The sequence below is a fragment of the Heptranchias perlo genome, chromosome 10, assembly GCF_035084215.1.
Source record: "Heptranchias perlo isolate sHepPer1 chromosome 10, sHepPer1.hap1, whole genome shotgun sequence".
In the NCBI taxonomy this organism is placed as follows: domain Eukaryota; kingdom Metazoa; phylum Chordata; class Chondrichthyes; order Hexanchiformes; family Hexanchidae; genus Heptranchias; species Heptranchias perlo.
In genome coordinates, this window is record NC_090334.1 from 44,622,605 (window position 1) to 44,694,693 (window position 72,089).

The 72,089-nt window shown below is 42.5% G+C and overlaps 1 protein-coding gene across 1 annotated transcript; it reads left to right on the plus strand.

The window, feature by feature from the left end:
* The first annotated feature begins 2,485 nt into the window (after positions 1 to 2,485).
* gch1 (GTP cyclohydrolase 1) lies at positions 2,486 to 51,839 on the plus strand. Its single transcript, XM_067991586.1, has 6 exons — positions 2,486 to 2,946; positions 35,982 to 36,091; positions 40,539 to 40,594; positions 42,732 to 42,763; positions 48,512 to 48,596; positions 51,466 to 51,839. The coding sequence occupies exons 1-6, from the start codon at positions 2,592 to 2,594 to the stop codon at positions 51,590 to 51,592; spliced, it is 765 nt and encodes a 254-aa protein (XP_067847687.1). The 5' UTR covers positions 2,486 to 2,591; the 3' UTR covers positions 51,593 to 51,839.
* The last annotated feature ends 20,250 nt before the right edge of the window (positions 51,840 to 72,089 follow it).

The window sequence follows — 72,089 nt, forward strand, 5'->3', positions numbered from 1 at the left end:
CAGAGTATAATTACTGCTGTTATGTTTTTTTATCAAAATACATCACCTCACACAAACTGACATTCAATTTCATCTGCAATTTTTAGCCCATTCCCCCATGTTATCAATATCCCTTTGCAGCTGCCTTTAGTCTTCTAAAGATTAACTACACCTCTTATTTTGGTATCATCTGCAGATTTCGATAGCACTCACTCTAGGCCAAATCCAAATCATTGATAGACACAATGAACAAAAGTGGCTGCAGAACTAAACACTGAGGGACACCACTACCCACTTCCAACCCCTCTGAAAAAGTGCCCCTAAATCCTATTTTCTTTTTCTCCCTTCCAACCAATTTTTAATCCAGTTTGCTATCCTCCCTCTAGTTCCATATACCTTAATTGTCTGTAGTAATTTCTCATGTGGTGCCTTGTCAGAGGCTTTCCTAAAGTTCACGTATACTGCATTCACTGAATTATTCCTATCTACCTGATAGAATTCTATGAGGTTTGTCAAGCACGAATGTCCCTTTTGAAATCTAGCAGACTACTTCTAACTATTTTCTCTTTATCCAGATACTTGATAATTTCATCCTTAATCAAAGACTCTAAAATTTTCCCTACCACAGATGTTAAGATAACTGGCCTGAAATTACCTGGATTAGCTCTGTAACCTTTTTAAAAATGGGCCACACTCCGGTCCTTTGGAACATATCCATAATCTAGAGTTCTGAAATATAATATCTATGTGGGAGTGGTGGAGAGTTGCTCCAGTGAAAGAAGTTCGAAACAAGAGTCAAGGATTTCTGCCTTGAGACAGTTCCTAGAAAATAAATAATTGGTGATTCCTTTACCCACTACAGCTCTATAAACACATCTACATAAACAACAACTGTTTTTGAATTCTCAGTATAAAAATAAAGCACAGTTGCTCTAATCACCATCATCTCTCACAGCAGCCTCTTTTTGAAGTTAGAAAAAGCACTTCAAATTAGTTACTTCAAAAAAGGTCCAGGTTGTTTTGAAATCATTTGAAAAAACAAATGTATAAATATTATCGTAGCTGAGAAAAGACCGGGTTATAGTTGCACAGAAAATGTATTAATACATGCTGGGAGATTCTCCACACTGCTTGTCACAAACTATTGCATCCTGAGAATTGTAGGCAGAGGTGTAGTTGGTAACACACACTGGCAGGCAAGTGTAATTGCAGCATAACACATTATAAGTGTGGATATAAGATTTTATAATAGGAAAAGTTCACAAGCAACGCAGGCAGGTGTAAGATTTTAATATATAAATGTATAGATTATGAAATATGTAATTTATGTTTTAATTGTGGTAAAAACTTAATTTTGAGCCATGGTTATTTGACTTTGAGGACAAAAGATTCTGGGGAAAATCAAGTCATTTGAGTAAAAACATAAAATACTGGAAACACTCAGGAGGTCAGGCAGCATCTGTGGGGAGAGGAAGATGGGGTTAACGTTTCAGGTAGATGTCATTTCGACATAACCCATTTGAGTAGTTGGGTGTCTGCTTTTATTTACCTTGGGTTAAGATAGAGCTCTGATTTGCTGTGTTATGAATATGATTTTTTTGAGTCAATCAGGCAAAAGCGTGACAAGAAATTTTAATATCGAGGGGTGTGAAGGACATAATAGATTATGAAATATGTAATTTATGTTTTAATTGTGCCACTGACAAAATCTGTGCCAAACCTGCCCTTTAAGTTAGATTAAAATAGACAGGTGCAGTGATATGAATTTAACTTGACACAAAAAGGTCTTGGGTTGGGGGCAGTTGGCGCTGTTGGTTTCTAGGTATTACTGTGGCCAATCTGTCTGCTCTATTTGTTTCTTGTTTAGGTGCCTTTGGGGGGGGGTTTAAGCACAAACGTGTCCATCCACCGTTGACACTGGGTCACCCTACAAAATCCTGACTAATCAATCACCACACCCAATTAGATAAAAATTTTATTATCCTTGTTGATGATGCACTCGAGTCCCTGCGGTGCCCACCGGTCGGGGAAAGCCTCAAGCGTTTTGGCAGACACCACGTGCTCCTCCTTCAGAGCCACCTGGGCACGGAGAATCCGTGGAAGAGAGGCAAACAGACAGAGCGAACCTCCCCGCCACGGGCCATGTCTGGCCTGGACCTGTGGATTGCCACCTTGGTCAGGCCCAGGAGCAGACCCAGGAGGAGATCCTGTGACTTGCGCATCCCCCCCCCCCCCCCCCACAAACAAAGATCAGGAGCGTGTGACTGAAGTGCAACCAAAACTTGAGGAGCAGCCCCCTTAAAAATTGAAATAGCGCTGCAACCTCTCACATTCTTCGTAAACATGGAGAAGGGACTCATCTGACTGCTCTGTTTTGGGGGCTGAGTCTGATCTCAGATAAGTCTTCAATGAAATGCAAGTGACGCAGGCCAGCGAGTGAAGATCGCCGCAGCCAATAGCAGGTTTCCAGTCCAAGAACTATTTATACTAAAGGAGCCGGAAACATTATTGTGTGTTTGAACGAGCGGCAGCAGCAACTTGTCCCAATCCGCAGATCCCTCCTCCCTGGGCAAGGCGCAGCCGAGTGGTTCGAGTTCCTGCTCCCCACATTAATGGATTGCGAGAAGCAGCGAGCGAAAGGGGGCCACGCCGAGGGGCTGAGCGGCGGCGGGGGTTCGGGCAAGCTGCCCCGGTCCGTGCCCGCTGCCGGTGGTGCCAGTGGCTGGGTGGGTGGGCACTCTGAGCCGCCCGAGCGGCAGGCACAGAGAGCGGCGGACCAGTGGAAGGAGGAGCGGACCCGCAGCGCCGAGGACAACCAGTTGAATTTGCCGAGTCTGGAAACCGCCTACTCGGTTATCCTGAAGGGGCTCGGGGAGGATCCCGGGCGGCAGGGGCTCCTCAGGACACCGTGGAGAGCCGCCACAGCCATGCAGTTCTTCACCAAGGGTTACCAGGAGAAGGTTTCAGGTAGAGTCAACGCGAGGAGGGAGTGGGGAGCTCACCTCCCTTTTACTGCCTAAAAAAAAAACTCTCCCTTTCCCCTCTCTCTCTGCATCGACTGTGATTAAATAACTTAAAATGTTTTAATGATTTCCTGATCGTCGTACCTTTTAATATAAAGATTTTATACATTTTGTGTAAAGGTGGGCAGTGGATCTCGTTTTGAGAGCCTGTGGTTGCTTGGAGGTGCTATCACTGCTTTTGAAGTATGGTACACTTGTCACGCTGTAAACCGTACAGGAAACCCCGTTTCATTTGGTCTCTTTCGCTCTCCCATTCACTAAAGTTTGATGCTTTTCCACAGTTTCTGAATATACTGCAGTCAGCGGCGCCCTAACAAGGTGGTTCACGTCTGACGGTCATATGAAAGGAGTTTGCGTTCTTTCTCCCCTCCCCTACTTGTACCATCCCCATGCCCAAAAGGGCAGGGAACCTGCTCGGCCATTTGGACTTTAACCAAACGGTAGATGTCCCAACGTGACTTTTAAGTGTATATAAGTTCGGTGGGGGAGTGCTTTGTTACAAGTCCCTGTATCCCTAACAGCTTAATTGAAATTACCAGCATACTGTTTGTGGCGAATTCTACCATTCTCTGCGTACCACCCTGATATTGAAAATCTACAAAGCTGAACTACCAATAGTTTATACAGGACTTTAAAAACTGTTTATGAATATACCAGTAATTCAGTATTCCTAATAGCACACCTATTGTATTGCCAAGCTTTTTGAAGTCAATGTTATTAAAGGTATCAATACTAACTCCATCCTCTGCTCAGTTTTGTCTAAACATTTGTAAACAATTTTACAACACCAAGTTATAGTCCAGCAATTTTATTTTAAATTCACAAGCTTTCGGAGATTTTCTCCTTCCTCAGGCAAATGTTTCAAGATCTCCTTGAAGCCTACGCATTTATACATATTGAACAATAATACATGGTGTTTACAGACTGCCCCTGCAACTGCCCGTTGCCAAGGCAATCACCGTGTTCAGACAGAGAGGTGTTACCTGCAGAACCTCCGAATACACATTCAACAAAAAAACAAACAGGGAAAAAAAACAGAGAAAAAAAAACACAGAGAGAGGCAGAAACATCCGGAAGGCAGAGAGAGCCAGCAAATGACCCATTATATTAAAAACAGATAACATTTGTTCGCTGGTGGGGTAACGTGTAGCGTGACATGAACCCAAGATCCCGGTTGAGGCCGTCCTCATGGGTGCGGAACTTGGCTATCAATTTCTGCTCGACGAACATGTTTGAGAACCTGATTTTTATTTAGCAAACTATATGAATTTCAAATAATTACATAACAACAAATCTGATCATTTTAAATTGGTCTGCAAATCCCTCTCTATTACAGGGGAGGAAAGTAATTGGGCTATGTGGAAAATGAGACCATGTTCAGTATATGCTTTTGTGATGTTTTTAGATGTATATGTAAGCAGCTCAGTGTTTCACTGGTGAGGTGCACTTATTTACAGTGATGGCCATACTTGTTTATTTAAAACAGTCTGCCCCTTCAGGAATATTTGATATAGTTTTGAGATAAAATGCAATCTAATTTATAATTCAATTGGTTGTACGTGCTGTGGCCCCATGTAAGAAAGCCTCACTTTACATGGGTTAACATGTGATGAAGGGTGATTTCTAATTGCAAGTAAACCCTTCATTTTTCCTCAATCAGATCTCCTTTCTGAACTACCCAGTGTGATTGTGCTTTTATGCCCAGGATGCCTGCATCAAAACTAACCTTTTATGTTGGGACAAGTTGATCGCACCTGCAACTTGAAAACCCCATTGATTACTTTTGTTTGCAATTTTTTTCCAGGAATAAATTATTGCAGTAATAATAATAGAATAGTACTGCTTCAAAAGGTGGAGTGGGGTTGATTTCAGTAATTATACTGGCTTCGTGATCTAGTTCTAGGATCCACCTCTCAGAATTTTATCAACATCTAAACAAGCCAACCTTGATGTGATATTTTAATCAGAGCTGGTTACAAGTTTTATATTTTCTCATTGTAATTTGAGGACCATATTGAGAGCAAATAGTTCACTGTAAAGATTTTTTTAACTTTGTACTTCTAATCTTCAGATGAGTTAATAATCAGGTGGGCTTTGTTAATTTTCCTTTTTTTTGTTTGAGGTGTACATGATGTGTCAAGTAGAAATTTGGACTTGTAGTTTTAAGCCATCCATCCACTATATTGTACCCTAGGACAGAACATAACTCAAGTCTCACACATAAAATTCTTGAGCCACTTATTAGGAAAGAATAGCTGAGGTGGTTTCCTGTTGCCTTCCTCTCGGTTTTTATCTTCGAAGTACCTTCTCCTAGGTGGGCTGCAACCATGGCCAAAGAGCCCCACCTACCCTTTACGATCGGGGAGAGGGGTCACCTGCACCCATTGTACTCAAGTGCCCCTGCTTGACGTCACCCAGTATACAGAACCGGTAGTCTGGTTTCCACTCGCCAGCGCTGTCTGGAATGGGGCCCGAACCGAACCCTTTTGACTCAGACAGGAATACTACCACTGAGCCAGTGGTCACTCTAATTTTGGGTACCTGATTATACATTGTGACTTTTAAACATCAGAGGCAAATTTTAATGCAACTTATGGTAGAAAATATCAGTAAGGACACTAGAGCTTAATGAAATCCTGACAGTATTTTAGTAGTCTGGTCATCTCCTGCAGCTCCTTAGTACACAGAGCTGTTAAGACAACCCTTCGCCTGCTAGAATAAAGAAGTCTATGTTTTTTACAAATGTGGTGAATTTTAATGCTTTGCAATTATGCCAAAGGTATATGTGTCCATTTTTTTTTGGTTAGATAATTATGCCTTTGTCAGAACAAACTACATACACTCCTGGATGATGAGACAGAGAGGGACTGGGTGACCTCTACACAGACAAGGACGACCAGGCAGGTAGTGCAGGAGTCCCCTGAGTGCATCACGCTTTCTAACCAGTGAATACTGGTGAGGGAGAGGTTTCCTCTGTGGAGTGCAGCCAGACCTAAGTCCACAGCACCATGGATAGCTCAGCTGTACGGTGGGGGAGGAGAAAGGTCAGGAGAGCAATAGTGATAGGGGACTCTATAGTTAGGGGAGCAGACAGGCGTTTCTGTGGCTGCAGACTTGATTCCAAGATGGTATGTTGTCTCCCTGGTGCCAGGGTCAAGGATGTCACTGAGCAGCTGCAGAACATTCTGGGGGGGGGGGAGGGTGAACAGCCAGAGGTCATGGTCCGTATTGGTAGCAACGACATAGGGAGAAAGAGGGATGAGGTCTTGCAGGCAGATTTTAAGGAGTTAGAAAAGAGGTTAAGAAGCAGGACCTCAAAGGTAGTAATCTCCGGATTATTCGCGGTGCCCCGCGCTTCTGAGTATAGAAATAGAAGGATAGAGCAGATGAATGCGTGGCTGGAGAGATGGTTGCAGGAGGGAGGGCTTTAGATTCATGGAGCACTGGGACCAGCTCTGGGGAAGGTGGGACCTGTATAGGCCGGACGGGTTGCACCTCAATGGAGCTGGGACCAATGGAGCGGGGAGGTTCACTAGTGCTGTGGGGGAGGGTTTAAACTAATTTGGAGGGGGATGAACACCAGGATGTAGCAAAGGAAAGGAGAAACAAGAGGCACAAAGGATCGGGGGAGAAAAATAGCACTAAAGCAAGTAATAGAACAGTATTAGGTGGGATCAGACTAAGAGAGAATACGAGAAGGTCTAGGATTGGTTTAGAGTGCATGTGTGTAAACGCACGAAGCGTGGTAAACAAGATTGGTGAGCTGCAGGCACAAGTAGCCACGTGGGAATATGATGTCGTGGCAATAACGGAGACCTGGCTCAAAAAAGGGCAGGATTGGGTACTAAATATTCCTGGATACAAAGTGTTCAGGAAAGATAGGGAAGGAAAGAAAGGAGGGGGTTGGTGGCAGTATTGATTAAGGAGAATATTGCAGTACTGGAGAGAGAGGATGTCCTGGAGGGGTCAAGGACAGAATCTGTTTGGTTAGAGTTAAGAAATAAAAGAGGTGCCATTACACTACTGGGTGTATCCTATAGGCCACCAACTAGTGGGAATGATACAGAGGAGCAAATTTGCAGTGAAATTACAGAGAGGTGCAAAAGCTGTAGAGTAATGATAACTGGGGACTTCAATTATCCTAATATAGACAGGAATACCAATAATAATATAAGGGGTACAGAGGGGGAGGAATTTTTTTAATGTGTCCAGGATAACTTTCTTAACCAGTATGTTTCCGTCCCAATGAGGAAGGAGGCATTGCTGAACTTGGTTCTAGGGAATGAGGTGGGCCAAGTGGAGCAAGTGTCAGTGGGAGAGCATTTAAGGAGCAGCGATCATAGTATCATAAGGTTTAGAATAGCTATGGAAAAGGACACGGACAACTCTAAAGTAAAAATACTCAATTGGAGGAGGGCCAATTTTAAGGGGATGAGAACGGATCTGGCCCGGGTAAATTGGAATCAAAGATTGGCAGGCAAAACTGTCATTGAATAGTGGGCGGCCTTTAAGGGGGAGATGGTTCGGGTACAGTCTAGGCACATTCCCACAAAGCCGAAAGGTAGGGCAACGAAAGCTTCCTGGATGACAAAAGAGATTGTGAGTAAGATGAAAGGGAAAAAGGGGCGTATGACAGATGTCAGGTTGATAACACATGTGAGAACCAGGCAGAATATAGAAAGTTCAGAGGGGAAGTGAAAAAGGAAATAAGAGGGGCAAAGAGGGAATATGAGAATAGATTGGCGGCCAACATAAAAGGGAAACCAAAAGTCTTCTACAGGCATGTAAACAGTAAACAAGTAGTAAGAGGAAGGGTGGGGCCGATTAGGGATCATAAAGGAGATCTACTCATGGAGGCAGAGGGGATGGCTGAGGTACTAAATGAGTACTTTGCATCTGTCTTAACCAAGGAAGAAGATGCTGCCACAGTCTCAGTAAAGGAAGATATAGTTGAGATACTGGATGAGTTAAAAATTGATAAAGAAGATGTACTTGAAAGACTAGCTGTACTTAAAGTAGATAAGTCGCCCAGCCCGGATGGGGGAAGTAAGGGTGGAAATTGTGGAGGTACTGGCCATAATTTTCTAAACATCCGTAGATATGGGGGTGGTGCCAGAGGACTGGAGAATTGCAAATGTTACACCCTTGTTCAAGGAAGGGTGTAAGGATAAACCCAGCAACTATAGGCCAATCAATTTAACCTCAGTGGTGGGGAGAATTTTAGAACCGATAATCCGGGACAGAATTAACAGTCACTTGGACCAGCGTGGATTGATTAGGGAAAGCCAGCATGGATTAGTTAAAGGTAAATCGAGTTTAACTAACCTGATAGAGTTTTCTGATGAGGTAACAGAAAGCGTAGATGAGGGCAATGCAGTTGATGTGGTGTATATAGACTTTCAAAAGGCATTTGATAAAGTGCCGCACAGGTAGGCTTATCATCAAGATTGCGGCCCATGGAATAAAAGGGGCAGTAGCAACATTGATACAGAAGTGGCTAACGGACAGGAAACAGAGAGTAGTGGTGAATGGTTGTTTTTCGGACTGGAGGGAGGTGTACAGTGGTGTTCCCCAGGGATCAGTGCTGGGACCACTGCTTTACTTGATATATATATTATTGACTTGGACTTGGGTGTACAGGGCACAATTTCCAAATTTGCAGATGACACAAAACTTAGAAGGGTAGTAAACAGTGAGGAGGATAGTGAGAGACTTGAAGAGGATATAGACAGGCTGGTGGCATGGGCGGACACGTGGCAGATGAAATTTAATGCAGAAAAATGTGAAGAGTAGGAAGAACGAGGAGAGGCAATGTAAACTAGAGGGCACAGCTCTAAAAGGGGTACAGGAACAGAGAGATCTGGGGGTAAATGTGCACAAATCATTGAAGGTGGCAGGGCAGGTTGAGAAAGTGGTTAAAAAAGCATACAGGACCCTGGGCTTTATAAATAGAGGCATAGAGTACAAAAGTATGGAAGTCATGATGAGCCTTTATAAAACACTGGTTCGACCACAACCGGAGTATTGTGTCCAGTTCAGGGCACCGCACTTCAGGAAAGATGTGAAGGCCTTAGAGAGGGTGCAGAAGAGATTTACTAGAATATTCCAGGGATGAGGGACTTTAGTTACATGGATAGACTGGAGAAGCTGGGGTTGTTCTCCTTGGAACAGAGACGGTTGTGAGGAGAAATCATGAAGGGTCTAGACAAAGTAGATAGAGAGAAACTGTTCCCATTGGCGGAAGGGTCAAGGACCAGAGGACATAGATTTAAGGTGATTGGCAAAAGAACCAAAGGTGACATGAGGAAAGACTTTTTACACAGCGAGTGGTTAGGATCTGGAATGCACTGCTCGATGGAGTGGTGGAGGCAGATTTAATCATGGCCTTCAAAAAGGAACTGGATAAGTACTTGAAAGGAAAAAATTTGCAGGGCTACAGGGAAAGGGCGGGGGAGTGGGACTAGCCGGCTTGTTCTTGCATAGAGCCAGCGCGGACTCGATGGGCCAAATGGCCTCCTTCCGTTCTGTAGCCTTTCTAGAATTCTCTGTAATTTTGGGTCTTAATTTGTAGTCATCTTGAGTTTTTATGCTTGGGTTTTCCTGGATTTGTTTTTGTAACTTTAAATTTGTAAAGGGCTTTCACTCATCCTATGAGTCATTCTATGAGTAATAATATTGGCATCAGATTTCACAATCATTTTGTGAGCAGGAAGGGATGCTTTCATTTACAAGAAAAAACATGTTTTGCAATGTAGGGGTTTCTGAATCTTCACATAGGAACTTTTTTTTTATTCGTTCATGGGATGTGGGCGTCGCCGCACATATTCTTTTTTTCTCCTGCTCTTCTTTCTTGCTTGCTGTCTCACTATCTTGCTCTCTGCTATGCATGCATCACTTTTTTTCCCTGCGCGAGAGAGAGCAATAGTGCATGAGAGAATCTGTTATTAGGGACAGACTGACTGAGCACTTGGACAAATATGAACTGATCAGAGAGAGAGTCAGCATGGCTTTGTAAAGGATAAGTCATGTCTAACGATCCTAGTTGAATTTTTTGAGGAGGTAACTAATGTGATAGATAAGGGAGTGTCTATGGATGTTATTTATTTGGATTTCTAGAAGGCACTCGATAAGGTTCCACATAAGAGACTGTTAACAAAAATGAGACCGCGTGGAATTGGAGGCAGCCTATTGACATTGGTAAGGAATTGGTTAGGAGGTAGGAGATAGAGAACAGGGATAATGGGTATGTACTCAAATTGGCAGGATGTGACTAGTGGTGTCTCCCAGGGATCTGTGCTGGGGCTTCAGCTTTTCACTATATTTATAAATGACTTGGATGAAGGAATAGAGAGCCGAATATCCAAGTTTGCTGACGATACTAAGTTAGGTGGTACAGAAAACAGTGTAGATGGGAGCAGAAAGTGGCAAAGGGACATTGATAGATTAGGTTAATGGGCAAAACTGTGGCAGATGGAGTTCAATGTGGGGAAGTGTGAGGCCATCCACTGTGAACCTAAGAAAGATAGATCAGAGTATTTCTAAATGGCATGAAGTTCAGAACTATGGAGGAGCAGAGAGATTTAGGGGTCCAAGTACAGAAATTACTAAAAGCTAGTGGACAGGTACAGAAAATAATTTAAGAGGCTAATGGAATGTTGGCTTATCTCTCAAGGGGGCTGGAATACCCAAAAGGGATGGAAGTTATGTTATAGTTATATAAAGCTCTGGTTAGACTGCATCTGGTGTGCTGCGTTCAGTTCTGGGCACCGCACCTCAGGAAGGATATATTTGGTTTTAGAGGAGGTGCAGCACAGATTCACCAGAATGGTAACGGGGCTAAAAGGGCTAAATTATGAGGACTAGGCTTGTATTCCTTTGAGAATAGAAGGTTAAGGAATGATCTAATTGAAATGTTTAAGATGATTAAAGGAGTTGATAGGGTAGATAGAGAGAAACTATTCCCTCTGGTGGGGGAGCCCACCACAAGGAGGCATAACCTTAAAATTAGAGCTAGGCCGTTCAGGGGTGATGGTAGGAAGCACTTCTTCACACATAGGGTAGAGGAAATCTGGAACTCTCTCCTCAAAAAAACTGTTGAGGCTTGATTTCAGAGCTGAGATCGATAGATTTTTGTTAGGCCAGGGTATTAAAGGTTACCGAACCAAGGTGGGTAGACGGAGTAAAGATATAGATCAGTCATGATCCAATTGAAAGGCAGAACAGGCTAGAGGGGCTGAATGGCCTACACCTGTTCCTATGAGAGCGAGCATGCAAACGTTGTTTCTGTGTCTCTGCATCTGATTTTCCGCATGTGCTTTCTCACTCTCTTGTCTCTCTGCTCTCTTGCTCTCTGTCACTTTATTTCACATGTGCCCACTTTCTCTCGCTTTCTTTCTCTATCTTCCTCTTTTGTGTGTGCAATTTCACGTTCTCTCTCTGGCGCACTCTTGCACATGTTCATTCGTTCATCCTCTCTGACTCCCAATGTCTTTCTCTCATGCTCACTTGCTCTCAAATGCATAGTTGCTTTCTTTCTCGCGCTCTATCTCATGCTTTGGCATTCGCAATCTCTGCACGGACTCGCTCTTTGCACACATGCTCTTCTCGCGCTCTCAAGCATGCTGTGCTGCGCTCTCCCTACATTACAACAGTGACTACACTTCGACAAGTACATCATTGGTTGTAAAGCACTTTGGGATGTCCTGAGGTCATGAAAGGCGCGATATAAATGCAAGTCTTCTTTTCCCCTCTCACGCATGTACTGAGCTCTCCCTCTTGCACGCACACTCTCTTGTGCTTTTCTTCCATCTTATTTTTTTTGCAAATATTTTCTCCTCTCCTCGCCTCGGCTCTTCCTCTTCCAATGAAAGCATTGATTCCTTGCTGCGGTACAGTTCCATAGATGATAGATGGCCTCCGCTACCTTCCCCAAGTGGAGGTCAATTTGCAATCCCTTGGTGTCATCCCAGCAAATGTAAGATAACTCAGCACACGCCTAGGATCTTCCTGGTGTTTATGGCTGGTGTTTACTCACTGCCTTAACCAGCTGAACCATTGTGGGGGCCTCACTAGGTTGTGTTCTTTCACTTCAACATGACTTGTTTTCAGATTGTGAGGTAAGCACAGAAATTGACATCTATTAAGAAAATATTCAAACATTTTGATGAACTGGAGAGAAAATATAAAGTAGAAGTTTGTGTGTTTTGGAGTAAGACTGTAGAGCAGTGCAGGAAAATGTGTACCGTTTTGTTTTCACCCAGTTCTACACAATGATGTGTTTGTTTAATATCCTTCATTTAGTTTTTCCTCACTTCACAATAGTGTTGATAAGCTACTCTCATTGATTTGTTATATTAGTTTTTTCTGTCACCGGGGTGTACACTGAGATGTTTGCAGCAATTCAGACAGTTGCCATATCAACACATTGTCTTTTTGTGATGCAGTTCCTGAAAATAACCGGTAAAGTAAAATTTAATCTCAATTTCTTGAAAGGTGTGGTGTCATCATGTTTGCTGTTTCATACCCACAGATGATTGAAATTCTGCTCGTCAAAAGGATATGTTGCAGAAATTGTGTGTCATGTTATATATTTCCTAGCAGAGCCTGCAATTGTTTTGTTGGCCATTGCTAAAGATGATGTCCTGTAGTGACAATTGATATATCTTTTCACCATTAGCTGTGAGAAAGCGCCTTTCATGACCTCAGTTCCTTCTTTTAAATCAAAAAGATAAAATATAGATGATTTATTTTGCCACCTAACCACTAACTGAAAACATTGTAAGAAACTTGTTCCTTTTAATTCCAACTAATTCACATTTAAAAAGAATCAATCAATCCTACATAATTGCTTCATGTAATACTGTATTGTGATGCTTCTAGCCATACAGAAGCGTTCTTTCCTGTCTTGACTAAATCTGGAAATAAAAAGCTGGTACCAGTAAAAGTGACCATGAAACTGTTGGATTGTTGTAAAAACCCAAATGTCCTTTAAGGGAAGGAAACCTGCCGTCCTTACCTGGTCTGGCTTATATGTGACTCTAGTCCCACACCAACATGGTTGACTCTTAACTCCCCCTGAAGTGCTCTAGGAAGCCACTTAGTTGTATCAAACCATTACTAGCGGGTTAAGAAGACAGACCACCACCACTTTCTCAGGGCAACTATGGAAGGGCAATAAATGCCAGCCTTGCCAGTGATGACCACATCCTGAGAATTAATTTTTAAAAAATATACATTTAAAATTGCATAAATAAGAACACGATGAGTTGTGGGATGAGAGTTTCCATTCACTAGGTTGTGTTCTTTCACTTCAACATGACTTGTTTTCAGATTGTGAGGTAAGCACAGAAATTGACAAATGTATAACTGTAACCCAGAGCCATGCTCAATCATCGAGCAGCCAGTTGTAGGGCAACATAGGCTGATGTCTTGGAGCAGGCTTCCAGTCCAGGGTGAATACCTGGGTGAAAAATTTGAGGCTTTGGGAGACCAGAAGCCGATGTGGATCAGCAAGGAAAGGGATAATGGTCAAGCAGGGCTTGATGCGGGATAAGATAATGGCAGCAGAGTTTTGGATGAGTTGAAGTTTATGGAGGGTGGGAGATGAAAGATGGCAGGCCAGAAAGGACAGTGTTGGAATAATTAAGTTTGGAGGTGACAAAAGGCATGGATGAGGGTTTCAGTGGCAGATAGGATGCGATAGGGGAAGAGGCGGGGGATGCTTGAGTGCAAGCATCCAGTCTTTGTGATGGAGAGGATATGGGGGCAGAAGGTCAGCTTGGGGTCAAATAGAATGCTGAAGTTGCAAACAGCCAAATTCAGTCTGAGCCAGTAGCTGGGGAGTGGGGTGGATTTGGTGACAAGGGAATGGAGTTTGTGGTGGGGGCTGAAGATGATGGCTTCATTCTTCCCAGTTTTTAGCTGGAGAAAATTACGGTTAGTGGATAAGTAGTTTGACAGCAGAGGGGTTGAGAGAAGTGATGGAGAAATAGAGCTGGATGATATGGTGTACGTGCAAGCTAAAGTTCCCTTCAGGTTGTCCCAATGATAGTAGTTAATCCTGAACTCAGAAGGTCTACCAGTACAGCACCAATAGAAAGATAGATAGATTTTTGGACTCGAGGGGAATCAAGGAACCTCGGGATGGGACAGGAAAGTGGAGTTGAGATTAAAGATCAGCCATGATCTGATTGATTGGCGGAACAGGCTCGAGGGGCCATATGGCCTATTCCTGTTCCTATTTCTTATGTTCTTATGAATTTTTCATTTCCCATTTTCCAAACCAGACGTCCTTGTGGGAATTTGAGTGAGATTGCTAACTTTGTGTGAATTCTTGTCAGTACCTGTGCAGTAGATGCATAGCTATTAGGAACTAATTTAAGAACGGAGTTGAGACTGCCTACACTTTTTCATTTGAGGACTCTTGCACTGACCAAGGAGAATTCCATTCTGTTAGTCTTATCTATATTTGAACACCTGTCTCAAAGCAAAAGTGAATTGCTAGCCCACTGCAGCACCAGCCTTGTGATCTTCAATCTCAACTCCACTTTCCTGTCCCATCCCCAGATTCCTTGATTCCTCTGGAGCTTCACCCTAAATTATGCTAATTTGGTTCTTATTTTTAGGAGCTGAATACCCTGTCATAAGAGGTTTGAAGTTCTAACTTAACACAGTGGAAACTAGTAGGAAGGTGCTTTGGTTCCCCACTCCATTAATGTAGTTACAATTTTGACATGATTTGAATGTGGGGTAGACAGAGTACAAAAATGTCAAAGCAATCTTTTTACATCCTCACTGGCAGAGAAATTTTGAGTATTAGATGTCTTCCAGTGATTATAAGGAAGGAAACCTCAGACTTAAATATCCAGATCTATCAATGGTTTTGTTTGCTTTATTAGTAATGCATTGTTGCTAGTCTTTGTCAAAAGTATAATCATTTTTGTAGGTTTTAAGCAATCACAAGTAAAGCTTTTCCTAAATGTAGTCTTATTGTAGCAATCTTGCAAACATTTTCATGTTTTAGCTGTTTGCTATATTGAGACTCGCATTAGGGTAAAATTAATGGTTACAAATGTAATTGTTTCTTTAGCGACAAATAAGAATGTTTTTGCTGTTCACATCGAGGCATTGAAAATTCAAATGTAAGGAATCTTACAACACCAGGTTATAGTCCAACAATTTTATTTTAAAATCACAAGCTTTCGGAGATTATCCCCTTCATCAGGTGAGTGAGTGAATGAGAGGTTCTCAAATCGCATATCTTATATTAGGCTGGGACACCATCACACCAAGCAAAAGGTGTCGTTGGTGTTCAGACAGGTTAGCCACGGAAAACAGTAGGTCCCAGTATGCTGAATACACATTGTGTCAAATTACACAGACAGAGAGAAAGAGACCCAAAAGGCAGAGAGCGAGAGAGAGAGAGAATATTAAAAACAGATAACTTTTTTTTCCCCTTGCTGGTGGGGTTACGTGTAGCGTGACATGAACCCAAGATCCCGGTTGAGGCCGTCCTCATGGGTGCGGAACTTGGCTATCAATTTCTGCTCGACGATTTTGCGTTGTCGTGTGTCTCGAAGGCCGCCTTGGAGAACGCTTACCCGAAGATCGGTGGCTGAATGTCCTTGACTGCTAAAGTGTTCCCCGACTGGGAGGGAACCCTCCTGTCTGGCGATTGTTGCGCGGTGTCCGTTCATCCGTTGTCGCAGTGTCTGCATGGTCTCGCCAATGTACCATGCTCCGGGGCATCCTTTCCTGCAACGTATGAGGTAGACAACATTGGCCGAGTCACAGGAGTATGAACCATGTACCTGGTGGGTGGTGTCATCTCGTGTGATGTTGGTATCCGTGTCGATGATCTGGCATGTCTTGCAGAGGTTGCCGTGGCAGGGTTGTGTGGTGTCGTGGACGCTGTTCTCCTGAAAGCTGGGTAATTTGCTGCGAACGATGGTCTGTTTGAGGTTGGGTGGCTGTTTGAAGGCGAGTAGTGGAGGCGTGGGGATGGCCTTAGCGAGGTGTTCGTCGTCATCGATGACATGTTGAAGGCTGCGGAGAACGTGGCGTAGTTTCTCCGCTCCGGGGAAGTACTGGACGACGAAGGGTACTCTGTTGGTTGCGTCCCGTGTTTGTCTTCTGAGGAGGTCTATGCGATTCTTCGCTGTGGCCCGTCGGAACTGTCGATCGACAAGTCGAGCGTCATATCCCGTTCTTACGAGGGCGTCTTTCAGCGTCTGTAGGTGTCCATCACGTTCCTCCTCGTTTGAGCAGATCCTGTGTATTCACCTCAACCATGTCAAAGAGGCCATCCCCTATGGACAGGCCTTACGAATACACAGGATCTGCTCAGACGAGGAGGAACGCGATGGACACCTACAGACGCTGAAAGACGCCCTCGTAAGAACGGGATATGACGCTCGACTTGTCGATCGACAGTTCCGACGGGCCACAGCGAAGAATCGCATAGACCTCCTCAGAAGACAAACACGGGACGCAACCAACAGAGTACCCTTCGTCGTACAGTACTTCCCCAGAGCGGAGAAACTACGCCATGTTCTCCGCAGCCTTCAACATGTCATCGATGACGACGAACACCTCGCTAAGGCCATCCCCACGCCTCCACTACTCGCCTTCAAACAGCCACCCAACCTCAAACAGACCATCGTTCGCAGCAAATTACCCAGATTTCAGGAGAACAGCGTCCACGACACCACACAACCCTGCCACGGCAACCTCTGCAAGACATGCCAGATCATCGACACGGATACCACCATCACACGAGAGGACACCACCCACCAGGTACATGGTTCATACTCCTGTGACTCGGCCAACGTTGTCTACCTCATACGTTGCAGGAAAGGATGCCCCGGAGCATGGTACATTGGCGAGACCATGCAGACACTGCGACAACGGATGAACGGACACCGCGCAACAATCGCCAGACAGGAGGGTTCCCTCCCAGTCGGGGAACACTTTAGCAGTCAAGGACATTCAGCCACCGATCTTCGGGTAAGCGTTCTCCAAGGCGGCCTTCGAGACACACGACAACGCAAAATCGTCGAGCAGAAATTGATAGCCAAGTTCCGCACCCATGAGGACGGCCTCAACCGGGATCTTGGGTTCATGTCACGCTACACGTAACCCCACCAGCAAGGGGAAAAAAAAGTTATCTGTTTTTAATATTCTCTCTCTCTCTCGCTCTCTGCCTTTTGGGTCTCTTTCTCTCTGTCTGTGTAATTTGACACAATGTGTATTCAGCATACTGGGACCTACTGTTTTCCGTGGCTAACCTGTCTGAACACCAATGACACCTTTTGCTTGGTGTGATGGTGTCCCAGCCTAATATAAGATATGCGATTTGAGAACCTCTTATTCATTCACTCACCTGACGAAGGGGATAATCTCCGAAAGCTTGTGATTTTCAAATAAAACAGTTGGACTATAACCTGGTGTTGTAAGATTCCTTACATTTGTCCACCCCAGTCCATCACCGGCATCTCCACATCTTGAAAATTCAAAGTATACAACTGTGGGCAGCACATAATAGAAAGCAGATTCCATGCAACTTTGACCCTTACGTTAGTTTTCTCATTTGTTGTGTTACCAGGATAGATTTTCTATTCATAGAAAGAAATTGCGATTGAGTTTCAGGTAATTGGAAGCTAAAACTCAATTGCAAATAACTCAAAAATACAGTACTAACTAAGCACACCTGAACCATGCAATAACAATACTGTCAGTAAAATATTTTCATACACTGTGATTCCAGTTACAAACCTGTAGAAATAAGAGGACATGGTGTAGATGTGATGTATGCTCTTTTTGAAATGTAACCGATAAAGCCCACAAATAAAGTGCAGGCGTTTTGTTTGAAGTCTGTTCTTAACAACAAAGAATGATGTGCACCTTGAGGTTTCTATGATTACAGCCATAGATCATGGATTGCAGACAGGAAATTAACATCCCACAGCACTGCTTTGATGTTGTAAGCAACAAATCGTTTTGCTTTAGTTCTTGCAAAATGGAGGGGAGAATAATTATTTCAATATTATTTTGCAGTGACTCTGTTGGTGAAAAGACATTCAAATATTTAAATATGAATGGGGTGAAAACATTCAATCAAAAGCAAAATACTGCGGATGCTGGAAATCTGAACTAAAAACAGAAAATGCTGGAAATACTCAGCAAGTCAGGCTTTTTTTTATACGTTCATGCAGAAGAGATTTACTGGAATGGTTTTTTTTGATTTGTTCACGGGATGTGGGCGTCGCTGGCGAGGCCAGCATTTATTGCCCATCCCTAATTGCCCTTGAGAAGGTGGTGGTGAGCCGCCTTCTTGAACCGCTGCAGTCCGTGTGGTGAAGGTTCTCCCACAGTGCTGTTAGGAAGGAATTCCAGGATTTTGACCCAGCGACAATGAAGGAACGGCGATATATTTCCAAGTCGGGATGGTGTGTGACTTGGAGGGGAACGTGCAGGTGGTGTTGTTCCCATGTACCTGCTGCTCTTGTCCTTCTAGGCAGTAGAGGTCGCGGGTTTGGGAGGTGCTGTCGAAGAAGCCTTGGCAAGTTGCTGCAGTGCATCCTGTGGATGGTACACAATGCAGCCACAGTGCGCCGGTGGTGAAGGGAGTGAATGTTTAGGGTGGTGGATGGGGTGCCAATCAAGCGGGCTGCTTTGTCCTGTATGGTGTCGAGCTTCTTGAGTGTTACTTGCCACTTATGAGCCCAAGCCTGGATGTTGTCCAGGTCTTGATGCATGCGGGCACGGACTGCTTCATTATCTGAGGGGTTACGAATGGAACTGAACACTGTTCAATCATCAGCGAACATCCCCATTTCTCACTTTATGATGGAGTGAAGGTCATTGATGAAGCAGCTGAACATGGTTGGGCGTAATACACTGCCCTGAGGAACTCCTGCAGCAGTGCCCTGGGGCTGAGATGATTGGCCTCCAATAACCACTACCATCTTCCTTTGTGCTAGGTATGACTCCAGCCACTGGAGAGTTTTCCCCCTGATTCCCATTGACTTCAATTTTACTAGGGCTCCTTGGTGCCACACTCGGTCAAATGCTGCCTTGATGTCAAGGGCAGTCACTCTCACCTCACCTCTGGAATTCAGCTCTTTTGTCCATGTTTGGACCAAGGCTGTAATGAGGTCTGGAGCCGAGTGGTCCTGGCGGAACCCAAACTGAGCATCGGTGAGCAGGTTATTGATGAGTAAGTGCCGCTTGATAGCACTGTTGACGACACCTTCCATCACTTTGCTGATTGAGAGTAGACTGATGGGGCGGTAATTGGCCGGATTGGATTTGTCCTGCTTTTTGTGGACAGGACATACCTGGGCAATTTTCCACATTGTCGGGTAGATGCCAGTGTTGTAGCTATACTGGAACAGCTTGGCTAGAGGCGCAGCTAGTTCTGGAGCACAAGTCTTCAGCACTACAGCCGGGATGTTGTCGGGGCCCATAGCCTTTGCTGTATCCAGTGCACTCAGCCGTTTCTTGATATCACGTGGAGTGAATCGAATTGGATGAAGACTGGCTTCTGTGATGGTGGGGATATCGAGGAGGAGGCCGAGATGAATCATTCACTCGGCACTTCTGACTGAAGATGGTTGCAAACACTTCAGCCTTGTCTTTTGCACTCACATGCTGGACTCCGCCATCCTTGAGGATGGGGATGTTTGCAGAGCCTCCTCCTCCCGTTAGTTGTTTAATTGTCCACCACCATTCACGACTGGATGTGGAAGGACTGCAGAGCTTTGATCTGCTCCGTTGGTTGTGGAATCACTTAGCTCTGTCTATAGCATGTTACTTCCGCTGTTTAGCATGCATGTAGTCCTGAGTTGTAGCTTCACCAGGTTGGCACCTCATTTTTAGGTACGCCTGGTGCTGCTTCTGGCACGCTCGTCTACACTCCTCATTGAACCAGGGTTGATCCCCTGGCTTGTTGGTAATGGTAGAGTGAGGAATATGCCGGGCCATGAGGTTACAGATTGTGCTGGAATACAATTCTGCTGCTGCTGATGGCCCACAGCTCTTCGTGGATGCCCAGTTTTGAGCTGCTAGATCTGTTCTGAATCTATCCCATTTAGCACGGTGGTAGTGCCACACAACATGTTGGACGGTGTCCTCAGTGCAAAGACGGGACTTCATCTCCACGAGGACTGTGCGGTGGTCACTCCTACCAATACTGTCATGGACAGATGCATTTGCGACAGGTGGATTGGTGAGGACAAGGTCAAGTAAGTTTTTCCCTCGTGTTGGTTCGCTCACCACCTGCCGCAGGCCCAGTCTGGCAGCCATGTCCTTCAGGACTCGGCCAGCTCGGTCAGTAGTGGTGCTAACGAGTCACTCTTGGTGATGGACATTGAAGTCCCCCACCCAGAGTACATTTGGAGGAGGGGACCCAGTGCAACATATCAAAATTTGCAGATGATACAAAGATGGGAGGGAAAGTAGAGAGTGAGGAGCACATTAAAAACCTGCAAGGGGATATAGACAGGCTGGGTGAGTGGGCGGAGATTTGGCAGATGCAATATAATATTGGAAAATGTGAGGTTATGCACTTTGGCAGGAAAAATCAGAGAGCAAGTTATTTTCTTAATGGCGAGAGACTGGAAAGTACTGCAGTACAAAGGGATCTGGGGGTCCTAGTGCAAGAAAATCAAAAAGTTAGTATGCAGGTGCAGCAGGTGATCAAGAAAGCCAACGGAATGTTGGCTTTTATTGCTAGGGGGATAGAATATAAAAACAGGGAGGTATTGCTGCAGTTATATAAGGTATTGGTGAGACCGCACCTGGAATACTGCATACAGTTTTGGTGTCCACACTTAAGAAAAGACATACTTGCTCTCGAGGCAGTACAAAGAAGGTTCACTCGGTTAATCCCAGGGATGAGGGGGTGGACATATGAGGAGAGGTTGAGTAGATTGGGACTCTACTCATTGGAGTTCAGAAGAATGAGAGGCGATCTTATTGAAACATATAAGATTGTGAAGGGGCTTGATCGGTTGGATGCAGTAAGGATGTTCCCAAAGATGGGTGAAACTAGAACTAGGGGGCATAATCTTAGAATAAGGGGCTGCTCTTTCAAAACTGAGATGAGGAGAAACTTCTTCACTCAGAGGGTGGTAGGTCTGTGGAATTTGCTGCCCCAGGAAGCTGTGGAAGCTACATCATTAGATAAATTTAAAACAGAAATAGACAGTTTTCTAGAAGTAAAGGGAATTAGGGGTTATGGGGAGCGGGCAGGAAATTGGACATGAAGCTGAGTTCGGATCAGTCAATGCCCTGTGGGTGGCGGAGAGGGCCCAGGGGCTGAGTGGCCGGGTCCTGCTCCTACTTCTTGTGTTCTTTAGATTTGTGGTTGGGATCAGATCAGCCATGATCTTATTGAATGGCGGAGCAGGCTCAAGGGGCCGATTGGCCTACTCCTGCTCCTATTTCTTATGTTCTTATGCTAGCCTCAGTACTTCCTCCAAGTGGTGTTCAACATGGAGGAGGACTGATTCATCAGCTGAGGGAGGGCGGTAGGTGGTAATCAGCAGGAGGTTTCCTTGCCCATGTTTGACCTGATGCCATGAGATTTCATGGGGTCTGGAGTCAATGTTGAGGACTCCCAGGCTGCATCTGTGGAGAAAGAAACAGAGTTGACATTTCAGTTCGATGACCCTTCGTCAGAACTGGAAGAAGTCGAAGATTAAACAGTTTTTAAGCGAGTACAGAGCCGGGGAAAGTGGGGGAGGGGTGGGAGGGGAGGGGAGGAAAGAACAAAAGGGAAAGTCTCTGATAGAGTGGAGAGCAGGAATGATTAAATGACAAAAGGATGATGGTGCAAGGTAAGGAGGGTGGTAATGGGACAAGTAAAGAAAGAAAAGATGGGTCTAGAGGAGCTGTAAATGGCAACATCAGAACCATTACCAGCACTTGCTGTCCGAAAAAATGGGAGCAGTGGTTATGGTCTGAAATTATTGAAATCAATGTTGAGTCCGGAATGTTGAAAAGTGCCTAATCGAAAGATGAGGTGCTGTTCCTCGAGCTTCCGTTGTGCTTCATTGGAACAGTGTAAGAGGCCGAGGACAGAGAGGTCAGAGTAGGAGTGGGTCGGGGAATTAAAAAAGCAGCAACCGGCAGGTCAGGGTCACGCTTGTGGACTGAGTGGAGATGTTCAGCAAAGTGATCATCCAATCTACGTTTGTTCTCCCCAAAGTAGAGGAGACTGCGTTGTGAGCAGCGAATACAGTATACTAAATTGAAAGAATTACAATTAAATTGTTTTTTCACTTGGAAGGAGTGTTTGGAGCCCTGAATGGTGGAATGGGAGGAGGTGAAAGGGCAGATGTTGCATCTCCTGAGCTTGCACGGGAAGGTGCTAATGGGGAAGAGAGCGGATGTTGGGGATTATGGAAGAGTGGACCAGGGTGTCGCAGAGGGATGAGAGCAGGAAATGGCACCAATGCAGTCATCAATGTACTGGATGAAGAGGTGAGGGAGGGCACCTGAGTAGGACTGGAACAAAGAATGTTCCACATATCCCACAAAAATACTAAAGAGGGATAATACAAAAATTTTATTACCACTCTTTAGATCATGAGTACAATATACCACTGTCTGACCATAGAGACAGGAAATTGGATATGTGCTTAATTTTAGGGGAGTGTGGTGGGGGATGTTCTGACCAGGTTTTGTTTAAAACACATCCTTCAAATATGCTTGATTTGTTCTGAATACATATTTGTTTATTGGAACTGATTTAATTCCTTCTCCAATTAGTTGTGAATATGCTAGTGTTATTATATATTATGTTTTTTTGACTGTAAAATTATAGAACAATTAAGAGGAAAGCAATAAATATTCTAATTGAAATGCACAGAAAACAGATGCAATTCAACGATAGTATCCCCAAAAGGGTGATTTGTGTCTAGCAATTATTTCAACAGATACCTACTTTGGTTCAGGGGCATAAAAGCCTCATTGAAAATGCTGACAATTTACGGTGCTGTATTTCATAGTTGCCTGGGAACTTTCTTAACATGTTTATTCCTACCTTTTAATTATTGCTTATCTAAAAGAAAGAGGTTTTCAAACTTTTGTTACGTTCCCCTTGCAAATATTGAGTCCCAATGCAGCCATTAACACACTCTCCAGGAACCCTTGTTCTAACTTTTGAAAGATAATGCCAGCTACCCAAAGGAAAACTGTCACGAGCAGAAACTGTATTTATTAGCAAATCATCAGAAATAGAAAACTGTTATGATAGGCTGAAATTTGGCAACTGCACAGCCCCTCATGGACTCCCTAGTGTCCAGGATCTGTTTCAAAACCTATGATCAATCAGGTGAAAAACTGAGGAGCAGAACTGATACTGGATTGAAGCCTTAAAGCCACTTGGATCCAAAACCATTAAAAAAAAATTCTTTAAGGTAAATGCCCGCCAATTATAGTGCAGATGTCAACACTAGTGACCTTCCTGGTTGTACTAACTGCTGTGTCACTTGGAGCCAAAAATAGGTCTATACAGGAAACCAAGCCATCTGTGTCTGCACTTAGAAAGAATACATCCAGATGATGACTCTTGGCCAGCTAGAAAAGAAATTTAAGAAGGAAATCCAGTTTCCGTGATGGACTAATTTTCATAGTTGCCATTGCATCAGGCACCTTTACTTTCCCTATTTTAGAATGAGACATTTTACCATGGGGCTGTCTGGATCACCATTCAGGTCCTCGCAATGCCAACAAAAAAATATTTTATATTTTGACCCTGTGCTACTACTTAAAAAGAAAATACATCATAGTAGGTACAGCAGAGGAGGAGGGCATTTGGCCCATCATGCCTGTGCCAGCTCTTTGAAAGAGCTATCCAATTAGTCCCATTCCCCTGCTCATTCCCAGTAGCCCTGTAAATTTTTTCCCTTCAAGTATTTATCCAATTCCCTTTTGAAAGTTACTATTGAATCAGCTTCCACCATCTTTTCAGGCAGTGCATTCCAGATCATTACAACTCGCTGCGTAAAAAATATTTCCTCATGACGCCTCTGGCTCTTTTGCTGATCATCTTAAATCTGTGTCCTCTGGTTACCGACCCTTCTGCCATTGGAAACAGTTTCTGCTTATTTACTCTGTTAAAACTGTTCATGATTTTGAACACCTCTATCAAATCTCCCCTTAACCTTCTCTGTTCCAAGGAGAACAACCCCAGCTTCTCCAATCTCTGTACATAACTGAAGTCCCTCATCCCTGGTACCAGGTGAGGTGAGAGTGACTGCCCTTGACATCAAGGCAGCATTTGACCGAGTGTGGCACCAAGGAGCCCTAGTAAAATTGAAGTCAATGGGAATCAGGGGGAAAACTCTCCAGTGGCTGGAGTCATACCTAGCACAAAGGAAGATGGTAGTGGTTGTTGGAGGTCAATCATCTCAGCCCCAGGTCATTGCTGCAAGAGTTCCTCAGGGCAGTGTCCTTGGCCCAACCATCTTCAGCTGCTTCATCAATGACCTTCCCTCCATCATAAGGTCAGAAATGGGGATGTTCGCTGATGACTGCACAGTGTTCAGTTCCATTCGCAACCCCTCAAATAATGAAGCAGTCCGAGCCCGCATGCAGCAAGACCTGGACAACATCCAGGCTTGGGCTCATAAGTGGCAAGTAACATTTGCGCCAGATAAGTGCCAGGCAATGATCATCTCCAACAAGAGAGAGTCTAACCACCTCCCCTTGACATTCAACGGCATTACCATCGCCGAATCCCCCACCATCAACATCCTGGGGGTCACCATTGACCAGAAACTTACCTGGACCAGCCATATAAATACTGTGGCTACGAGAGCAGGTCAGAGGCTGGGTATTCTGCGGCGAGTGACTCACCTCCTGACTCCCCAAAGCCTTTCCACCATCTACAAGGCACAAGTCAGGAGTGTGATGGAATACTCTCCACTTGCTTGGATGAGTGCATCTCCAACAACACTCAAGAAGCTCGACATCATCCAAGATAAAGCAGCCCGCTTGATTGGCACCCCATCCACCACCCTAAACATTCACTCCCTTCACCACCGGCGCACTGTGGCTGCAGTGTGTACCATCCACAGGATGCACTGCAGCAACTCGCCAAGGCTTCTTCGACAGCACCTCCCAAACCCGCGACCTCTACCACCTAGAAGGACAAGAGCAGCAGGCACATGGGAACAACACCACCTGCACGTTCCCCTCCAAGTCACACACCATCCCGACTTGGAAATATATTGCCGTTCCTTCATTGTCGCTGGGTCAAAATCCTGGAACTCCCTTCCTAACAGCACTGTGGGAGAACCGTCACCACACGGACTGCAGCAGTTCAAGAAGGCGGCTCACCACCACCTTCTCGAGGGCAATTAGGGATGGGCAATAAATGCTGGCCTCGCCAGCGACGCCCACATCCCGTGAACAAATCAAAAAAAACCATTCCAGTAAATCTCTTCTGCATCCTCTCTAAGGCCTTGACATCCTTCCTAAAGTGTGACGCCCAGATTGAACTCAATACTCCAGCTGCAGCCTAACCAGTGTTTTATAAAGGTTTAGCATAACTTCCTTACTTTTGTACTCTATGCCTCTATTAATATTGCCCAGAATCCCAAAGACTTTTTTAACAGTCTTCTCAACTTGTCCTGCCACCTTTTAAAGAATTGTGTACATACGCCTCAGGTCTCTCTGTTCCCGCACTCCCTTTAAAATTGTACCATTTCGTTTATATTGCCTCTCCTCATTCTTCGTACCAAAATGTATCACCACATTTCTCAGCATTAAATTTCATCTGCCATGTATCTGTTCATTTTACCAGTCTGACTATGTCCTCCTGAAGTCTGTTACTAGCCTTCACATCCGTGTCATCTGCAAACTTTCAAATTATACCTTGTATACCCAAGTCCAGGTTATTAATATACATCGAAAAGAGCAGTGGTCCTAATACTGACCCCTGGGGAACACCACTGTATACTTCCCTCCACTCTGAAACACAACTGTTCACCACTACTCTCTGTTTTCTGTCCCTTAGCCAATTTTGTATCCATGCTGCCACTGTCCCTTTAATCCCATGGGCTTTAATTTTGCTAACATGTCTATTATGTGGTATTTTATCAAATGCCTTTTGAAAGTCCATACACAACATCAACCGCACTACCCTCATCAAACCTCTTGGTTACTTCATCAAAGAACTCAATCAAGTTAATCAAACATGATTTTCCTTTAACAAATCTAAGCTGACTTTCGTTTATTAACCCGTACTTTTCCAGGTGCCAATTAATTTTGTCCCAAATTATTGCCTCTAAAAGTTTTCCCACCACCGACGTTAGGCTCACTGGCTTGTAATTGCCAGGATCATCCCTCTCCCCTTTTTTGAACAGGGGTGTAATATTTACAATCTTCCGGCACCATCCCCATATCTAAGGAGGATTGGAAGATTGTGGACAGAGCCTCCACACTTTACTTCCCTCAGTAACCTAGGATGCATCAAATCTGGACCGGGTGGCTTTTCTACTTTGAGTACTATCAATCTTTTAAGTACCTCCTGTTTATCTATTTTTATCCTCTCCAATATCATTACTACCTCCTCCTTTACTGCTACATTGGCAGCATCCTCTTCTCTAGTTAAGACGGATGCGAAGTATTCATTTAGTGCCTCAGCCATGCGCTCAGCTTCCACAAGAAGATCTTTTTTATCCCTAATTGCTCCCATCTTTCCTTTGACTACCCTTTTACTATTTATATGTTTATAAAAGACTTTTGGGTTCCCTTTTATGTTAGCCACTAATCTATTCTCATACTCTCTCTTTGCCCCTCTTATTCCCTTTTTTAGATCTCCTCTGTACTTTCAGTATTCAGCCTGGTTCTCTGCTGTAATATGAACCTTACATTCGTCATAAGTCTCCTTTTTCTGTTTGATTTTAATCTCTATATCTTTAATCATCCAGTGAGCTCCAACTTTGGATGCCCTTCCTTCCACCCTGGTAGGAGTGTGTCTACTCTGTACCCGAACCACCTCCTCCTTGAAGGCCTCCCAGTGATCCTGCATTGTCGTCAGTTTGGCCAAGGTTTAGATCTCTGAAACCTTGTACCGAAATATTTGTAAAACAGTTAGCCCCATAGTAGTGGGTTGGCTACAACCTTCCCTACAGATTGTCGTACACAGGATTACTGTTAATCACTTTTAATTTGTTTGTCAGAGTAAGATTTCAGGATGAATCATTTTATTGTAATATTGCAACAAAATAAATCTAGTCCCTTTCCATAGTATCTTCTGAAGCAATTTTGTGGCTATATTTATCGCGTGAATAAAAATTCTAATTAAGCAAAGAAATAAAACAAGGTTAGATAGAGATGGCAGGGCAGGTGGTGTGTCGTAACTGCAGCATGTGGGAGTTTGTGGAGACCAGTGCGATCCTGAGCAACTACATCTGCAGGAAGTGTCTGCAGCTCGAGGAACTTTGGCTCAGAGTTATCGAACTGGAGTCTGAGCTGCAGACATTGTGATGCATCAAGGAAGGGGGAGAGTTATCTGGACACTTTAATCCAGGAGGCAGTCACACCCCCTAGGTTAGGTAGTAGTTTAGATTTGGTCAGTGGTCAGGGACAGGAGAGTGTGACTGCAAGTCAGGCAGGTACGGGGACCCAGGATGTAGTGATGGAGGAGTCTCGGCCCTTGACCTTGTCCAATTGGTACGAGGTACTTGCTACCTGTATGGATGAGATCAAAGACGGCAGGGAGGATGGGCAAACTGACCACAGCAACGTGGTACAGGTGGGGGGAGTAAAAAGGAATGTGGTAGTGTTAGGGATAGTATAGTCAGGGGGATAGATACTGTTCTCTGAAGCCACGATCGGGAGTCCCGAAGGCTGTGTTGCCTGCCCAGTTCCAAGGTTAAGGATATCTCCTCGCGGCTGGAAAAGAACTTGGAGTGTGAGGAGGAGGATTCAGTTGTCATAGTCCATGTAGGAACCAACTCCATAGATAGAACTAGGAATGAGGTTCTGCTGAGGGAGTTTGAGGAGCTAGGGACCAAATTAAAAAGCAGAACCTCAAAGGTAACAATCTCTGGATTACTACCTAAGCCACGCACAAATTGGCATAGGGACAAATAGATTAGGTTAAATGCGTGGCTGAAAGAGTGGTGTGGGAAGCAGGGGTTTCAATTCATGGGACACTGGCACCAGTACTGGGGAAAGAAGGAGCTGTTCCATTGGGATGGGCTCCACTTAAACCGGGCTGGGAGAAGTGTCCTGGTGAATCAAATAATTAGGGCAGTAGATAGGGCTTTAAACTAATAAGAGTTGGTGGGGGGGTGGTTCAGATAAGGGTAAATTTATCAGTCTAAAAAGAAAAGTCAAGGCTGTAGAGCAGAGAAGCGATTTGGGTAAAAACAAGCAGCGTGTGTCAGGAAGAGACTGAGAGTTTAACAAAGGTAATAGGGTGTTAGTAACTAAGGTCACAACAGGGAAAAGAAGTAAAAAGTTAAAATTAAAGGCGCTGCAGCTGAATGCACGAAGCATTCGTAATAAGGTAGATGAATTAATGGCACAAATAGAAATAAATGGATTTGATCTAGTGTTCATTACTGAGACATGGTTGCAGAGTGACCAATGCTGGGAACTAAATATTCCAGGGTACTTTTCTGTTAGAAAAGGTAGGCAAAATGGAAAAGTAGTGGGAGGTGGTGGGGGGCGGGGGTAGTAGTCCTGATAGTAAAGGATGAGATAAAGGCAGTGGTGATAAAGGATCTTAGCTCAGAAAATCAGGATGTAGAATCAGTATGGGTGGAGCTAAGAAATAACAAGGGGCAGAAAACACTGATGGGAGTAGTCGTAACTGCGGCATGTGGGAGTTGGTGGAGAGCAGCGTGATCCCTGGCAACCACATCTGCGGTAAGTATCTGCAGCTCGAGGAACTTCAGCTGAGAGTTGTTGATCTGGAGCCAAAGCTGCAGACACTATGATGCATCGGGGAGGAGGAGAGTTACCTGGACACTTTGATCCAGGAGGCAATCACACCCTTTAGATTAGGTAGTGGTTTAGATTCATCCAGTGGTCAGGGATGGGAGGGTGTGACTGAAAGTCAGGCAGGTATGGGGACCCAGAATGTAGTGATGGAGGAGCCTCGGCCCTTGACCTTGTCCAACAGGTATGAGGTACTTGCTACCTGCATCGATGAGAGCAAGGACTGCAGGGAAGATGGGCAAACTGACTATGGCACTGTGGTACAGAAGGCTATTCAAGTGGGGGAAGTGAAAAGGAATGTGGTAGTGGTAGGAGACTGTATAGTCGGGGGATAGAAACTGTTCTATGCAGCCGCGACCGAGAGTCCTGAAGGCTGTGTTGCCTGCCCGGTGCCAGGGTTAAGGACATCTCCTCATGGCTGGAAAAGAACTTGGACCATGAGGAGGAGGATCCAGTTGTCGTGGTCCACGTAGGGAACAACGACATAGGTAGAACTAGGAATGAGGTTCTGCTCAGACAGTTTGAGGAGCTAGGGTCTAAATTAATAAGCAGAACCTCAAAGGTAATAATCTCTGGATTACTACCTGAGCCACGTGCAAATTGGCATAGGGATAAACAGATCAGAGAGTTAAATGCGTGGTTCAAAGAGTGGTGTGGGAGGAAGGGGTTTCGATTCATGGGGCACTGGCGCCAGTACTGGGGAAAGAGGGAGCTGTTCCGACAGGACGGGCTCCACTTAAAGCGGGCTGGGACCAGCGTCCTGGTGAATCGAATAACTAGGGCTGTAGATAGGGCTTTAAACTAAAAAGGGGGTGAGGGGTCAGGTGAACGGAAATTTAGAAATCTAATGAGAAAAGTTAAGACAACAGAACAGCGTAGTGACTTGGGTAAAGTTAAGCTGAGTGTGGAGAAGGGACAGAGAGTTTACCAATAATAGTGCAACAACAAATGAGGTCAAAGCAGGAAAAAATTGTAAAAAGTCAAAATTAAAGACTTTTTATTTGCATGCACGGAGCATTCGTAACAAGATAGATGAATTAATTGCACAGAGATAAATGGGATTGACCTAATAGCCATTGCAGAGACATGGTTGCAAAATGACCAAGGTTGGGAACTAAATATTCCAGAGTACATGATATTTAGAAAAGACAGATAGACTGGAAAAGGAGTGGTGGGGGGGGGCGGGTAGCCCTAATAATAAAGAATGACATAAGGGCAGTGGTGAGAAAAGATCTTGGCTCGGAGGATCAGGAAGTAGAATCAGTATGGGTGATAATAAGAACTAACCGGGGAGCAGAAAACACTGGTGGGAGTAGTTTATAGGGACCCTAATAGTAGCTATACGATTGGATAGTGTATTAATCATGAAATAATAGGAGCTTGTAACAAAGGTAATGCAGTAATCATGGAGGACTTTAATCTTCATATAGACTGGGCAAATCAAATTGGCAAAGGTAGTTTGGAAGATGAGTTCATGGAATGTATTTGAGATGGTTTCCTAGAGCAATATGTCATGGAAGCAACCAGGGAACAGGCTATTTTAGATCTTGTATTGTGTAATGAGACAGGGTTAATTAGTAATCTCACAGTAAAAGAACCTCTGGGGCAGAGTGATCACAATATGATAGGATTTCACATTGAGTTTGAAAGTAACATACTCAAGTCAGAAACCAGAGTCTTAAACTTAAATAAAGCCAATTATATAGGTATGAGGGGCAAGTTGCCAAAGGTAGATTGGGAAATTAAATTAAAGGGTTTGATAGCTGAAAAACAATGGCAAACATTTTTTTTAAATTTCAATATTTTCAACAGATATATATTCCATTGAGAAATAAAAACTCCATGGAAAAAGTGATCCACCCGTGGCTAACTAAGTTAAGCAGAGTGTTAGATTGAAGGAAGAGGCCTATAATGTTGCCAAGAAGAGTAATAAGCCTGGGGATTGGGAGAGTTTTAGAAACCAGCAAAGGATGACCAAAAAATTGATAAAAAGGGAGAAAATAGAATATGAAAGTAAACTAGCAAGAAATATAAAAACTTCAAGAGCTTGTAAGAGCTTCAACAAGTGTGTAAAATGGAAGAGAGTAGCAAAAGTAAATGTTGGTCCCTTAGAGGCTGAGACAGGAGAAATTATAATGGGGAATCAGGAAATGGCAGATGCATTAAACAAATATTTTGTATCTGTCTTCACAGTAGAAGACACAGAAAGCATACCAAAAATAATGGGGAACCAAGGGGTAAATGAGAGTGAGGAACTTAAAACAATTAATATCACTAGAGAAAAAGTTCTGGACAAACTAATGGGACTAAAAGCCAACAAATCCCCTGGACCTGATGTCTACGTCCAAGGGTTCTAAAAGAGGTGGCTGCAGAGATAGTGGATGCATTGGTTATAATCGTCCAAAATTCGCTAGATTCTGGAACAGTTCCAGTGGATTGGAAGGTAGCAAATGTAACCCTGCTATTCAAGAAGGGAGGCCAGTTAGCCTGACATCGGCCATCGGGAAAATGCTGGAATCCATTATTAAGGAAGTGGTAACAGGGCACTTAGAAAATCATTATATGATTAGGCAGAGTCAACATGGTTTTATGAAAGGGAAGTCATGTTTGGCAAACCTATTAGAGTTTTTTGAGGATGTAACTAGCAGGGTAGATAAAGGAGAACCAGTGGATGTAGTACATTTGGATTTTCAAAAGGCATTCGATAAGGCGCCACATAAAAGATTGATACACAAGATAAGGGCTCATGGGGTTGGGGTAATATATTAGCATGGATAGAGGATTGGCTAAAGGACAGAAAACAGAGAGTAGGAATAAACAGGTCATTCTCAGGCTGGCAGGCTGTAACTAGTGGGTTGCTGCAAAGATCGGTGCCTGGGCCTCAGCTATTTACAATCTATATCAATGACTTAGATGAAGGGACCGAGTGTAATGTATCCAAGTTTGCCGACGATACAAAGCTAGGTGGGAAAGTAAGCTGTGAGGAGGACACAGAGTCTGCAAAGGGATATAGACAGGTTAAGTGAGTAGGCAAGAAGGTGGCAGATGGAGGATAATGTGGGGAAATGTGAGGTTATTCACATTGGTAGGAAGAATAAGATGGGTATAGAGGGATATGGGCCAAGTGCAGGCAACTGGGACTAGCTTAGTGGTATAAACTGGGCGACATGGACATGATGGGCCGAAGGGCCTGTTTCCATGTTGTAACTTCTATGATTCTATGAATAGAAAAACAGAATATTTTTTAAATGGTGAGGAACTACTAAATGTTGGTATTCAGAGAGACTTGGGTGTCCTCGTACAAGAAACACAAAAAGTTAGCCTGCAAGTACAACAGGCAATTAGGAAAGCAAATGGGATGTTGGCCTTTATTGCAAGGAGGTTGGAGTACAAGAGTAAGGAAGTCTTACTACAGTTGTACAGGGCTTTGGTGAGACCTCACCTGAAGTACTGCGTACAGTTTTGGTCTCCTTATCTAAGGAAGGGTATACCTGCCTTAAAGGCGGTGCAACGAAGGTTCACTAGATTAATTCCTGGGATGAGAGGGTTGTCCTATGAGGAGAGGTTAAGTTGAATGGGCCTATACTCTCTGGAGTTTAAAAGAATGAGAGGTGATCTCATTGAAACATATAAGATTATGAGGGGTCTTGACAGGGTAGATGCTGAGAGATTGTTTCCCCTGGCTAGAGAGTCTAGAACTAGGGGGCATAATCGAAGGATACAGGGTCGGCCATTCAAGACTGAGATGAGGAGGAAATTCTTCACACAGAGGATTGTGAATCTTTGGAATTCTCGACCCCAGAGAGCTGTGGGTGCAGAGTCACTGAATATATTCGAGGTTGAGATGGATAGATTTTTGGACTCAAGGGGAATCAAGGGATATGGGGATTGGGCGGGAAAGTGGAGTTGAGGTCAGAGATCAGCCATGAATGGCGGAGCAGGCTCATGGGGCTGTATGGCCTACTCCTGCTCCTATTTCTTATGTTCTTATATTCTTTACAGGCCACCTAACAATAATTATAGTGTTGAACAGAGTATAAATCAGGAAATTAGAGGAGCATGTAACATGGGTAATGCAATAATCATGGGGGACTTTAATCTTCATATAGACTGGGCAAACCAAATTGGCAAAAGTAGTTTGGAGGACGAGTTCATGGAATGCATCTAAGACAGTTTTCTAGAACAATATATTGAGGAACCAAGTGGGGAACAGATTATTTTAGATCTAGTATTGTGTAATGAGATAGGATTAATTAGTATTCATAATAAAGGATGCTGTAGGGAAGAGTGACCATAATATGATGGAATTTCATACTGAGTTTGAGAGTGATGTAGTTAAGTCCAAAACTAGGGTCTTAAATTTAAACAAAGCCAATTATGTAGGTCGTTCACCTGACGAAGGGGGAAGCCTCCGAAAGCTTGTGAATTTAAAATAAAATTGCTGGACTATAACTTGGTGTTGTAAAATTGTTTACAATTATGTAGGTATGAGGGGTGAGTTGGCTAAGATAGATTGGCAAATTAGATTAGAAGATATGACGGTAGATAAGCAATGGTGAATATTTAAGGAAATAATTCATAATTCCCAGCAAATATACATCCCCTTGAGGAATAAAAACTCCACAGGAAAAGTGATCCAACCGTGGCTAACTCGAGAAGTTAAGGATAGTATTAGATTAAAAGAAGAGGCTTACAATTTTGCCCAAAAAGTAGTAAGCCTGAGGATTGGGAGGGTTTTAGAAATCAGCAAAGGGTAACCAAAAAATTGATAAAGAGGGAGAAAATTGAATATGAGAGTAAACTAGCAAGAAATATAAAAACAGATTATAAGAGCTTCTACAAATATATAGAAAGGAAGAGATTAGTCAAAGTAAACGAGGGTCCCTTAGAGGCAGAGACAGGAGAAATTATAATGACAAATAAAGAAATGGCAGAGAAGTTAAACAAATATTTTATATCTGTCTTCACAGTAGAAGACACAAAAAAATACCAGTAATAGTGGGGAACCAAGGGTCTAATGAGAGAGAGGAATTTAAAGTAATTAAGATTAGTAAAGAAAAGGTTTTAGAAAAATTAATGGGACCAGATGGCCTATATCCTAGGGTTTTAAAAGAGGTGGCTGTAGAGATAGTGGATGCTTTGGTTTTGGTCTTCCAGAATTCCCTATATTCTAGAATGATCCCCATGGATTAGAAGGTAGCAAATGTAAACCCGCTATTTAAGAAAGGGGGGAGAGAGAAAATAGGGAACTATAGGCCAGATAGCCTTACAATAGTAGTAGGGAAAATGCTAGACTCTATTATTAAGGACGTAGTATCAGGGCATTAGAAAATCATAATATGGTTAGGCAGAGTCAACATGGTTTTATGAAAGTGAAATCGTGTTTAACAAATCTATTAGAGTTTTTTGAGGATGTAACTAGCAGGGTAGATAAAGGAGAACCAGTGGGTGTAGTATATTTGGATTTTCAAAAGGCATTCGATAAGCTGTCACACAAAAGGTTGTTACACAAAGTTAGGGCTCATGGGATTGAGGGTACTTTACTAGCATGGATTGAGGATTAGTTAATGGACAGAAAACATTTTCTTTTCTAATCTTAATTACCTTAAGTTCCTCTCTCTCATTAAACCCTTGGTTCCACATTATTTCTGGTATGTTTTCTACTGGTTGGCAGGTTGTAACTAGTGGTATGCTACAGGGATCGGTGCTTGGGCCTCAGCTATTTACAAACTATATTAATGACTTAGATGAAGGAACCGTGTTTAATGTATCCAAGTTTGCTGATGATACAAAGCTAGGTGGGAAAGTAAGCTGTGAGCAGGACACAAAGAGTCTGCAAAGAGATATCAACAGGTTAACAGAGCGAGCAAGAAGGTGGCAGATGGAGTATAATGTGGGGAAGTCTAGGTTATTCACTTGGTAGGAAAAATAGAAAAACAGAATATTTTTTAAATGGTAAGAAACTATTAAATGTTGATGTTCAGAGGGATTTGGGTGAAACACAGAATGTTAACATGGAAGTACAACAAGAATTTAGGAAGGCAAATGGTATGTTGGCCTTTATTGCAAGGGGGTTGGAGTACAAGAGTAAGGAAGTCTTGCTGCAATTGTACAGGGCTTTGGTGAGACCACACCTGGAGTACTGTGTGCAGTTTTGGTCTCCTTACCTAAGGAGGGATATATTTGCCTTAGAGGCGGTGCAACAAAGGTTCACTAGATTGATTCCTGGGATGAGAGGCTTGTCCTATGAGGAAAGATTGAGTAGAATGGGCCTATACTCTCTGGAGTTTAGAAGAATGAGAGGTGATCTCATTGAAACATACAAGATTCTGAAAGGGCTTGACAGGGTAGATGCTGAGAGGATGTTTCCCCTGGCTGGAAAGTCTAGAACTAGGGACATAGTCCCAGGATAAGGAGTCGGATATTTAGGACTGAGATGAGGAGGAATTTCTTCACTCAGAGGGTCGTGAATCTTTGGAATTCTCTACCCCAGAGGGCTGTGGATGCTGAGTCGTTGAGTATATTTAAGACTGAGATCGATAGATTTTTGGACTCGAAGGGAATTAAGGAAAATGGGGATCAGGCGGGAAACTGGAATTGAGGTCAAAGCTCAGCCATAATCTTATTGAATAACGGAGCAGGCTCGAGGGGCCTTATGGCCTTCTCCTGCTCCTATTTCTTATGTTCTTATGTTCCCTTGTTTAAAAATATTTAAAGTGTTTGCATGTGAGTTGTATGATCAGTGGTTTGCTTGAAAAAAAGAATTATGGGTGGGGAGTTAAGCACAACAAATAATATGATAAAATTTCAAAAACAGGAGGTTGTGTTGAGATGAAACGGGAGGATGAAAATAAAATGGGTGACCATAAAAGTCCCTGTAAGTGATGTGTGTATAGCATAATCCTCACAATGTTAAGTCTTCACCTTGATGTAGCAACAACTCAGTCTTGTCAAAGAGTGTAGTCAATCTAATGTGCTACTTGCTTTTTAATATGTGACATGTCCTTTCATCTCCAGATGTTTTGAACGATGCCATATTTGATGAGGATCATGATGAGATGGTGATAGTGAAGGACATTGACATGTTTTCGATGTGTGAACATCATTTAGTTCCATTTATTGGAAAGGTAAGAAAAACAAAATCTGGTTAGTGTGTATCTACACCCACGATGTCATGTTGTGACATAAACTGTGTCGTGACGTAAAACATGTCATGTGATATGATGTAAAAATGACTTGAAATATGACAAGAAGTAAACTATGACCTGAAACATGTGAAGTAAAACATGTCATGATGTAAAACGTGTCATGGCCTAAAACATTTAACATTGGCGTGTAACGTGATTCAACGTGTTGTGACATGAAATGTGATGTGAAGTATGACGTGCTGTAAAACGTGTTGTGACTTGTGACATGATGTAAAACGTGACATGAAAAGTGAGACACGGCGTGAAACATTCTGGTCACTGCGATCTTTTAAGAGACCTACCACTGGGTGGCCAAGGCATCTTCCTGTTATAGATGATAAGCTCCTTCAATATGCAAATTGGGATTCCTATGACCTACATAGCACCCTTTTTAGGACAGAACTAGGTGGCACATGCACCGTGTGCACTCCGACCAGTTTTATTAGCTATCCAGCCAAACAGCAGCCCAGAACTTGAGCTTTAATTTATTTTTGCGAGGTCGGGAGGAGCTCCTCCAGGCCCCACAAACGTAACCTGGGCTGCTGCTGGCCCACACTGGACTTACCTTGCTGTCGGAAGGTCACCTGATATTGCGCTGGCCCAAATCTGTTGGGCTGCACCAGGAAGCACCTTTGGAGTGGGCTGCTCACTGTTTCTATTTAAATGAGGTCTGGGCGTCAAAATGGTTCCGGCCGCTTTGCTCCCGGCCCTTTCAGAAGTTGAAATCCATCTTTTTTGGAAGGAATGTAAACATTAATTTTCATAAAGAGAAATGGGATAATTTACCCCTTGGCATCTTGACTATTTAAATAGCTCTTGACATTTATTTCAAAACACTTTGTAGAGTACAAGAAGTGCTTCAGGGTAGATGTCACAGAATTAAACCAGATCACAATAGACAGCAGCTTATCTAACCTGGAAATTACAGCAGTAATCTGCAGGAACAGATTACGTGTTCCTATCATATTTAACCCTTTGAACTCTGGAAGGGGATGTTTGTTTCTTGTTACATGGTATAACGCCTGAGGAAACAATTCTGTATAATTTACATTGTTCCATGAATTTTTAGTCAGCATTTAATAGCAAATGGAAACATTTACTGTTCACTTCCTGGTCAAAGTATGCCTTAACGTTGTGCTATCCTTACATTTCTGCTCTCCTTGTTGGGCTGAAGGATTAGCTTTATCCTAGCTAATACGCCAATTTTATCTTTCTTCACTTTCCCTTAGACGTTGTTAATAAGGGAATATTCCCTGGGGTATATATTTAGGTAGGAAATAACTGCAGCAGAAATGCATAACCTTGGGATGGAATCTAAATCTGGTGATTATCAATTAAACCAATGGACTCTTCTGAGCTGAAGCTCCACCCCTGGAGGACTAACATGCTATTGCCCATTTTTTGGCAAGGAGAGTTTGTGATCGATGTGTACTAGCAGCAAATTAGATTTTTAAGTACCAGTTTATAAAACATATTTTATGTCTGGTGTTGTGGAAGATCCCTATATTGGTTTGTATGAAAGTAATGAAAAATTAACTTGCCAGCTTCTGAATAGTACCATATTCATCATTTCATCCAGGCTATTTTATAAACTAGTTAGGAACTGCATCACAAATAAATATATTGGCCTTGAATATTGAAACTTGGAGACCAAACTTCCTGGAGTTTCCTACTTACACGCTGGCAGCAGGACCTGGGAACAGTTGAACTGACCAGGAGGCATAAATAAGCACCAATTACAATCATTTTTTTTGAAGTGCTGAATTTAATTGAGATAAATTTGTTTTCAAACTTCTAACTATCACTCAGACTTATGAAGCATTAATTACTGCTATCAACTCTTCTGTCCACATTGAATTGAAATAATCACAATCTGGGATAATGTATGTTAAAGAAAATGTTACTTTTTCATTTTTATATGTGCATTTGTGCTAACTAATCACAGACAAAACTGTCCTGTTGCCAGAATCATATTCTTTCTTAATCAATAAAATTTTATATTAACATTTTTAAATTGGTTAACATTTTTATACAAATGATGTGGTGCATTGACATTATGTAGTATTCATCTATATAATGCTACATCCATGCATATAAGAAGGTTTGAGATATGTCCATCACACTTCAGATATCTTGCATATAAATTCCTGTGTTACACTTGGTGCGAAGTGTTTTACAAAAAAGGAAAGCAATCAAATTATTTCCAATGTACAGAGAAACTTCCTCACCAACAGAAAATACTTTCTAATTGACTTCAAGAGTTGCACATTGTTTTTTTTAAAAAACAATCTGACCTCTAATTGACCTAGGCATCTGCCTAAGTATAGCTAGGGTCAAATTGAGTCTGGAAGATACCCAATTGCAACTTACACTAAGTTATGCATAGCCGTATTTTAGCAGCAAGATAACACATTATTTGTTACATGGTATAATGTTCCTTTCTTTATAAAACAGCATGTCTTCTGAGCTATTGTCAGCAGCAATATGGCGGATCTGCTAATGTATTTAAAACCTACTTTTAATAATTGCATTGATTACATGGTTTAAAGCTATGTGAAAGGAACTGAATAATATTTTGTATTGGACAATACACGTGAACAGTTCTATGTTTTGATGGGTTTATGTTCGTTCTTTTGAACTTAATTTGGGTAAAATGTGCTTGTTGCTTGCAATGTTCCCAGCTGAAGATTAATACCATTTTTAAATACTACATTATATGGCTAGGTTGTTCATAAAATGTGTGATATTCTTCAATTGTTTTTTTTAAAGTTAGATGGAAGAGCAATAATATACTGTCAAATTTACTCCAACAGGGATTTCAGGTTAGTCCAGTCAATTTAAAGAGTTGAACTTGTCTCAATCTTTAATTAACCGGCTTATGCTTGATTCTCCTCCGGACAATAGACAAGCAGTTATGTTGTTGAAGTGGATGTATTCAATAATCAAAGAATAGTTCAAACTTAAACAGATAACCAGATTCTAGAGGTGCATTTCACTGCACTGTTCTTGGTGCTTCTCACTTTAATTATTATGTATAGCTGTTATTTCTCATTACTCTGGTGTTTGGCCTCAGTACTGACTCATTGAAGCCACTGGAGTTGCCAGGTGCTATTTATATGTTAACAATTATAAATAAATTATGTAATTGAGGATTGTAGGTCAGATGAGATGATCCTATGCAAAGTTACTGTAACTTTCTGAACATGTGTTGTTGGAGCCTGTTCTTAGGCTCAGGGAAATCTCTGGCTTGGTCTTTGGCACTTCAGTATTATTTCTGCAAGTCGTTCTGTGTTTGCAGTAACCACAGAGTCAAAGTTTAAGAAACCTGCCTTCAATGTAGTTGCCTCCAGCTGTACCCTGTTGTTATGCCACCTAATATTAATGAAAATGATAGACAATGCAGCAAAAGAAATGACTTTAACATTAGGGGTTGATTTGCCCTTTTAAAAATGTTAAGTTTCCTTGGGCGAAGATTATTCACACTAAAGTGCAAACAAATTTACTTGTCAGTTTCCTCAATTATATATTCTGTTCACAATCCATAGTTACTAGTATAAACTGTTAAACATAAGATTCTTTGTCTTTGAAACTGTCTCCTTTTTTTTTCAGGTTTCAATTGGTTATTTACCAAACAGAAAAGTTATAGGAGTGAGCAAGTTAGCCAGGTAACTAGGCTCAAGTGCCTGAGAGAGAGACAGATATAACAGATGGGAGTTGGTAGACCCTATAGTTTCAGTTAGGTGCACACTATTCCAGTCAGACTGAATTGGAGCTGGCACACAATGAAACAAAGGCTGCATTTCTCCTATTGTTGTTATCTGTGGCAATACCCTAAGTCTTTGGTAAGACAGAAGATAGAAAACTAATATTAAAGCGACTGCAATATGGTGCATGTGCACCTGTAATATTTTTAATGAAAGAAAATTTGATTGTATTTTAATCATTTTTTAATACAGAATATTATGATATATGTGTGCTCAAAATGTACCCATATGACCATATGTCATTGCCCTAGATATGCATGACCATTTTATTACTGGAAACCTTTTGTAATGAATGTTTTGCCAAAGACTTGAGATAAACAGCACTGGCTGCTGCTAACTTTAGGAAACCAGAGTTCTGCGTAGTTTAGTTCATTGGCTTGTAGTTGAATGACCAGTTTTCCCTGAAGCCGTGTTACTCACAGCTTGCTATTTATTCCAAAAGGCTGCTATGATTGCATGGTCATCCCATTGCACACATTTGGCCTCATACTGATTCGGGACCCATCAGAAAATGTCAGCATCTCTCTTGTCTACGGATACATCAATTTTGACCTGGCTGAGAAAGTTCTCGGTCCCTTCTGTGTGTGGTCAGGTGTAGTCAATGTTTTCTTTCCATCCTGTAGGTACATATAGGTTATCTACCTGAAAGACGACTCCTTGGTCTCAGCAAGCTAGCCAGGTAAGTACTGATGGCTATGACTGAGGGTCAATTAGGGCACAGTTACTCCAAATCAGTGACTTACAACATTGCTTTATTTTTTTCACTTTTAATCTTAAATGGTTATAGTATTTAAATGTTGCTGAAGAAATTGGAGCAAAAGTTCTCAAATGTTAAAAATATCAGCCAGAAAGCTAGTGAGTTTTACAAAGTGGTTAAAGAACATATTGCTCATGAGTCATAATTTAAAAGAAGCGATTTAAGACTAATCAGATAACTCTTTTAGATTCATGCTGCATACAGATATATCTCGCATCTTTCTTTGGCCATCTTGGCACACTTTCATTCTGAACAAATTATCTATAGATGGTCCTAATGGTCTCTGGTATATTTACCCTCCGAGGAAAGAAAGAGTAAAAAACAATCAACAAACTGATGTTCTGCTTTCCTTCAGTTATCACAAACAATTATTAGTGCAGTCATGTATTATTGGATTTATAATTTAAACTTGTTCACCTGGGAGGTGCATTAAGACTACATATGTCAATCAAATTTGTGATTAACTGTAGTTGACATTTTGCAATAAATCTGTGATATTTTGTTTTGATGAAACCTGCTGAGCATTTAATAACACGGCCTTTACAATTCATTTCCTGGGTCTTGAACAAAATGACTAAGTAGTTTAAATAGCAACATCTATTGTATTAGACTCACTTTTCATAGCTTTTCTGTAACCATGTAGGTCACTATATCTTTCAAATATATATGGCCTATTTACTAACCACTATCTGTGATGTGACTAATGAGTCCTTATTATGTGCAGCAAACACCTACATTAATACTGTTCAGGGAAGGTAGGAGATATTACATTACATGACAGGCAGCTTTAAACTTGAAACATTCCTTGTGTTGCAACTCCCTTATTTTCAGTATAAGCCTCCTTGTGCATATGTGTTTACATTTTACAGTAGGTTCCAAACATTTAAAATGGAGCACATGACTCAGAAGTGACCTGTGTTAAGTAACCAAAAGCTGATTATTCAAAAGTGATTACATCTGGCAAGTATGTTAAAGTGCACCAGTAACTTTAACTAAACTAACATCTTTTTACTCAATGCAATAAAATAATGTTGTTCTTCACTGCCTTGAAAAATCTTCTGGTTCCATGAATTACAAGAAAAGGCTATTAATCTATTAATGGTTTAATATGTATGTCCAGTTAGTTTGCTGGATTACTATTGCAACAATATTTTAAAAAAACTAACCATGTAGTTCCTTAGTTTATTGGTTCAAATGTAAGACTGAAATATTTTTAAGATCAATCTACATTTAAAGGTTTCATGGTGAAAATACTCTACCACAGTGAGAGATTATTTCAAAATAAGATTATTTCAAAAAGCATACTATGTTCCATGAAAAATGAAATTGTCTCCACATTTTAATTTATTGTTCTCTTGATATTGATCATCCATGGAGCACTGACCTTTTATATTACCTTCATAGAGGATAGAGGTACGTGCATCTCCATGAGCATGAAATGAAAATTCACCTAGGCAACCAAATAAGAGAATGGAAACCCTCTGACTCCATTTAGTATGATGTGGAGATGCCGGTGATGGACTGGGGTTGACAATTGTAAACAATTTTACAACACCAAGTTATAGTCCAGCAATTTTATTTTAAATTCACAAGCTTTCGGAGGCTTCCTCCTTCCTCAGGTGAACGTTGTTGGAAATAGCCATTTAGTATATGTACCTTCTATGAGAGAGCAACATTTCAGTTCTTTTTACATATAATGGAAGCATGTTATAGGAGTATTTATTTAAATAAACCATTTTCTAAAACACTCATCCATTGACCTTTTATTTTTAGCTATCTGCGGTCTGAAAGATCTTTTCGGATTTCATAATATGTATAATTTAATTTTTTAAATATAGTTTGTAATATCTGTTTATTTCAAATGGCTAACATTGTGGAGAAACAATCAGAAACCTAAAATATAATGGCCTCTGAATATTTTTTTCAAATAATTTTGATGTTGAACATTTAAGAATAATTGGGTAAATGGAAAGTTTTGCTTGTCACAAGGTTTTGAAATGTTTCTACTGTGGCTTCATACTTGTTTAAAGAAAATACTTAACTGATTTTTGTTTTCCAGGATTGTTGAAATTTACAGTAGGAGACTCCAAGGTAAGTATTTAATAAACTTTTAAAATTTTATTTATTTAAAATTTGTTTGCATTTTTAAAATTGTTATAGTCCCATTTTAAGTGTAATCAGTGTGATCTGGGGGCTAATACCTACTAAGTGGCAACTGCGATAACCTACTCCAGTTAGTGGAACTAAATGACTAAGTAGTTTAAATAGCAACATCTATTGTATTAGATTCACTTTTGATTGAGGTGGCACAAAAGAGATGGCACCCTAAGTGACATATTAGGGCCAATTTTTGGGTGACAAAGCGGAGGTGTTGGGGACAGGCGGGCTCCGAAAATCGTTAAAATGCCAAGCGGGTTCGGAGCCCGGCTCCAACCCGCTGACCTTTGTGTTCCCCAGTGATGTGTCTGGGTGTGTGCGCGCCTCCCAAATGCAGGAGTCCCACTGGCAATTAAAGCAGGCGGGATGGTAATTTGCATAGTTTCTTCAATAGTTGAGGTACTTGAATTACTTGATTGACTAGACATTTTGTGGCGATGCCGGTGATGGACTGGGGTGGACAAATGTAAGGAATCTTACAACACCAGGTTATAGTCCAACAGTTTTATTGTTGGACTATAACCTGGTGTTGTAAGATTCCTTAGACTAGACATTTTGTCAGGGGTGCAATTTTGAAGCATCCTCAGTGTTTTTCCTGTGCTGTGGGAAACACTCCTTGTTGCAACAGACATGTTTCAGCCAGCAGCCAGCGGGAGATGCAAATACTTATTTGACTGGTGGGGAGAAAACGTCATTTATTGCAGCAGGGACTCTGTCACTTCAGACAAAGTTTTGACTGCAAGACCTTTGTGTTTTCACTCAAAATTCTTACTTTCCACCCAAAGCTCTGCTGTGCAAACATAATTAACTACTTTGCGGACCCCCTCAAACTCACACCGTCGGGATGGGGGGGAGTGCCATGGCTGCATTTACCACTTCATCCAAGGACAAGCAACATCACCAGCCTCGCCAGGCACGGCGTCCACCTCCGCCACGTGGAGCTCCACAACACAGTGCTGCGCCACAGGCACCTGCACAAGAGCTCAGAGGGCAACAACAGAGAGAGCGATGTTGCAGGAGGCACTACCCTCTCAACAGGGTCTACAGATCAAGGCTCAGTTTCCTGGACCTCTCTGAGCAGCAGTGCATACAGAGGCTCAGAGTCAGTCGCCAGGTAGTCGCAGACATCTGCAGCTTCCTTCATGCCGAACTGCTCCTGGCTGGGCCGAGCAGCATCTCCTTACCTGTCACTGTCAAAGTCACCACTGCCCTCAATTTCTTCGCTCCGGATCATTCCAGGGTGCCGCCGGGGACATCGCTGGGGTCTCTCAGTCGTCTGCACACAAGTACATAAGGCAGGTCACCAACGGCTTGTTTCGCAGGGCCTCGCACAGCATCAACTTCCCCATGGACGACCTCAGCCAGCTGGACAGGACAGTGGGATTCCACTCTGTGCCTGGCTTCCCACGGGTGCAGGGTGTAATCGATTGCACGCATATAGCAATACGAGCACCTCTACACGAGTCAGGACTGTTCATCAACAGGAAAGGGTATCACTCCATCAACACTCAGCTCGTTTGTGACCACCGCAAGAGATTCCTTCACGTGTGCGCCAGATACCCTGGTAGCTGCCACGGTTCCTTCATCCTCCGGGAGTCCAACATCCCGCCCCTCTTCCACGCACCGAACACCCGCAAGGGCTGGCTTCTCGGGGACAAGGGATACACATGGTTCATGTCACCTCTGAGGAACCCCACCACCGAGCAACAGCATCGATATAACGACAGCCACATCACTACCAGGTCTACAATTGAGCATGCTGTAGGGCTGCTCAAGATGTGCTTCAGGTGCCTTGATCGTTCTGGGGGAGCACTTCAATAAGCACCAGACAGAGTGAGACGCATTATAGTCATGTGCTGTGCCCTGCACAACAGAGAGGGGTGCCGCTTGAGGAGGCCCCATTCACATCTGCCACTCACTTCGCGGAGGAGGAGCAGGAGGAGGAGCAGGAGCAACCCATGAGCAGAACAGCAGACTCCCTGGCTGCTCGTGAGGCCAGGGAGTCACTGATATGTGAACGGTTCTCCTAACATCAGACAGTGTGAAGAGTCCAGTCCTCTCACCACATGGATAGAGCAGCAGCCACACCAGCCCCCCCCCCCCCCCCCCTGCAGAAAACAGTCCTGCACCTACACATACACCCACTGTAGAGTGACCCAATGGGTGGCATCAAGTGTGGGCGTTCATGGTGAACCTCATGAAAAGAATTATTACAGAAGCCAGTCAAGCATGGCCAAGAGGTGGCAATAGTGGTGACAATAATAATATTTAATGTAAGTTTAACAAAAAGCAAATATAAATAAAAAACATGACCAACCGTCAAACACCCTTGTGCATCCCCTTTGTGATCACAAAACCTTCGCCTTTCGCTTCCGACTACTTCTTTGTGATGCATCCTCTGTGGCTGCAGCAGAGGTAGTGGCAGGTTGCTCTTGTTCATGTCCTGACCGATCAGGTGCTTTGGGCGACGCCCTCTGGGTTTTGGTGCTCGTGAGGACCCCTCCAAAGACTGCTCCACCTAAACCTGTGCAGGGGCAGACTCGGCCACCTGGAGAGGAGGCAGCATTGCGGGTACTGGTTGAGAGGGGGGTCAACGGGTGAGATGTGGGGGCGCTTTGAGTGGCGTCCCCACTTCCATGTCCCCTTTCGCCATCATCTTTCCCCTGGGCTAGGCCCATACCACTGTTACCACTCTGCTGGACAACAGTTTGGAGGACATGTGTGAAGCCTTGTAAGGCTAACGCTGGTGTATCTACCTGCCTGTTTAAGGCGGCAGAATGTTGTTCACCCTGAGTCTGAACAGCCGTTGTTAGGGCCTGAATGGACTAATTTGTGAGCCGTGCTTGAAGCTCCATGGAAGCTAGACTTCCCTCCATTGCAAACATTCCCGCACTTACCCGCGACACTATCTAAGAGATGCCCTCACGTACCTATGACAGTATGTCAGAGATTCCCTCCTGTACCTGAGCCACCATTCCACTCATGCAGGAGTTGGACTCCGCCATCCTCTGCGCGATTGTGGAGAGCGTGCATGGCACCTGTTCCAGCACCTCGCAAATGTGCTGCTGCCCCTCGATCATTCTCCTTTTAAAGGATGGCCCCCAGGGTTCAGCATCTGTGTCCAGCTGAGCAGAGCCTGGAGTGGAGTGCTCCCACCGCTGCCCCTGCCCCCAGTGTCTGCTCATGGTCATGTGTGTGGTAACTCACCATGTGCGGCCCAACTAACTGCGGACTAGGACCTACCGAGGTGTGTGTTTCTGCGCTGGTGGATGGCTCGCTCAGATGTGACGGTGCACCCTCAGAGGCCGACAGGTCCTCTGAGGAATCGCCCTCCGCTGTCACAGCAGTCGCTGAAAGCCCTGTGAGAGAATAGAAGGCAATATTAAGTATGATCACAGATGTGTCATGTTGCAATGAGCATACTGAGGTGCTGAAGATGGCAAGGCATGTTAACATCAATTCATATTGTGTGTGCTGCATGTTAAAGTTCTGTCACCAGATGTTTATCAGGTGCCAGTCTCAGCATCCCCAAAGGACAGGCACTCGAGGGTGTGGCTCAGCTCCAGTGCCTGTTGCTCCGTGTTTGTGAGGACAACTATCTGTTGCAGCCCCCCTCTGGTCCTCACCCTCTCCTGTGCATTCTGGGCTCTCTTCTCCAATAAGGGGAGCAAGTACAGACCCGTGAGTGAGTGATGGTGACCTGGCCATCTTATGGAGTCAAAGTTCTTATGGAGTCAAAGGATATGGAGTTGAGGTAAAAATCAGATCAGCCATGATCTCATTAAATGGCGGAGCAGGCTCGAGGGGCCGAATGGCCTACTCCTGCTCCTGTCTCTTATGGTCTCTTATAGCCTCTTATGGTCTTATGGCCAACCGATGAATGCATTGGTTTGGGTGCGGCTGACCGTGAAAGAGATGCGTCAGAGGGTCAAGAGACAGAGTCATGACATTGTATGAGGATTGGGTTGAGTGGTAGTAGTGGTGTGAGTAATGGGGTGGTGCGGAAGTGCAGATAAGTTGAGGATGAGCTTTCAGTGGGTGTGAGGAGTGATGTGATTGAGTAATGTTGGCAGTGCAGAATGAGTAGGGGGGTGGGGGCGGTGATGTGGAAGACGGAGTGTAGGGGAATCAGTAAGTGTACTCACTTTGGCTGACCTAGTTAGGTAATTGAAGCGCTTCCTGCACTGGATCCAGGTGCAGGAGATGTTGCTGCTGCTGATGACCTCCTCTGCCACCTCGAGCCAGGCATTCTTGGTGGCAGAGGCAGACCACTTCCTCCCATCCACCGAGTAGAAGACATCCCTCCTCATCACCCCATCCAGTAGCACCTGGAGTGAGGCATCGCTGAATCTTGGAGCAACCTTTCCCCTGTGCTGATCCATTGTGGTCTGTGGGTGTTTGCTCCAGGAGCATCCATTGGAGGATGCCTGTGATGCGGGTGCGCAGTCAGCCCGCTGCGCAGCTTTCGGACGGCAAACCCTGGAAGCCACGTTAAGTGGCTCCAATTGACCCGCTGGTTTTAATCCTTTACATTGCCATCCTGCTTATATATTCGACGAATCGAAAAAATGGCCGGTCAGCTTCCAATGTCCTGTCAACTTTACTAGGATGTATTCTAATTAGAAATGCAGGAAAATATGGAGGAAACATATCGATGGCGAGATTGACGTGCTAGACTGCTCAATTTATGGTGTATGTCACCATTCTCGCTGCTGTATGAAAATCTGGGCCAGTATCCTTATATACATACACATGTAGCTGGTCTCTATAGGAGGTGAAAGAAAAAGGCATGATAAAGGACATGCATGAAGAAAGAACAAGAGAGGCAAACAGAGAGGGAGAGAGTGTGGGAAACATACAGAAAAGAGATCACAATGGAAAGACTAATTGAGTGGGTGTGAACAAGTAAAACAAAGCAGAGATAGAGATGGAAATGAGAGAAAATATGTGAGCTATGTAGAGAACAAGAAAAGGAGAAAGTGTGAGAGGCATACAAGAGTGGGAAACATGCAGGAGAGAAGAGACATTGTGAAAGATTTTCAGATAGAAAGAGGAAGTGAAGATAAGCAGAGATACAGATATGATGAGAGAAGTGGTAAGAAGCAGCGAGAGAGAGAGAGAGAGACAGACAAAGTGGAAGACGAACAGAAAGATGGTGATTTCACTGGGCCGAGGTCCATGCTGCAGTAGTTTATTTATTTTACAATTTAAATAACGATGCTTTTGCTACATTAAAATGGGTTTGCCTGTCCCACCACCTGCCACAGAATTATTGTTACTAGCTGTCAGTTAATAAGCATCTTGGTGCAAATATTATTCAGCATTGCTAAATACTTTGAAAAAAAATCACATTAATAAAACCTTGTAAAGAAATGTTACTTTGATTAGACTAATGGTTAATGACTTGTATAGATAGTTAAATGAACATATTAAATTTACAAAGATAAGAGTCATGGGAATTAATATACTTGCATATGTACTGTGATATGTATAAGTTATGAAACTGTACTCAATGTATCATCTTTTACTCTGAACAGATCAGGCTAATAAAAATTAGGAGTTTATTTTTATTAAAATAATAATGAAAACACACAATTAAATGGCGTTGTAATTTCCCAGCATTACTCAGCAGTTAACTCTGCCCTCCTTTCTTATGGGTACATTGTGCTTGCCTGTCAACAGTACAAGAGCGTCTCACCAAACAAATTGCTACAGCAATCACAGAAGCCTTACAGCCTGCAGGGGTGGGAGTTGTGATTGAAGCCACGTAAGTTCTGAACCCAAACTTAACTTTGAAAAGCTGAGCCATCTTTTGTGCTTTGCAATAACAATTTATAGTTTTGTATTTAAAAAAAAATTAACCAGCTTTAACTTGGAAATTATTATAATTATCAAAGATAGAATAGAATTAGTAGTTTTATATTGTTTAAAGAAACTCCATTTGCTAGTTTTTTTGCTGTTTTGTTAATGTAGCGATCTAATGAATCATTGTGAAGTTTTCAAAGCTTGTGTAGTTTGGAGCAGTGATCGGAATGCCAAGATTAAATTACTGCCTTGAAGTCAACCCCTGGTGCAATTTTATAATCGTGTGAATGTGTAAGTGTGTATTTTTGTTGTTGGGATGTAGACGATGCAGGCAAGGCTGCATTTATTGCCCATCTCTAGTTTTCCTGAGAAGGCAGTGATGAGTCTTCCCTTTGAACTGCTACAGTATCTTACGGTAATGGTAGGGAATTCCAGGATATTGACCCAGCGACAAAGAAGGGATGGTGTGTGTATAAGTGTGTTATAATATAGTCTGAATGGTGTGTGACTTGGAGGGGCATTTGGAGGTGATGGTGTTTCCATGACGTTGCTGCTCTTGTCCTTCTCTGTGGTAGAGGTTGCTGGTCTGGGAGGTGCTGTTGAAGTAACTTTGGTAAGCTGTTGTAGTGCATCCTGTAGATCGTACATACTGTAATCAAAGTGTGCCAGTGGTGGAGGGAGTGGATATTGAGTCTGGTGGCAGGGGCTTCAATCTAGCAAACTGCTCTGCCCTGGTTGGTGTTGAGCTTCTTGTGTTGCGGCTTCATCCATCTAGGCGAGTGGAGAGTATTCTATCACACTTCTGACTTGAGCCTTGTAGATGATGGATGGACTTTAAGGGGTCAGGAGGCGAGTCACTCGTCAGAGTACCCAGCTCTGTTCTTGTAGCCAAGATATTGATATGGTGTCTGATCAGTGATGACGCCCAAGATGCTGATGGTGGTGGACTTAGCAATGATGGCGCCATTGAAGGTCAAAGGCAGATGCTGGACTTTATCTTTGTTAGTTGATCTCCCATGACATTGAATGTGCGGAGTTAAGATGAAGTGGTAGGGTTAGAGGGTGGAGGGAATAATTGAATTGGACCACGGGGGAGGAGGCTAGGAGGCAGATATATGGTGGAATGAGGAGAAGGAAAGGAGGGAGATGGAGAGGAAGTGGTGGTAAAAAGAGGGCACGGATGGGGAGAGAGGGGGGAAGAGAGCAGTAAGTAGGGGTGGCAAGAGGAATGGGCAAGAGAGGGAGAGAATGCAAGGTGAGGTCGCTGTGAATGGGTGACTAGGAAGGAGGGAGAACGAGAGGAGAGGAGGGGAAAAGGCTGTGGGAATGGAAAAGTCTAGAATGAGGGCAAAACATGTTCATGGAGGGGGAGGTTGTGGAAAGTTTGATCATGATGGAAATGATGGTGTTTGATAAAGTGCCTCATAATAGGCTTGGTCATCAAGGTTGAAACCCATGGAATAATAGGGGCAGTAACAGCATGGATACAAAATTGGTTAAGTACAGGAAGCAGAGAGTGGTGAACGGTTGTTTTTCAGATTGGAGGGAGGTGTACAGTGGTGTTCTCCAGGGGTAGGTACTAGGACCACTGTTTTTCTTGATATATATTACTGACTTGGACTTGGGTGTACAGGGCACAATTTCCAAATTTGCAGATGACATAAAACTTGGAAGTGTAGTGAACAGTGAGAAGGATAGTGATAGGCTTCAAGAGATATAGATAGGCTGGTGGAATGGGCGGACATGTGCAAGATGAAATTTAATGCAGAAAAATGCAAGGTGATACATTTTGGTAGGAAGAACGAGGAAAGGCAATATAAACTAAAGGATACAATTCTAAAAGGGATGCAGGAACAGAACGATCTGGGGGTATATGTGCACAAATCGTTGAAGGTGGCAGTGCAGGTTGAGAAAGCGATTAAAAAAGCATACGGGATCCTGGGCTTTATAAATAGAGGCATAGAGTACAAAAGCAAGGAAGTCATGATGAACCTTTATAAAACACTGGTTTGACCACAACTGGAGTATTGTGTCCAGTTCTGGGCACCGCACTTTAGGAAAGATGTGAAGGCCTTAGAGAGGGTGCAGAAAAGATTTACTAGAATGATTCCAGGGATGAGGGACTTTGGTAACGTGGATAGACTGGAGAAGCTGGGGTTGTTCTTGGAACAGAGAAGGTTGAGAGGAGATTTGATAGAGGTATTCAAAATCATGAAGTGTCTAGACAGAATAGATAGAGAGAAACTGTTCCCATTAGTGGAAGGGTCAAGAACCAGAGGACATAGATTTAAGGTGATTGGCAAAAGAACCAAACGTGACATGAGGAAAAACTTTTGTACGCAGCGAGTGGTTAGGATCTGGAATGCACTGCCAGGGCGGGGTGGAGGCAGATTCAATCATGGCTTTCAAAAGGGAACTGGATAAGTATTTGAAAGGAAAAAATTTGCAGGGCTACGGGGATAGGGCGCGGGAGTGGCACTAGCTAAATTACTCTAGCATAGAGCTGGCATGGACTTGATGGGCCGAATGGCCTCCTTCTGTGCTGTAGCTTTTCTATGATTCTGTGATGCTACTCACTGTTGGGGTGGGGATTCGGAGGTTGAGGAAATGCTGGTCTGGTTTTGGAAAGCTGTGCTCTGTGGGAAGGGGGGATTTACAAATGTAAACTAAAGGTTTGTTGAAAATCGATATTTGTAAGTTATGATGGGGTGCAAAATGAAGTTGCACTAAATTCACTCAACAGCCAAGCCATACTGAGAAATCACAAGATGGAAAACCCAGATGGAGAACACTGTCAACAAATCTGTTTATAATGTAATTTTTCTTTGCAGACACATGTGCATGGTGATGAGGGGAGTACAAAAGATGAACAGTAAAACTCTAACCAGCACTATGTTAGGTGTTTTCCGGGAAGACCCAAAGACCCGTGAAGAGTTTTTGACTCTTATTAAGAACTAAAATTCGTGCGCTGGATGTAACAGCACTAAGTGTATGGGCTGCTCGTAGGTGTTCAGTATGTGCTTTACTTGTCTTTCCTGGTTTGTATTTTGTAGTGTATGTGTAGATGTGGGATTCAGACAAACCAAAAAAAATCAAATTGTTAATAAATTGTTATGTACCTAAGGCTGTGCCAACATACTTGTAATGAATAGTCTCTGTTATTAATGTTTAATATTTGGCTGAATAAAATTCTCAAAATATACAACATTGCAGTTTGATAGGTTTAAATGTCTTGTAACCAACAGGTTAGCATCTGATGTAATTAAACCAATAGGGGTTTGCTCAGACTTAACAGATTTGTAGCTATTAACTGAAAACAAAAATACTTTCTCCTTCATATCTACCAGACATTTGAATGGGGGATAATCGCAAGTGATTCTGAATTTTCACTAAATGTTTCATTCATCCCACATCCTTCATATGGTCTCCTCCCTGCACTCCTACATGGTTTAGGTTTCTTGTCAGCATCAATCAGTGCTTCTGATGGCCTGGAGTCAATGACATGGTGACAGAATTTGCAGTGGTGACTAGAGATAACAGCATAGATCGTCCCCATGTGACAGTGCTACTCGTGCTTTGAGCTTATGAACTCTTTATATAGTTAGATTTCTGACTCCACTGATAAATTAATTTTATGCTATATCCTGGCTGAAAGATACATTAGGAAGAACCAAAATTAGGTTCAGCAGATCAAGCCAAACCCTTTCAGTTATTGTTTGCTTCAAAGTTGAGAACTGCTGTGGGTAAGCAAATAGTGTGTACAGATATTACAAAGAAGGTCCCCCTGGCTTGATCCAAATCAAGATTTCATAATTTATCAAAAGATCATTATGAATGAGGGAGGTCATTCTGCCTATCTTAGTTCGTGCATCCAGAATGACCCTAAAAATCCCGTATTAGGGCATCTAAATGGTTCTTAATGATTTTAGAGTCTTTGCCCCCACCATTTTATCTGGGAGTCCATTCTATGTACTGGTCACTGTCTGTGTGAAGAAACAGTTCCTGATAACAGTCTTTTTCTATTTTGCCCTGTGGCCTCTTGTCCTACTTTTGCAATTTAAAGTAATTTTCTAGATTTATGTTTTCAGAACCATTTTATATACCTCGATAGGATTACCCCTTAGATGCTTCCTTTCAAGGCTGAAAAGCACAAATTTTTCTAGGCTTCCCTCAGAACTCAGACCCCTGTTCAGCCTGGGGCTCTTCTGTGCACTATCCCCAGTGCTTTGAACGTCTCCTTTGTGTCTCAATGGCCAGAACTGGACATAGTACACAAGATTTGGTCTGACCAGAGCACTTTACAGTTTGATTATGACTTCCTCTAACTTGTATTCTGCTTTGGCTATGTGGTTCAACATTCGATTGCCTTTACATAGAAATTATAACTTGGAAGAGGGCCAACAAGTCTGTGTTCATGTTTATCCTCAACACAGGCAGTAGTCCTAATCCTATGTGTCTGCCCTGTTCATATGTACCTTGATCCCCCTTTCCTTCAATCACCTGTTTAACTTATTTTTCAATGTTGAATGGTCTGTACTTCAATCACTAGCTCCACTAATGCATTCCACAGCATCCCAACGCTCTGTGTAAAAAAGAAAACAACGTTTTTCTTGTTCTTTGTCCTAAAAATGTTACATTTAATTTTATGTCCCCTTGTTTTAGATCCCTCAACCCACTGGAAATTATTTGTTTCTTTCTATCCTGTCCTATCCCTTCAGAATTTTAATCACCTCAATCAAATCAAACTGTAATCTCCTCTGTTCTAATGAAAACAGGTCCAATTTTCCAAGTCTTTCTTGATGGTTTTGTATTTCCTCATACAAGGCAACATCTTAGTGAATTTGCATTGTACCCTCTCTATTAGCTCAACATCCTTCCTATGGATTTCAAAACTGTACACAGTACTCCACCTGTGGTCTTACTAAGGTTTTATAAAGATTCACCATTACATCTCGACTTTTATATTCTATACCTTTTGCCATAAAACCCAGTATTCCATTACTTTTTTTTAATGAACAGATCCACTAAGGTGCTGCTTTTAATATCTTGTGAACCTGAACCCTCTGCTCTGCCACATCACCCAGCCTTCCCCCATTCAAAGTATAATTATTACTTTTTTTTTTGACCACAGTGTACCGCCTCACAATTACTGATATTGAATTCCAAATGCCACTTTTTACCCATTTTTATCAATATCCCCTTGCAGCTTCCTTTGTTCCTCACAATTATTTACTATGCCTTCTATTTTAGTATCTACAGCTTTCTCTAGCACTATATCCAAATTGTTGATTGCTGCTTTGTATTGGTTGGACACGTTCAGCATCAAGTCTACTTTGACTCAACCCACTTCCTCCAAATAAAAGGTGTCGCTATGGGATCCCATATGGATCCCAGCTATTTTTGTGGGCTATGTGGAACATTCTTTGTTCCAGTCCTACTCGGATCCCCTACCTCACCTCTTCTTCCGGTACATTGATAACTGTATCGGTGCTACTTCCTGCTCTCGCCCAGAACTGAAAAATTTCATCAACTTTGCCTACAATTTCCACCCTTCCTTTGCCTTCACATGATCCACCTCCGACTCTTCCCTTCCCTTCCTCGGCTTCTCTATCTCCATTTCTGGGATAGGCTGTCAACCAATATCTACTATAAGTCCACCGACTCCCACAGCTACCTTGATTACATGTCCTCTCACCCCATTTCCTTTAAGGACTCTATTCCCTCCTTCCAGTTTCTCCATCTCCGTCGCATCTGTTCCGACGATGCCACCTTCCACACCAGCGCTTCCGATATGTCTTCCTTTTTCCTCAACCAAGGATTCCCCTCCACTGTAGTTGACAGGGCCCTCGACTGCGTCCGTTCCATTTCCCGCACTTCTGCCCTCATCTATTCACCTCCCTCCCAGAACGACGATAGGGTCTCTGTTTTCCTCACCTTCCATCCCACCAGCTTCCACATTCAATGGACCATCCTCTGCCATTTCCACCATCTCCAGCGTGATACCACCAGCAAACACATCTTCCTCTGCCCTCCCCTTTCAGCATTCCGAAGGGAAACTTCCCTCCGCGATACCCTGGTCCACTCTTCCAACACCTGCTCTCCTTCCCATGGCACCTTCCTGTGCAAGTGCAGGAGATGCAACACCTGCCCTTTCACCTCCTCCCTTCCCACCATCCAGGGCCCCAAACATTCCTTCGAGATGAAACAGTGATTAACTTGTACTTCTTTCAATTTAGTGTACTGTATTAGCTGCTCATGATGCGGTCACCTCTACACTGGGGAGACCAAACGCAGATTAGGTGATTGCTTTGCTGAACACCTCCGTGAGCTTCCGGTCGCTTGCCATTTTAATTCTCTGTCCCACTCCCACTTTGACCTCTCTGTCCTCGGCCTCCTACACTGTTTCAATAAAGCTCAACAGAAGCTTGAGGAACAGCACCTTATCTTTTGATTAGGCACTTGACAACCTTCCGGACTCAACATTGATTTCAACAACTTCAGATCATAACCACTGCTCCCATTTTTTCGGACGGCAGATGCTGGTAATGGTTCTGATGTTGCCATTTGCAGCTCCTCTAGGCCCACCTTTTGTTCCTTTACTTGTCCCATTACCACACTCCTTGCCTTGCATATCATCCCTTTTGTAATTTAATCATTCCTGCCCTCCACCCTATCACAGACCTTTCCTTTTGTTCTTTCCTTCTCCCCACCTTCCGGCTCTGTACTTACTTATAAACTGTTAAATCTTTACTGCTTCCAGTTCTGACGAAAGATCATCGACCTGAAATGTTAACTCTGTTTCTCTCCCCAGATGCTGCCTGACTTGCTGAATATTTCCAGCATTTTCTGTTTTACTACTAAGATTCTAGGTCTTTTTCATCTTCATCTAATTTCATAGATTGCCCATTCTTCTTTCCTACATGCAGTACTTCACACGTGTTTATATTAAATTTCATCTGCCATTGTTCTGCCCACTTATATATTTTGTCCAACTCATTCTATAAATTCAGTCTTTTCTTCTCCGATTCCACTGCCCTTTCTAGTTTGGTATCATTTGCAAATTTTACAAATTCGAATTGAGTTTCTCATCCAACCTCATGGATTAGGACAAACCTTAATCAAGACACCAGCATATTGGAAACATGCATTTTAACTGTTATGCCAGGTTTATGGTGAGCCCTGGTATCGCATTCCAAGAAAAAAAATTAAAAGGTTCAGGGAATGGGCAGGGGAATGGGACTAAGTTGACCACTCCTTCAGAGAGTTAGTACAGGCATGATGGGGCAAATAGTCCTTCTATGCTGTAAGTATTCCACAATTTCAGGCTCATCATTTGAAATTGGTGCTTCTGTATTTAATGGAGCTATTCCCTTTTTATACTGTGTTTAAAAGGAGTTTAGATTTGAGGACAATTCTGGACTCTTTTTATTATTATAAATAGGATATTAAAAGGCATGGGTTTGATTTTTCTTTTGGTACTGAGGTATCAGGCCTGGACTCAATACCATCATCTTCACCTGACACTATTGATATTTTTACAAAAATCCACCATTTTGTAGCCAACAGCTGTTCTCATCTTTGGATAGAAGTTGCATATGGGATGGTTTAAATGGGCTTCACCATTGGTTTAGATTGACTTATAACCATATCGCAAATATGTTGGACAAGGATGTCCTATAGACGCTGAGGAGGGCAGATGGAGGATGGAGGAGGCAAAACATGAAGCATGAATACTGCATATTGAACAGTGCTAGCTGACCCTAAATCTAAGACAATATATCGACAAGGAAGCTGCCCAACAGTACAGCATACCGATGGAAAGGATATGGGTTCTCTCCCATAACTCCATTCAGTGTGTGTTCCTATTATCAATTAGTCCATTGGAGAGGTTGGGGGAATGCTTCTCTTGAGGGAAAGGAGAATAAAATAAAATCATGAGGACTAAAGTTGATTTACAAAAGTCAAGAAATGTGAGAAGAATCGGGGAATAGATGCGCGGGTGATTTGCCATTTTTTGGGTGTGAAAGAATATTGCCGAGCACATTTTCAGTGAGAGTATGCATTCCCAAATTTAAATAATTTGCCCGTCTGTTTTGCTTTTGTTCAACGATCATTTTCCATATAATAGCTTGAATTACCAAATCTGATCAATTTTGATGCACTGTACTAAGCAGATACTAAGTTACCTGAAGGCAAGGCAATTTAATGAAGTATTTAATTATAAATGTTTAAATGTGTAATTATTAAACAAAGATTTGGCACAGCCTGAGTGTAATTGTGCAAACTAGGGCCTTGACACTATGAATATTAAAATGCTTAACACATTCGAATTACATTCTTTTGATGCCTGCTCTCTTCTAATGGAGGTGTTAAACCTTTTAAAAATAGCTAAGTGAATGCCTCTTATGCAGGTGAAGAAATTCATAGAAACACATTAAGCAGTTGTATATTAATATTCACTCAGCATGATTTCAAGGCCCATGTGTCATGATATTTATTGAATATTTAACTACTCCTTGTGAAATGTTGGTGGAAAATTATTTCTAAAGTATTGATTATTTAAATGTACACCAATCAAAACATTTTTTATGCTGGTGAAATATAAAACCAATAACTTGTGAATTAACTTTTTAATTATAATTAGTTAAAAATAAACACTATCCTTGAGCACATACTAGTGCAGTGTGTTTGCTAGGGATTCTGGGAGTGCAATACAATGTGCATGTGTAGTGGTGTGTGATTTAAGGATTAGTACTGGTTTTTAAAAAGTGTCTTTTTTTGGTTGTTTAATACTTTTTTAATGGCTCTAGTTCATCACTCAGCTAAGGGCAAAAAGTGTCCATTTAGGACCCAATTAATTTAGGTAGCTTCTGGCAATGTGGAAAATCTAAAAGGCTCCATGATAGATGATAGATTTAGTATTTTTCCCCCAAGTTCACCAAGCTGCTGATGCCCCTTATTTTTAAAAAAATGTAGTATAATCTGGTGAGAGCAGTGTTAATTCACTTTGAAGGAATGAACATTGGATTCAGGGTTTAATTTAATTAAAGGGTTTAGCTGATATTCTGTTTTAATACAAACTAAGTTTCAAATGTGGATTTATTCTATATTTGGTTCATGCTTTGAGCCAGCAGGAATTTAGTGCAAGCACTGACCACCAGCACATCCTATATCATTGGCAAGTGATGACGGTCAGAGTGAAGGATTAAGCATTGTAAAGTCATTACTGTAAGATTATTTCTTGATAAATTGCATCTGAACACCACAAAAACTTTGTGACCAGTGTATGATTTTCCCTGTAATGTGTATGCTTAAGTCTCTGTTATGTGTATTTTCTGAAATGTGTACTCTACTGTGCAATGATGATAATCCTTTATTTTAAAAGTTAATGTTTTCATGTTCCAATTGTGTGACAGTCTAGGACTCTGCAGTACTCAAGTGAATAATTTTATTGCTCAAAATATTAATGTACAACTCTGCATAAGGAAAGCAGATAGGCATTGTTAAGCAGGTGGAAGTAGATTGTCTTTGTGATGGAGAAGATATCAGCAGTTTATGGGGAATGGGGTCATAGGGGCAGGAGGTGGGTCTCATGGACAAGAGCAGCTCAGAGAAGGAATATGGGGAGATAGACGCAGAGTTGGGGGGGGTCTTGGGGGAGGTATAGCTTGGTGGGCAAGGGGAAGAGGGGATATGGCAGAGGCAGCTGAATGGATGGTCTCAATCATAAGGATGTAATTAATTGACCAACTTAGTATAACAAAGAATACAGAGTAGACCTGAATCATGTACACATTTATTGTAAACAAGTTCCTTATGTTGAAAGTAATATATTTCATTCAGGTGTGTGGAATTCCACACTGTATGTTGTTCTGAGCAACCAAGTGTAGTGTATTAGCCTGGGGTTTGTTAGCACTAAAATGTGGCCTTGGACTCTGTTATATCTTCAGAGGCAAACAGAATTGTTTGTTTTAATCACACATTTTGTAATTGTTCTGTCTTTTTTGAAACGCATTTGGTTTTAGTGCACATATGGCATGGTATTAGATATACAGTCACAAATAAAAATATAATGTATATATGTCTTGTACATTAGTTCTTTATACTAAGCATCATTTGTTTTTAAAAAAATTTATCTCCATTAAATTATACTTTTAACTAAAATTTTAAATGAGCTGACCTTCACAAACTGTTTATTTCTTTTAAAAATTAAGTAGCTGGTGTTTATGGAATTTAAGCAACATTTTACCTTAAATTATAATTTTTCCTTTTATGATTTTTTTGGAAATGTTAATGATTTAGACCTCGCTAATGTTAAGATAGTAGTTGTCTCACCCAGGTTAGCGAGGTGGGGGTGAGCGAGGTCAGCTCTGCAGGTGCTTTGATCTGCAAATGAGTCAGCTGTTTCAGAACTAATCCTATTAAAGCTTGTTAAAGCACTAATTGAGTATGCAAAGCCTAGATAAAATGTGAAACATTTGCTTATCAACAACAACTTGAATTTATATGGCCCCATTAACATAGAAAAATGTCCCAAGGTGCTTCACGGTAGCATAATCAGACAAAAATCGATGCCAAGCCAGAGACAGAGATATTAGGATTGGTAATTAAAAGCCTGATCAAAGAGGTGGGCTTTAAGAATGGTCATAAAAGAGGAGGGGGCTGTGTAGAAGCGGAGAGGTTTAAGGAAGGAATTCCAGAACGTGGGGCCTAGAATACTTAAGGAATGGCTACCAAAGGTGGAATGAAGGGTTGGAGAACGCAAAAGAGGCTAGAGTTGGAGGAAAGCAGAGTTTTTGGAGGGTAGCAGGGCTGAAGAATGTTACAGATGTAGGGGGAGGCCGTGAAGGGAATTAAACATGAGAATTTTAAATTTGAGGCATTTGGAGGACCGGGAGCCAATGTAGGCCATCGAGCACAGGAGTAATGGGTGAGTGGGACTTGGTGTGGGATCGAATATGGGCAGCAGAGTTTTTGGATGAGCTGAAGTGCATGGAGGGCATTGGAATAGTCAAGTCTGTTGGTGACAAAGGCATGGATGAGTGTTTTGGAAGAAGATGGGCAATAGAGTCAGAGTTATACAGCACGGATAGAGGCCCTTCGGCCCATCGTGTCCGCGCCGGCCATCAGCCCTGTCTACTCTAATCCCATATTCCAGCATTTGGTCCGTAGCCTTGTATGCTATGGCATTTCAAGTGCTCATCCAAATGCTTCTTGAATGTTGTGAGGGTTCCTGGCTCCACAACCCTTTCAGGCAGTGAGTTCCAGACTCCAACCACCCTCTGGGTGAAAAAGTTCTTTTTCAAATCCCCTCTAAACCTCCCGCCTTTTACCTTGAATCTATGTCCCCTTGTTATAGAACCCTCAACGAAGGGAAAAAGCTCCTTAGTATCCATCCTATCTGTGCCCCTCATAATTTTGTACACCTCAATCATGTCCCCCCTCAGCCTCCTCTGCTCCAAGGAAAACAAACCCAATCTTCCCAGTCTCTCTTCATAGCTGAAGCGCTCCAGCACTGGTAACATCCTGGTGAATCTCCTCTGCACCCTCTCCAAAGCGATCACATCCTTCCTGTAGTGTGGCGACCAGAACTGCACACAGTACTCCAGCTGTGGCCTAACCAGTGTTTCATACAGCTCCATCATAACCTCCTTGCTCTTATATTCTATGCCTCGGCTAATAAAGGCAAGTATCCCATATTCCTTCTTTACCACCTTATCTACCTGTTCCCTGCCTTCAGGGATCTGTGAACTTGCACACCAAGATCCCTCTGACCCTCTGTCTTGCCTAGGGTCCTCCCATTCATTGTGTATTCCCTTGCCTTGTTAGTCCCTCCAAAGTGCATCACCTCGCACTTTTCTGGGTTAAATTCCATTTGCCACTGTTCCGCCCATCTGACCAACCCATCTATATCGTCCTGCAGACTGAGGCTATCCTCCTCGCTATTTACCACCCTACCAATTTTTGTATCATCAGCGAACTTACTGATCATACCTTTTACATTCATATCCAAGTCGTTAATGTAGACCACAAACAGCAAGGGACCCAGCACCGATCCCTGTGGTACCCCACTGGCCACAGGCTTCCAGTCACAAAAACAACCTTCGACCATCACCCTCTGCCTTCTGCCACTGCAATGTTAGGCAGGTGGAAGTAGACTGTCGTCGTGATGGAGAAGATATGAGTAGTTTAGGGGGAATGGAGTCAAGGGGGCAGGAGGTGGACAAGATGATCTCAGAGAGGGAATATGGGGAGATGGACACGGGGTGGGTGGGGGGGTAGGCTTGGGGGAGGTTCAGCTGAGTGCTCAAGGGGAAGGGGGGATATGGCAGAGGCAGCTGAATGGATGATCTCAATCTTAGTGACAAAACGGTCCATGAGCTCTTAACACTTGTGAGGTTGGAGGCAGCTGGGGAGATGGGTTTAAGGAGACATCGGGTAGTGGAGAAAGGCAGCCAGGGGTTGCTCTCCAGGATGATCCCGGAGTAGTGAGTAGTTTTTGCAAGCCATAACCCAAACATGATACCCAAACACACCCTCTGAGAAAAAGCCTATTGACCTTATCCTATAGCAAAAAAGGTACCAAAAATGATTAAATTCTCTTGAAATAACAAAACGTTTATGTGTACAAACAAATTACAGTCATCATTGGCTGTAGGAGAATTTATTTTCCTAAACTTTATTGAATAACTTTGAGTGTTCCATGTGTGAAAGCCAGTCAATAAGCACTGGTGTCATTAGGGAAGTCCTGTGAAGAAAATGTGTAATAGATTTCCTCAAATAAATGCAAATATAGGCAATGGTGCAAATTGATTCTGGATTACTATATTGATTAATAATTACATAATTGGAAGAAGCTGTGAATCCTTGGACTAGTTGTCGGACTTACAATCAAGGATTGTAAGGACACAAAAGGTAATTCAGTGATCACATGCCCCTAGCAGGGAACTTTGATCTAAAGGAGCCTGGGTCCAGGGTAGGGCTACAGTACAGTAGTGCCGATTCACCAACTTGTGTTCTGTGGGCATAGTTCCCCAACAGAAGCACTGAATTTTCCCTATAGCTTCACCTGATTAAAAAAAATCTGCATTAATTTTTAAAAATGATTCCACTATCTTTTCATCTAAAAAGTGCCTCTCCATTTTAAACAAGGTTGCAAACAAAGATATTATAATCTGCCTTTTATTTTTGTCTTTCATTTTCTTTGCCGTAAATATTTGCCACAGGAGCAGCTCCACATGTAGTTGTCAGTGTTATTCCATAATCACCTAAAGCAGGTGTGTCAAAGTTTTTTGCCTTAAAAACCTGGAGTTTGAGTGTTTCTATGTTTTTATTTTTAAGCATCATTTGGGGGAAAAATTAGAGCCCAAAATAAACAATGGTGCCTCAAATAAAGTTTTTATTTAGAACATCACAAGCTCAACAAGCAACATACTAACAAGGCACAGTTAAGCTAAATGATAGCTCACAATTATTTGTGCCAGTTCTCTGAAAGTGCTATCTCCTTACTCTCATCTGCCTGATGTTTCCCCTGTACTTCACTAAATTTTTCTTAAATATTTATCCATTTCCATTTATTAAGCTACTGTGGATTCTGTATCCACCACTGTTATCTGGTTGGGCATTCTGTGTCTTAAAAACTTTGTTTTTAAAAAAAGCTTTTCTTAACTTCCCTCTTTGTTCTTATGGTGATTATTTTAAACTTTTGTCCTCCAGTTACTCACTCACAAACTTGGAAATAGCTTGATTGTTGGACCCTGAATCAATCAATAAATAACAGAACTGAGTTTACACTGAGATTCTGCAAGAATGGAAAAATCCCAGCTAATCTTTCACTATTAATTCTCAATCTTTCATAATTTTGAAAACATTATTTCTATTAGATTCCTCCTTCATCTATACTGTTTGTTTGAAAAAGGAACACTTTTTGACTCTTCCTGCTTATAAGCTGTAGTGAATCTTTCCTGTACACTTTCCATGGCTGTAATATCATTGCTACAATAAGGTACCTGGAACTGCATGCAATACTCCAAAAATGGCCTGCCCAATCTTTTGTGCAAATTCACTGCTTTTATGTTCATTGTCTCTATGTGTATGCAGACAAGTCTTAGGCAGACCTACCAGGTTGGAGTCCTACGTTTTCACAGTAAATAATGAATGGAACGAACAATGCTTTATCTATTTTATTTCATACTTGTCTCTACTGCAAACAAATTGTAAAAGAGTCTTTAAATAATCTTGAATACACATTCAGACACTTAGTAACTGACAGCTCTGCAACAAATAGCCATAAAGGAACATTAGAAAAAGTCTAGAACTGTTGGGTGTGTTCCCTTGGATGTCTAATCAGCATTTAACTTCAACACAACTTCGGTGGTGGGGAAACTTTGAGACAATAATGCGAGACTTGGAAAAATATGGGCTAATAAATGAAAGTCAGCACGGATTTGTGAAAGGAAAATAGTGTTTGACGAACTTGATTGAGTTCTTTGATGAAGTAACGGAGAGGGTAGTGCAGTTGATGTGTATATGGACTTCAAAAGGCATTTGATAAAGTACCACATAATAAACTTGTTAGCAAAATTAAAGCCCATGAGATTAAAAGGACAGTGGCAGCGTGGATACAAAATTGGCTAGGGCACAAAAAGCAGAGAGTCATGGTGAACGGTTGTTTTTCAGACTGGAGGGAACTATTGAGTGGTGTTCCCCAGGATATATATTAAATGACATGGACTTGGATATAGAGGGTATAGCACCAGGGATGAGGGCCTATATATGGAGAGACTGGAGAAGCTGGGGTTATTTTCATTAGAACAGAGAAGGTTCAGAGGAGATTTGATAGAGGTGTTCAAGATCATGAATGGTTACCAACCTTCTGCCACTGGAAACAGTTTCTCCTTATTTACTCTATCAAAACCAGAGGACACAGATTTAAGGTGATCAGCAAAAGAACCAGAGGTGATATGAGGAAACTTTTTGTTTTTACGCAGCAAGTTGTAATGATCTGGAATGAACTACCTGAAAGGGTGGAGGAAGCAGATGCAATAGTCACGTTTAAAAGGAAATGAGATAAATACAGGAGGGGAAAAAATTTACAGAGTTATGGAGAAAGAGCAGGGGAATGGGACTAATTGGATAGTTCTTTCAAAGAGCCAGCACAGGCACAATGGGCCGAATTGCCTCCTCCTGTGCTGTACCTACTATGATACTATGAACTTCTTGCAGTATCTGAGGAGGTGATTGGTTTAAAAAAAATGGATGACCTTACCTCACTTCTGGATTCCCTGCAAGAATTTGGTGCTAAAAAAGGGGTCCTGGGATGTGTGCTGATTGTGTTAGTGACATCATACACATTGCATGTATGTGTGCTGTATACTACACATATCACATTTCATCATGCAATATGGATTTGTAAAAATCTGAATTTGGGATTTTGCAAGCGTGAAATATGAAGGAATTGGTTTTCACCAATTCATCACCCTCAAATAATCTGTAATGTATCAATGGAATTAGGTGAAAAAAACAACTTTAATGATCCTAATACATCATACCAACTTACAGAACACCCTTTTATTTAATCACATTAGTGTTCGACTTATGGCTCAGTGGATAAATGGTACTGAGCCATCTACACTAGAAAGGTCCCAGATTCATTTATTTGACGTTACTGATGGTCTTACTGCTCTGCTCTACTGGAGACTTTCACTATTTCCTGGGTGCTGGTGGACATGCTTGTGATTAAATTTATCACAGTGGGATGCATTTTCCTTCATTTTCACCCACGCTTCTATACTTCACGGGAGTAACTTTCGTGAGATCCTCAATCATAGCTGTTACGATTTGGGAATATTCCAGCTATCTTTTTGCTTGCCAAATTTCACAGATCAGCCTGACCGTATAAACCAAAGCATGAGCTAGTCCAGTCGGTATGTGCATTCCAGCCTAGCATCCTAGACCCAACTATCTTCAGCTGCTTCATCAATCACCTCTCTCCATCATAAGGAGAAGAGTGGGGCTGCTTACTAATGATTGCACAGTGTTTGGCTCCATTCGCAGTTCCTCAGATAATGAAGCAGTCCATGCCCACATGTTGCAAGACCTGGACAACATCCAGGCTTGGGCTGATAAGTGGCAAGTAACATTCATGTCACACAAGTGCCAGGCAATGACCATCTTCAACGAGAGAGCACAACTACCCCCCTTAACATTCACTAGCATTACCATTGCTGAGTCCCATACTATCAATATCCTTGAAGTCATCATTGATCAGAAACTGAACTGGACCAGCCACATAAATGTAAGCAGCACTTACTCACCAATAACCTGCTCACCAATGCGCAGTTTAGGTTCCACCGGGACCACTCGGCTCCAGAACTCATTACAGCCTTGGTCCAAACATAGACAAAAGAGCTGAATTCCAGAGGTGAGGAGAGAGTGACTGCCCTCGACATCGAGGCAGCATTTGACCAAGGAGCCCTAGTAAAATTGAAGTCAAAGGGAATCGGGGAAAACTCTCCACTGGCTGGAGTCATACCTAGCACAAAAGAAAATGGTAGTGGTTGTTGGAGGCCAATCATCTCAACCCCAGGACATCGCTGCAAGAGTTCCTCAGGGCAGTGTCCTAGACCCAAACATCTTCAGCTGCTTCATCAATGACCTTCCCTCCATCAAAAGGTCAGAAGTGGGGATGTTCGCTGATGATTCTACAGTGTTCAGTTCCATTCGCAACCCCTCAGATAATGAAGCAGTTCGTGCCCGCATACAGCAAGACCTGGACAACATCCAGGCTTGGGCTGATAAGTGGCAAGTAACATATGCACTAAACAAGTGCCAGGCAATGACCATCTCCAACGAGAGAGTCCAACCACCTCCCCTTGACATTCAACAGCATTACCAACGCCGTATCCCCCACCATCATCATCCTGGAGGTCACCATTGATCAGAAACTTAACTGGACCAGCCACATAAATACTGTGGCTACAAGACCAGATCAGAGGCTGGGTATTCTGTGGCGAGTGACTCACATCCTGACTCCCCAAGCCTTTCCACCATCTACAAGGCACAAGTCAGGAGTGTGATGGAATACTCTCCACTTGCCTGGGTGAGTGCAGCTCTAACAACACTCAAGAAGCTCAACACCATCCAGGACAAAGCAGCCCGCTTGATTGGCACTCCATCCACCACCCTAAACATTCACTCCCTTCACCACCAGCTCACCGTGGCTGCAGTGTGTACCATCCACAGGATGCACTACTGCAACTCGCCAAGGCTTCTTCAACAGCACCTCCCAAACCCACAACCTCTACCACCTAGAAGAACAAGGGCAGCAGGCACATGGGAACACCACCACCTGCACGTTCCCCTCCAAGTGACACGCCATCCTGACTTGGAAATATATCGCCGTTCCTTCAGCGTCGCTGGGTCAAAGTCCTGGAACTCCCTACCTAACAGCACTGTGGGAGAACTTTCACCACACAGACTGCAGCAGTTCAAGGTAGAGGCTCACCACCACCTTCTCAAGAGCAATTAGGAATGGGCAATAAATGCTGGCCTTGCCAGCGACGCCCACATCCAATCAATGATTAAAAGAAAAATATATAAATGCTCTGGCGACTAGAGCAAGTCAGAGGTATTCTGCAGCGAGTGGCTCATCTGCCTACCCAAAGCCTCTCTACCACCTCCAAAGCACAAATTGGGAGTGTGATGGAATACTCTCCATTTGTCTGGATGGGTGGAGCTACAACAACACTTAAGAAGCTCGACATTATCCAGGACAAAGCACCCCGCTTGATCGGGCACCATCCACTGGCTTAAACATCCACTGCCTCCAGCATTGGCGTACCATGGCTGCAGTGTGTACTATCTTCAGGATGCACTGCAGCAACTCATCCAGTCTTCTCAGCAGTACCTCCTAAACCAGTGACCTCCATCACCTAGAAGGACAAGGGCAGCAGGTGTATGGGAATACCATCACCTTCAGGTTCCCCTCCAAGTCACACACCATCCTGACTTGGAAATAGATCACTGTTCCTTTATTGTCACTGGGTCAAAATCCTGGAACTCCCTACCTAACAGCATTGTGGGAGCGCCTTCACTACATGGACTACAGCGGTTCAAGGCGGCAGCCCACCCCACCTTCTCAATGGCAACTAGGGATGGGCAATAAATGCCAGCCTTGCCAGCTATGCCCACATCCTGAGAATGAATAAATAGGAGTAAATTACAGTAGGTTTAAGTATCACTACAATGTGGGATTTCTCATCAGTCACCAGCTATCCCAGTTAAGAGAAAACCAGTATCATATACACATGGATCCTGACAGTTCTGCATATAGTCTACTTACTACAGGATTCGTGAACAGGAAGTTCAAATGCTTTCCGCTGAGTACAAATTTCAGGCACAATCCTACTGTAGAAAAAAGTGAAAATAGTAAAAAGTTAAAATTAAAGGCATTATATCTGAACGCATGAAGCATTCGTAACAAGATAGATGAATTAATGGCACAAAGAGAGATAAATGGGATTGATCTGGTAGCCCTTACTGAGAGCTGGTTGCAGGGTGACCAAGGTTGGGAACTAAATATTCCAGGGTACTTGGCTTTTAGAAGAGATAGGCAAAATGAAGAGTGGTTGTGTGTGTGAGGGGGGGGGGGGGGGATGGGGGGAGGAAAGAGAATAGCCCTGATAATAAAGGATGAGATAAAGGCAGTAGTGAGAAAGGATCTTAGCTCAGAAAATCAGGATGTAGAATCAGTATGGATGGAGCTAAGAAATAACAAGGGGCAGAGAACACTGGTGGGAGTAGTTTATAGGGCCCGTGATAGTAGTTGTAGTGTTGGACAGAGTATAAATCAGGAAATTAGAGGAGCTTGTAACAAGCGTAATGCAATAATCGTGGGGGACTTTAATCTTCATATAGACTGAGCAAACCAAACTGGCAAAAGAAGTTTGGAGGACGAGTTCACGGAATGCATCAGAGACAGTTTTCTAGCACAATATGTCGAGGAACCAACCGGGGCACAGGCTATTTTAGATATAGTATTGTGTAATGAAACAGGGTTAATTAGTAATCCTTTGGTAAAGGATCCTCTGGGCAGAGTAATCATGATATGATCGAATTTCCTATTAAGTTTGAGAGTGATGTAGTTAAGTCTGAAACTAGAGTCTTAAATTTAAACAAAGCCAATTATGTAGGTATGAGGAGCAAGTTGGCTAAGGTAGATTGGAAAATTAGATTAAAAGGTATGACGATAGATAAGCAATGACAAACATTTAAAGAAATAATTCATTATTCTCAATGTATATACATACCCTTGAGGAATAAAATCTCCACTGGAAAAGTGATCCAACCATAGCTAACTAGAGAAGTTAAGGATAGTATTAGATTAAGAGAGGCTTATAATGTTGCCAAAATAAGTAGTAAGTCAGAGGATTGAGACAGTTTTAGAAATCAGCACAGGATGACCAAGAAATTGATAAGGAGAAAATTGAATATATGAGCAAACTAGCAAGAAATATAAAAAGATTGTAAGAGCTTCCACAAGTATGTAAAAAGGAAGAGATTAGGGATAGTAAAGATGGGTTCCTTAGAGGCAGAGACAGGAGAAATTATAATGGGGAATAAGGAAATGGCAGAGATGGTAAACAAGTATTTTGTATTTGTCTTCACAGTAGAAGACACAAAAAACATACTGGAAATAGTGGGGGACAAAGAATCTAATGAGAGTGAGGAACTAGAAATAATTAAGATTAGTAAAGAAAAAGTACTGGAGAAATTAATGGGACAAAAAGCTGACAAATCCCCTGGACCTGATGGCCTACATCCTCGGGTTTTAAAAGAGGTGGCTGCAGAGATAGTGGATGCATTGGTTTTGATCTTCCAGCATTCCCTAGATTCCAGAACGGTCCCCGTGGATTGGAAGGTAGCAAATGTGACCCCGCTATTCAAGAAAGGTGGGAGAGAGAAAACAGGGAACTATAGGCCAGCTAGCCTGACATCAGTAGAAGGGAAAATGCTAGAATCTATCATTAAGGACATAGTAACAGGGCACTTAGAAAATCATAATATGGTTAGGCAGAGTCAACATGGTTTTATGAAAGGGAAATAGTGTTTAACAAATCTATTAGAGTTTTTTTTGAGGGTGTAACTAGCAGGGTAGATAAGGGGGAAACCAGTGGATGTAGTATATTTGGATTTTCAAAAGGCATTCGATAAGGTGCCACACAAGAGGTTGTTACACAAGTTTAGGGCTCATGGTATTGGAGGTAATATATTAGCATGGATTGAGGATTGGTTAACAGACAGAAAACAGAGAGTAGGAATAAACGGGCCATTTTCGGGTTGGCAGGTTGTAACTAGTGGAGTGCCGCAAGGTTCAGTGCTTGGGCCTCAGCTGTTTACAATCTATATGAATGACTTAGATGAAGGAACTGAATGTAATGTATCCAAGTTTGCTGATGATACAAAGCTAGGTAAGAAAGTAAGCTGTGACGTATAAAGACACCGAGACTGCAAAAGGATATAGACAGGTTAAGTGACTGGGTGAGAATGTGGCAGAGAGTATAATGTGGGAAAATGTGAAATTATCCACTTTGGTAGGAAGGATAGAAAAGCAGAATAAATATTTTTTTTAAAAAGAGAAATATGTTGGTATTCAGAGGGATTTGGGTGTCCTTGTACATGCATCACAGAAAGTTTTCATTCACGTAATAGATTGTATGCAACAAGGAAAGAACAACTAAAATATACCACAATTTGTTTTGTTTTACCTTGCCACTTTTTACCCCTCCTTTTTATTTCCTGAATACACTGACTCCTTATTGGGGTACAGTTCTACCAACATTAATCATCCTCTGGTACCTTACCCAATTGGCTATTATGCATGAGTGAGCCTCAGCTGTGAATGTCATCAGAATATATTGTTTTTTTTGGGGGGGGTGGTGAAATCGCCTATGAACCCAGTCCAATCTTCTACTTACTGGAATATTTGTTATAATGTACCTCGCATCTTTGTTACATTCACAAAAACACAATTAGTAATGTCTTGCTAATCCCCTTCCCCTCAAAAAAATTTGATATTTGAAAAGAAAACTGAAAAAAAGAAATGAAAATGCCAAAAACAATGTTGCAATACACTGTCCACTACATTTCTTAATCTCTTGTAGTTTATTTTGCATGTTTAATTTTTTTTAAGATTAGGCGTGTAATGTATATTAGCAGCCCTTTGTTCTGCAAAAGACGGAGTTTGTTTTGCCACTGTTGGTGACATTTTAAGTTGCTGTTTTGAATTGAAAGCAAATGCCTGATAGATGCATTGTACCAAAAGGAATTGAGGTAATGAGGAACGTTCACAAAGTACAGACCTTCCTCTTACTAGGTGTTTGGGGTAGCTATTATTTTCTTTGACTTAAACTCCAAGGCCTTGCCTCTTGCTTTACATCCCCACACATCCCCCACTTCTAGAACATCAAGCTTCTTCTTGCCCTCTGTTCTTTCAATTGTAAACAATTTTACAACACCAAGTTATAGTCCAGCAATTTTATTTTAAATTCACAAGCTTTCGGAGATTTTCTCCTTCCTCAGGCAAATGTTTCAAGATCTCCTTGAAGCCTACGCATTTATACATATTGAACAATAAAACATGGTGTTTACAGACTGCCCCTGCAACTGCCCGTTGCCAAGGCAATCACCGTGTTCAGACAGAGAGGTGTCACCTGCAGAACCTCCGAATACACATTCAACAAAAAAACAAACAGGGAAAAAAAACAGAGAAAAAAAAACACAGAGAGAGGCAGAAACATCCGGAAGGCAGAGAGAGCCAGCAAATGACCCATTATATTAAAAACAGATAACATTTGTTCGCTGGTGGGGTAACGTGTAGCGTGACATGAACCCAAGATCCCGGTTGAGGCCGTCCTCATGGGTGCGGAACTTGGCTATCAATTTCATAGAAATTGATAGCCAAGTTCCGCACCCATGAGGACGGCCTCAACCGGGATCTTGGGTTCATGTCACGCTACACGTTACCCCACCAGCGAACAAATGTTATCTGTTTTTAATATAATGGGTCATTTGCTGGCTCTCTCTGCCTTCCGGATGTTTCTGCCTCTCTCTGTGTTTTTTTTTCTCTGTTTTTTTTCCCTGTTTGTTTTTTTGTTGAATGTGTATTCGGAGGTTCTGCAGGTAACACCTCTCTGTCTGAACACGGTGATTGCCTTGGCAACGGGCAGTTGCAGGGGCAGTCTGTAAACACCATGTTTTATTGTTCAATATGTATAAATGCGTAGGCTTCAAGGAGATCTTGAAACATTTGCCTGAGGAAGGAGAAAATCTCCGAAAGCTTGTGAATTTAAAATAAAATTGCTGGACTATAACTTGGTGTTGTAAAATTGTTTACAATTGTCAACCCCAGTCCATCACCGGCATCTCCACATCTGTTCTTTCAGCCATTGTTCCGTCTGGAGATCCCTACACAGGTCCCTTCAACTGGTTACTTCTGCCCAAACAACCCCAGCCTATCCAATCTTTTCTCATAGCTAAAATTCTCTAGCCCTGGCAACATCTGCGTAAATCTCCTCTGTACCCTCTCTAGTGCAATCACATCTTTCCTGTAATGTGGTGACCAGAACTGTACGCAGTACTCAAGCTGTGGCCTAACCAATGTTTTATACAGTTCCAGCATAACCTCCCTGCTCCTACATTCTATGCCTCGGCTATTAAAGTATCCCGTATGCCTTTTTAACCACTTTATCTAGCTGTCCTGCTACCTTCAAGGTCCCTTTGTTCCTCTACATCTCCCAGTATCCTCCCATTTATTGTGTACTGCCTTGCCTTGTTTGCCCTCCCCAAATGCATCACCTCACACTTCTCTGGATTGAATTCCATTTGCCACTTCTCTGGATTGAATTCCATTTGCCACCTGACCAGTCCATTGATATCTTCCTGCAGTCTACAGCTTTCCTCCTCACTATCAACTGCACGGCCAATTTTTTTATCATCTGTAAACTCCTTGATCATGCGCCATACGTTCAAGTCCAAATCATTAATATATACCACAAAAAGCAAGGGACCTAGTACTGAGCCCTGTGGAACCCCACTGCAAACAGCCTTCCAGTTTACAAAAACACCATTATCCATTGCTTCCTGCCACTCAGCCAATTTTGAATCCAACTTGCCACTTTCCCTTGGATCCCATGGGCTTTTACTTTTTTGACCAGTCTGCCATGTGGGACCTTGTCAAAAGCCTTGCTAAAATCATTGTTACTATATGAAATGCATTGCCCTCATTGTTACCCCTCAAAAAATTCAGTCAAGTTAGTCAGACATGACCTTCCCTTAACAAATTCATGCTGTCCTTGATTACCCTGTGCCTTTCTAAATGACGATTTATACTGAGCCTCAGAATTGATTCCATAAATTTGCCCACCAAGGTTAGACTGACTGGCCTATAATTACT

Bases quoted from the DNA above. Each gene is read 5' to 3' on its own strand.
- gch1 (XM_067991586.1), top strand. From the start codon at position 2,592: ATGGATTGCGAGAAGCAGCGAGCGAAAGGGGGCCACGCCGAGGGGCTG. The intron at 2,947-35,981 runs GTAGAGTCAACG...TTTCATCTCCAG, and splicing joins TTACCAGGAGAAGGTTTCAG to ATGTTTTGAACGATGCCATA. The intron at 42,764-48,511 runs GTAAGTATTTAA...GCCTGTCAACAG, and splicing joins TTACAGTAGGAGACTCCAAG to TACAAGAGCGTCTCACCAAA.